This window comes from Pseudopipra pipra, chromosome 8 (genome assembly GCF_036250125.1).
Source record: "Pseudopipra pipra isolate bDixPip1 chromosome 8, bDixPip1.hap1, whole genome shotgun sequence".
Taxonomy (NCBI): Eukaryota; Metazoa; Chordata; class Aves; order Passeriformes; family Pipridae; genus Pseudopipra; species Pseudopipra pipra.
This window is the reverse complement of record NC_087556.1, coordinates 36417100-36479499: the sequence shown is the minus strand read 5'-3', so window position 1 is coordinate 36479499 and position 62400 is coordinate 36417100. Positions and strand designations below refer to the sequence as shown.

Here is a 62400-nt window from a genome sequence, read left to right as displayed (position 1 = left end):
ACAAGTTTTCAAAATTACTGGCATCCTCCCACCCACAGCCTATCCTCCTCTTCTCCCCTCTTCTGGACTTCAATTTCTCTCCAAAAATTATATTCTATTCTCCATTATCTGTGCAGATTCAACAGTTTGGGACATAAGGAATTCTCACATCCCCAGGCTGCCCCAATGGCCCAAGAGATGGAGAAGGGACAGCAGAAAAAGCACAAGTTGAGAGGTTGCAAAGCATAAATCACAGAGCCATTGAGGTGGGAAAAGACCTTTCAGATCATCAAGTCCAACTGTTCCCCCAGCACTGCCAAACCCATCACTAACCCATGTCCCCAAGTGCCACATTCACATAGCTTTGAAATCCCTCCAGGGATGGGGACTCCACCACAGCAGGAAAACTACCATGGCAAGACCAGGGCTTTTCTACTTGACTTAGTCCAGAAGGATTCGTGGAACTGTTGTGCAAGGGTCTGTCAGACCAGCAGTCTGTGTGAGGAAAAGCAGATATGGTTATTTGGGTTCTTTTCAAACTTACAATTCTGTCCTAATTGTAAGAGCTGAATGCTTTTTTAAATTGTTCACAAATTGCATTAGTCCAACATGCACATTAATTTTGATGTTCACGAATAATTGTACTTTGTGGAGGTCACTGAGTTACACCAAGCAAAATCTCATTTTGAGCAAAGGAAAGGAAAGATCTTGAGACAGGGACAAAAAGTCTCCTTGTGCTAAAGCCACACCATTATTTATCCAAAGTCATTGGGGTTTTCCCCACAAAGGTACATGTTTTCTAATACAGAAGGTAACAAACAGCTCTGTGTCACCTTGTTTCACTGTTTTCCTTACAGCTGCTGCTTCCTTTTGCGGTGAGAGTTTTGCTTGCAGCTCTACAACTTAAAGGAACTTAAAATATATTTTCTTATTAAAATACAGACAAGAAGTTACTCTGTGGTGAAACAAACCTCTGACATCCTGAGGTGATGGTCAGACACATCCGTCTTCAGCACACAGATGTCCCCAAGGAATCTCTCTTAGCATCTTTCAGTAATCAGGCAGATTGCTGAAAGTTGGGTGTTTTTATCTCCTCAACTTCCAGGAGTTTTTCCCCCAAGTGGGAATAAGCCTTTCTGACAGCTCTGACTCAGAGTGAGAGTCAGAAAAAGTGACAGGTTTGGATGGCTTGAAAATAAAACCAGAGAGAACACATCTGCAACTTCATACATATTGAAGTAGGCTACAAAAAAAGTGACAGCAGAAGAAAATCACACATTGTATGATCCTACAAATCAAGAGAACCTGATCGACAGCACAGCAACACCTAGAGAATAACAGACTAGAACTGCTGGTAGAAAATTTAAATGTATTTAAATTAATTCCCCCATTCCCGAGAAAGCGATTATGTTGACACTAGAAGTACCTAAGATTTCGATCTGTTTTGAAACATCAGGCTGTCAATATTTTCGTCTTTTTTTTTGCAAATAACCATTAAGGGGAATTAAACCGCAACATTGCTCAAGGCTTGCCGGTACATCACCCCCCCAGCAGAGAGATTAAAGCTGCCTGGAGGGCTGCAGCCTCGCCCAGCTGCAGGAGGCAAACGGAACCTGCTCCGGAGCAGCTCCCAGGGACAGGAGCTCAGAAGGAACTGGTGTAGACAGCTTTAACGTGTGTAAAGGCTCTGCAGAGCACACCTGGACAGCCAGAAGCACAGACTGCAGTGGTTAAAACAGGCAGGATTGCTAAACCCTCATGGAGGTCCTGCTGTTTCCCCTCAGAGGCAAAGGGACCATCTCCCTGGGCTGTTGTTCCTCCTTAACAAAGCAGTCCCGTCCTGACCCAGCCTTTCTCCTCACACACGAATAGAGCAGCCCAAAGGTTGTGCTCTAGGGCTGGGAGGGAAGATGGGGATGTGCAGCTGTTCAGCATCACCAAGCCAGAAGACACTGGATGGCCAAAACAGAGACAATATTTGACAACCACATGAAAAATTACAAATGTCAGACACAATTCGGGTGACACAGTGGACAGGCTAAAAAATGCTGAAATTGTGCACACACGAGTTTTGCACAATCTTAGTATGAGGTCAGAGATAAACAATTCTAAGTGTTGAAGTGCTCCCTCTGTTCTGTTCATGAGTTGTCATGTCCAATATGACCCAGGAGTTTTATCATTAGCTCTTCATGATTCCGAATATTCTCAGAGATTAATGTTGAGGGCCAAGTCAGTTGTTTTCAGAAATTAATCTAGCCAAGAGAAGAATTATTTCTTCTATATGAATATCTCTCTTTTGCTTTAAATTCAGTTCATTAGCCTTAATTTGGCTGATATAAAAATCAAATAAGTTACATGGCTCAGTTAAAAGCAACCAGATATGCTGGGTTTTTTCCTGTGCATATGTAGCCCATAAACAAAGAGAATAATATAATAATGGCCAAAACATTTGTTTGTATTCAACACAAGATGAATTCATCAGACTAAAGTAATCTTGAACTAAGTCACTCTGAGGATGCAGACTAATAGAAACTTAAATTAGCTCTGCTAGGAACAAACTTCACATGCATTATTTTTTCAGGATGCTTTTAAAAATCAATAGTGCTCTTGAAATTCTTTATATACAGTGAGTGACTGGCTGCAAAGCAGCTAAATCAGCTTAAGAGTGGAGGTTTGTCCTGCCCTGGGAATAGCCAAATAGAAACACAAGCACCATTTGGTGGTACAAATAATTACATCCTTCCCAGCCCAGGCTGTGGAATCCTGCTCTCCTCAGCACCCCTGTTCCAGCACATAGCTCTGAACTTCAGAGCATGTGGAAAAGTGCCTTCTTCCAAGAGCAGAGTCACTGCTGCTCTGGTAGGAGGCTGGTTTTGTAGTTTGCCCAGCATGATTCAGCCTCCTACTCCGTTCTTCCCCAAAGTCCAAGGGAGAGTGGCCTTTTCACAGAATCCCAGTATGGTTTGGTTGGAAAGGACCTTAAAGATCATCCAGTCCCACCCCCTGCCATGGGCAGGGACACCTTCCACTAGCCCAGGTTGCTCCAAGCCCCGTCCAACCTGGCCTTGGACACTTCCAGGGCTGGGGCAGCCACAGCTTCTCTGGGCAACCTGTGCCAGGGCCTCCCCACCCTCAGAGTAAAGACTTTCTTCCTTTATCTAATCTACACCTGCTCTCTGACAGTTTAAAGCCATTTCCTGCAACACAGGCAGCCCAGTCCTGAGGGTGTTGGGGAGCTCTGCAGCCCCAGCCCGTGCCCAGCTGAGCACAGACCCTCGGGGCAGCCCCGCCAATCCCACCCGGGATTCGGGAACAGCCACAACCTGGATTTCTGACAGCAGAGCCCAGAGCTGACACGGTTCAGGAGGGACATGGTGGCTTCGGGAACGTGCCTCAGAGCCCATTCCTGATATTTGCAGAGCACTGGCTGTGGCTTGTTTTAAAGTAGCAGTCAAAGAAGCGAGTGTGATGGCAAGGCAGCCAAGGGTCCTGGAGATGGAACAGACTGCTCTGCCTCTGCTCTGTGGGTGTTAAACCTCAGCCACAACAGCTGAGGCTGCTGGACTGCTCTGCTCAGTATCCTTCACTCAGTTGGGATCTTCAAATGCAAACAGATTCTCAGACAAGTAGCTGTGCTGGCAAAAAACAGGAGGACCTGGCAAATTATAAACTTGCTCTCTTGTCCTCTCATCAGCAAGTCATGAAGTGGCTGACGACCTGTTAGTCCAAGTTCAGAGATTTTGCAGCAGATTTGCAGAAACTCTTTGCTAAATCAATTAAATATGCTCAAAGTTTTCCTTCTTTCCTTCTACCTAAGGGAATCATCTTGACAATCCCCAGTTCTTCAGCAGGATCAGAGCGTGACACCACAAATTTCCATTTGAACTCTTGTCCCCTGCGACGTGAGAGTTCAGACACCTGAGTGTGCCCAGCAATTCCTGTGTGCTGAAATGGTGAGCAACAAAACATGAGTGAGGAAGGCTTGTTTCAGTGGTTTATAGCATGGACACAGGGCTTCACAGGACAGCAAATGTGGCTGAGTTACAGTACAGCAGATCAGTCAACACACATGTGCCAAGCGACATCCTTTGGTACAGATTTCCACGGGGTGTTTGGAGAACTCTCTCATCTAAAGCTCTTTACAAAGCTACCATGAGACAATGGAGAAGCTTTTCCACACGAAGGAATTGCCACTGGAAAGCTATGGAGCAGGAACTGGCAGTGCTCACAGCAGAGAGGGGTCACCATGAGAATCCCACAGCACCGGGGTCCTGCTGGTTGCTGTGCTCACAGACATCTGAAAAGGAGGTGGAACATGAAGTTCAGGTGTTTTCATCCAGGAAGGTAAAGAAGAACACTGCAGAAGTACAGAGAGCTACAGGACTTGATTTCATCAAGCAATGGGGTGAGAGGTCCAGACTACACATGATGACATGGACCTACAAAATGATGCATTAGGAAAACGTGACCCTAATTCTAATTTCTGTGCTACTACCCACAAATGACATCCTGGCACTATAACAGATAGCTCCAAGAAGTGTCAGCTTAATATACAGAAGTTATTAAGGCAAATTCAAAGCTGGGAATTATTAAAAAGAAAGAATATAACATTTTTATGGCAGAACACGAATGAGGTGAGTGACTGCATGTGCAGTTTTTTATTTCATGACACTTTCCTGCAGGGAAATATGAAAGAGAAGTCTGGAAGTAGAATTTCACTCTACTCTATAGGCATCTCTCCCCTGCATATCTGTACTCTGTAACTACAGCATCTCTGAAGGAGAAGATTGGAGCCATAATGGAAAGCACATTATCACTTGAATATACATTCAGCAGTTGTAACCGAGGGAACAAACAGGATAATGAGATTATTTAGAAAACAAGTAGATAACCACCAGGTCTGACACTTCTCTGTATTTTAAGGGAAATGATTCTATAGCTTGGATGAAATTCTGCTTCAGATTCATTCCAACAGACTAAAATATCCAAACTGCATGCCTTGAACAACTCAGGCTATCTAAGCAACTGGGAACAGCAGGTGCCTATTCAGTAAAGACTTAATATAAAGGTCATTAAGAAAAAGAACAAAACAGGCCTGTTTTCCTTCTGCTCCTGCACAGGTAGAACTAGTCCTGTGTGCCAAATTCTGCTTCCATGAGGTGGGTTTAAGTACCAGCAGGCCATGGCTAGTAAGAAAGACCCAAAACCAGAACTCTTGGAATATATTTCTTTAAACTTAAGAACTGTACTCTTATCCTGGAAATGCACCTCTTCCACAGGGCAGCATCTACCGACCATCCTAAGATATTAATTTATAACCTGCTCTCTGTACAAAATCATCCAATTTGCTGATAGATGGCAAATGGTGCAAACCATGGGTAACAACAAATAAATCAGCTGCTGCTCTCTAATTGAAACCGAGGATGACCCAGGTCATTGTAGAAACTGTAACAGTTTTTCTTAAGGAACAATCAGTTGAAAAACAATACTAATGAGGCAATAAGTGCTATTGCTAAATTCATTCTGCTGCCATCATTAGGGGAGTCAACATTCCTCTTCTGTGCTAATTAGGTCAGCTAGCAGAAGCTCAGAAACAGAAAGGACATTAACCAAGTGTATCTGGAGCATTCCAGAGACAGATGGAGACAGCCAGAAGGGATTCTGAGTGCTCATTGCCTATGAAATTTTGGAATCCCCTTAAACCAGTCATTCCAGTTAGACCAAGATACATTGGTTTAATACTTTCACTCTCTCTAGCAAAGCAGAAAGCACTTTATCAGGGAGCTTTCAACTGTGGCCAAATCAGCAAGTTTGTCTTGCTTTGCTAATGCAGTAATGCTCATCTTCTGCCCCTCCTGACAGAAGGGAAGATTCCCCCTCACATGTGACTGGATCCCATCCAAAACCAACCTATTTCGGTGGTGATAAGGACAAAATCCAGATTTTCTGACCTTTTCCTGTCAACAGGCACTACAGGTATAAAAACATCTTGCTGGGCCAGTATCACACCGATCTGTGGTAAAATAAGGACTGTCCTCTGGGACAAAGTAACTTCCCCTGACCTGTAATTACTGGAATGACACCTGCCAGAGTAAGTCCACCCCTGGTTCGTGCCTGCCACAATTACCAGTACCTGAAGTTTGTAAGCCTACCAGAAGATCATTGTTTATCCCAGCTGAAAAGCAGAATGAAAGGCTCCCAGTGCCACAGGCAGAGTGCACTCAATGGGACTGACTGCCTTGCACCACACTGCTTGGAGAGCAGCAGACAAAACCCACTGACATGACCCACAGCCTTTTCCCTGGAGGAAAGATCCCTCTCCTCTACCAGCCAGGGAGTATTTCCCAGCTCAGAATGAGCTCATGCAAACACCTCCACAAAGATGCAGCGATCCTTGGGGTGCATTTAAAGGTTCCCAGTGGAGGTGCTCAAAGGGCAGTGAGGGAACTCTTCTGGGCAGCAAAGCAAACTCTACTGGGACAAACAAATGCTGTCAGTAACAAGCCTATTTACAGCATCCAGCTGTGAATTTAAGTTTAAATGAGTTGTGAACACAAGACATCCCCCAAAAGAGGATTTCTCAACTCGAGTGGCATCAGCACAGTGATGATGCCCCTGTTACCACAGTCCCAGCAGAGCAGAAAGGGAAGGACCCTAAACCAAGCAGTGGCCATTCCTCCCTAGTAATACCTTTGTTTTGCAGTCAACTGATCCTAAAGGTTCACAGTGTGAACTGAACCACCTCTGGATACCTCATGCACCTCAAGGCATCACAAAAAAAAAAAACCCAACCAAACAACCAAACAAAAAAAACCCCCAAAAAACCCCAAAATCTGTTTTCTCTCTACTGGAGTTGGCTTGATGACAGGAGTCAAACTGAAGCAGTTGGGTTTTATTCCATAGTTCTACAAAATAGTCCTTTCACTAGGGTTGTCATAGTGTACACAAAAAGCATTTTTCAGTCACTCAACACACAGCCTTTGTAGCTCTCGGGGGTTTCGTTTGGTTTTTTATCCTGCAGAAAGAAAACAATCACATCTGTGGGGAAGAATTAAAAGGGGTGAATCTGGCTGATCAAATTTCTATCAAATGACAGGAGTCAAAAACTTTTTCTTCAATCTATTCATCTGTAAACACCTCCCCAACAATTGCAGAAAGGAGGTCCAGCTGAAGAAGAGTTGAGTACTTTTCCAGTGAGCTCCCCCACCCTATCATTTGTATCAAAGACCATCTTGGCCATTTTTTGGCAATTGCCAACCATCCCAGAAGTCAGAGGGATGAACTTAAATATTTCAACTTCTCAAATCAAGAAATGCAATTAATCTAAAAATATTTTAATGCAGCAAGTTTGGTTGTAGAACCAGTGCAACATAGAGAGGACACCCATTGTATAACCAACTTTACTGCTTAATCTTAACAGAGTAAGCTACAGATGCAATGGATTCACCACAAGTTATTTGGTTAAATTAAATACTGCAGTTAGGATCATGCTGTTGGTAATTGTGGCTTTACAGTACCAATGCTCAAGTTGGCTGAGTTAGTTTACCTGTAAGTAAAATGCAAGTTTACAGAGAACCAAAATAATTTAGTATAGTATGCTGTATTCTGTTCCATGCTCAGTCACAATGATCATGTCTTCAACAGATAAACAATATTTCAGCATTATGTTGATAATGCCAAACCATACAGGAATTGTAATGCCAAATTTACAACATAACACAGAGCTTAACAAACAGATTTCTCAGGTAGGTGGCCAGTGGTGAGAATGCTACAGGACTGAGGAGCATCCAAGCACTACTCAGTGCACACAGAGTGCTGATAGGAATGCTTTACCTTCGGATGGAATGATTGTTCTAGAAGTTTGTCCCAGAAATAAGATGCTGTAAAATGATTGTTAAACCCTTGCTTCAAACACGAAGCAAAAGCACTACATGTTATTTACAAACCTGAACCAGTAAAACCATTTTAGGAACAGAAAAAGTGTGATCACCTGACAAAGATGACAGAGCTTGGTCACTGTATTATGTGAGCTAGGATGGCAACCAAGTTGTAAACAAACTTTAACCAAATTAGGTTAATGCATCTATTCTTACCTCAAGAATATTGCCATTTCAGCAGACAGTGATTTTTAAAGCTAAGGACACTATCAGAGGTTTCATTTTTGTTTAAAGCCAAAACTTAAAAAGACCTGGAAGCTGACAAATCATTTTTGTTCCCCATTAGCCTTCATTAACTTCACCACAGCATAATTCAGCAAAATTTTATCTAACTCTTCTCCAACTTCAGTAGCTGGTAGCAAAGTTGAAGCAAACACTATCAACACCTGAAAATCCCTACTCAGAGTGGTTTGGTTTTCCACTCCTGGGGATGAGATCAGACTGCTGGCATTCTGCTACACAGAAATAAAAACACTAAAAGCATTTGCTTTTAATTTTGAAACAAAAACTTCCTCAAAATCAAACAGGCTTTGCAAATATGCCAAGAAATATATATGTAAACCAGATTTGAGTCTGTCAATCCCAGCAGTGTCATCTTCGTTCCTCTTTCCCCCCCACCCTCAAAATTAACAGCATTGCCAAAGTGGATGATGTGACACTGATGGAATTAAATTCACTTACAGGAAGCCTGGATACAAAAAAAAAAATAAAAAGAAAATGAAACTTTGTCCCTGCCGCACCTATTTTTTTCCCTGCATTTTGTAATGAACCCATGCAAGCATAAAAGGAGCTGTGTTGGTATTTTGTTTTTCTTTAAACAGGCATAAGAGTTGTGCCAGACAAAACAGAACAAACTTTTATTTCGCTTCAGAAAGATCTTGTATTACCAACTCGTTTCTCTTCATAACTAAAGGTGATAAAAAAATAAATCCATAGTAATGAAAAAAACCCAAACCCTGTAATCAAGCTGCTTTTCAAGTATGTTGATCCCCTAATGAGAGAGCTGCATTAGCCACACTACTGATTAAAACCTACATCACAATGATTAGGACACAGACCATAGGCCTGATCTCCTGGAATTGTGTCCAGCTGGATGTCCAGCCGAGTTCCCACAAGCCTGGAGGCAGGAGGCCGATGGGTACACATGCACACGTTACAGCACTCCTCAAATCCCTGATTCTGGCTGCACCCACTGCCCCAGCCCCAGCACAGCTCCTCCCCACACAGGGGAGGTGGCACAGGAGCCACACAGTGACCTTGGACAGGTACCATAGTTTGCTGATCAACCCAGTGCAAATCTGGTGCTCAGGGAGATGCCCTTTGCAGACCTCCCAGACTGGAGAATTTTGCCCACAGTGTTTCTACAAAGCACAGCACAAACCATATCTTAGTATTTCATTCAGTCTGGAATTCCCATCTCCACCTATTGCAACTGTGGAAGCACAGAATATTCTGAGCTGGAAGGGACCCACCAGTCCAACTCTTGAAGCCAATGAAAAGTCAGTGAAGGGGGTTCTACAAGAGTTGGTCCCTGCATTAAACACTAATACAGATGAAACATAAAAGGGGACAAACTTCCAAGTCACTATTAGTGATGGTGATAGGTTCAACTTTTCTTCCTTCCTCCTTAAATTCACTTCCTATTTAATGCAAGAGAAAAGTGCAACTTTGCAGCATGTTCGTTCACATCAAGTTTTTCCTCAAGAACACATTTTGCAGTAACAAAATATGGTCTATAAAGTCGCAAAGTGCTCAAGCTGAAGGCACAGAGTACAAACACATAGGAAAACAGACTTCAAAATACCAAGTAACAAAACAAGAGATAAACCAAAAATCTGGAATCGAAAACTCCCTGACAGAAGATACATTTACATGGTGTTACTGAACAAGTTATATTTTTTTTATAAAAGGAGTCTATGCAGCAGTGGGGAAAGATGTTGGAAAATTCTTTTAACCTCAGTAAAACAGTGTTTGATCCCTACATCTATGATTAATAGTCTTGTGCCAGCTATTGCTTCCTTATTTACCTGTATCAGTGATCAATATGAACTAGCAGATGTCTTAACTTTTGAGAACAAGGATTGTGTGTCAGAGCAAAAAATTATAAGAGAAGCACATTATAACCTGACCACATATTTGAGATATTCTCAAGGAGAAAAGATTCATTAGAAGATCTGGAACCACATCCAAATAAGTCCACGGAAATAATTAGCATATATGGATGTATTCAGGAAATGTAATGAATATGTAATAGAAATGTGATGAATATGCATTAGTTCCATGAACATAAGCTGGTCTGTTAGGTTGCTGGTATGCATGCTTTGTGGAGCAATCCCCATGCACCCAGCACTGGTAATACAGGGATGTTGGCTTTCTAACCTACAAATTGGTTGGAGAGTTTATTTCCCAATTTTCGGTGACAAAGGGACCAACTCTTAAAAGGTGACAATTTTTAAACTAACAAACAAATACTGCAAAATAACGTAACTTTATTCTTATTATTAAGTAGAAGCTCCAGAAAATAACTTGGAAGTTCAAAAACTAATACACTGACGTGTTAACTAGTTTTAAGAATGTCCTTAATATTAAGAAAAGAGTGCAAAAAGGATTCTTCCATTCTAATGCTTTTGGAAGCTGCTGATTTCGGCTGCCCACTTCCACTTTGAAAGGATTGTTTTTCAAGGTGCATTCCTCACAGAAGTCACAGAACATGAACTTGTTGATAGGCCAGACCAAGGAATCATGTCTTTCAAAGTCACCCCAACTGTAGCAGCAACTGACGTTGTACAAAGAAGAAAGTCCAAAACTCTCCTCTGAGGCAAAGTTCATGTCAGAGCTTGAGTATCAGCAGTTGCCAAAGGAGGCTCCAGATACCATCTGTGCTCCTCCAGTGTCTGTTCTGGCTGGGAATAGAAGCTGATCCAGTATATTCACTATCTGTATCCCCTGGAGCTTGCACAAGCTGATGAGCCACCTGAAATTACAGAAAAAAGTTTGAGAAATTCTCTCATAATGAACTTCCACATTATGTCCCTTGCCCCCATTCCCCAAAAATACAGCATTGCCTGTAAAACATTAACAGTATAAAGAGAAGCTGATTTACCATATAAATGTCCATTCATTCATTTCAGCTTACAATAAGAGTTCATCACAAAACTGTCTGGCACTTTATGGTAATAAATAAAGCCAACATACTGAGCTGAAAGCACCAGAGGAAACTTGGTGGAAAGAATGCCATAAAATGAACAAAAGTTAACAACAGTCCCACAAGAGATACTATTCCCCAATCCCCAAGGCTGTTTAATGACAATCAGGGCCTTGTACTTCAATCCTAACCTAGACTGTACAGGACTAGTCTTTCCTGGCCAAATGCTTAGTCAGCACAGAAGGTGAGCAGAAGACTGATGAGATGAGACCTCTGACCGACTACACCCAAATTAGGGTTGCCTGGAGTAGAGCAACCAACTCCTTTCTGTGTCTCTTCTCCTACACTGGAGGAAATTAAGGGAACAAAGTGAAGAACCTCACAGTCAATCATGCAGCAAGAGGCTTCAGCTACAAACAGAAGAGAACTTCCCTGCTGCATGACTCCAACACTTGTACACTGCCTTTAGTAACCCAGGGCAGGGGATCCTGTGCTGGATCAGACACATCTCTGAGGGTTCCAAGCTGAAAAGCACAACCCTCCAAACTCTCCATTCTGTCAAGAGTCAGAAACACACATCACCAGTGGGTGATTTACAGAGGTGGACTGGCTCACAGCATTGCCTGTTACGTGTATCCTGAGCAGGCAGAGACTTGGGAGAACTATGTTCTTTTTCCTCAAGACCTCAGCTTCCACTTAAATCAAGTATCCAGGCCTCAGTATCCAGGACAGTGGGACTCTGGCAGAGCTAGCCAGACTCTAGATCCAAGAAATTTGTATTTTTCCTTGGCGTGGTCAAGGTTACATTGCAGGCAGCTCGATACACATGGAGGTGCAGCCTCTGACACATCACCACCCTCAACACGCACAAGTCCACCACTACCTGAGTCCCCACCTGGAGGGCAGGGTCAGGGGCACACTTACTGTAAAGCTCTTCTCCAGGTCTCTTGCGTGACTGGTCACCTCTGGGAAAGAAGGGAGAGAAAGGTATTCTCAGGATAACCTCAATTAAAGATGTCCCTGCTCATTGCAGGGAGGTTGGACCTTTAGATGTCCCCACCAACCCAAACCATTGGATGATTTTCAAAACAACAGCAAAATACCTCAGCACAACCATCAACTTGTAGAGATTTAGAAACAAAATGCGAACACAGTAACAATAACACTACTGCAGGATTGTCAATTTACTAAAACAAAAGGATAAGCTATATTTTGTAGATTAAACTAGCTCACCTTTTTGTTACAGATTTCATAGGATAACATGTTTGATATCATAAGATAATTTTTTAGAAAATGAAGATGAGAAAAACTGCTCATATTCAGCATGGTCTGAAGTCACACATAAAATTGTATTCCTCAATTCAAACTCCTCAACCAAACTTTATAAACTACGTGAAAAACTCTGTATGTATCAGTCTGAAAAGGTAAGATGCTCCTGGCAAAGCCCAACAATCAGACTCTAGGCAAGTCTGAGCTGACCATACTTGCTCTTTAAGCAGATTTTAGTACTTAATAGTGGTGATAAACTTCCTTCTTCAACTAGAGCCTGACATGCAACTAATGCTGCTGAAGACACCTCACTGTGCTGTGTTCCTTGTGGTTATTGTAGCAGGAAATACAGCAGCAAAAACACCATTTTCTGGCACAATTAAAGGAGAACAGATGACATTTAATACTAACCCAGAAGAGACTTGGCATGCTTCTTGATAAAAGAGAAAGCCTTTTTATACATCTGTATGTGTAGGAATGTAACCTCAGAAAAATTCTGACAAGTCACAAACAAGCATAACCTATGTTCGTAACAGGAAGAAGCATATTACACCTTGAAATACCTTTCAAGGCAAAATGCATTTCAAATACCACTGAAAAATGCCATGAAGCAAATAAAACTGAAGTAGAGATAATATCTTTTGCCCGTGTCCCTTCAGTGGTGACACTCAAATCTAACACTTTCTATAACCCCCATGTTTACCAGACTGCACTGACTCACCCACAGCACAACCCTATAAAACAGACTGTGCAAAACACAGTCATCAGAGACTAAGTGCCATCCATCAGTTATTCCTCTGCAAAGTTTTAGTTTGCATTTGTATTTCCTAAAGTGAAAGCAAGCTACAGAGAAACTGCAGTTACACAAAGGCATGAGCTGGGAGGGGGCCAATTTTGTAAACCTACAAGCAATACCAAAACTCTCCACATGTCCAACACCCAGCAGGTCCCATCCTCCAGAAAACCAAAAAGAAGAGTCAGAATTTAGACTCTGCAAACAATATGTGACACAGAAACCTTTACTCAGCTCTTGCTTGTGTGACTGTCCTCAAGCCCCACTCTTTTCTTTGCCCACATCTATCACACAGGACAGGAACTGTTTCCTACAAATTTGCATCAGTCCCACAGTCAGAGAATTTTCTGCATGAAAACAGCAGTTGCTAAAATACATTCTGAGGATCCCACAAAGTCTGTAACAAGACAGCACCATGTAGGCATTTAGTCTTTGCAATGGTCAGTGTCCCTTACTACCTCTCCCAGCTTTTTATAGTCTCCTCCCTACAGAACCAGCCAAAGAACTGCACAGCCAAGCTAACAAAGCCTCTCATTTTCAGGTAACTGAAGAGAAACATTTTTGAAACCGACTGCTTTTGTGGATGTAGACTGTTACAACTTGAAACCTCATTTTTAATTCCCTAAGAACTGTGAAACTGGTGAAATGCACTTGTAAGCAGAACTATCATTAGCCACCCACAGAATTAGCAAGATCGAAAGTTAGACACAACTAAATTGTTCCTTTTTTTGTTTTGTTCTGTGCATTGTATCCTTTTGTCAGCATTATATTCCTACTCAGTTTCAAAGTGTCAAACTCCTATTTCTTGGGCCATATGCACTACTTTTCTCAGCTCAAGCTCTTATGGTTTTATTTTTATGCATATCTCTCTAAAAAATTCCTTTAGTCAACAGAAAGCCTTACAAGGAGAGTCTACACCAAACCATTTGCATTTGGGTCAACAGTAGAGCTTTGAAGCTCAATAATTTACCAAGCTTTGAAGACAGAGATTACCTTTGAGGAAAACTACGTGGGATGAAATCCAGAAATACATCTGACACTAAACACACCCACACCTAGTGGGTGTTCAAACTACAGCACCAGATTTGGAGCACTGCACAGGTAACAGGAAAGATGGAGAGCAACAGGCACTGCCCAGAGTGAACAATGAACAGTATGAACATTTTCTGCTGGGACTTTTACTGTTTGTTCTGCCTCCTTTTGCCCCTCCCAGTTCACCACTCAGAAGAGAAATGCCTATTTAAAACAGACACCTTTGTCTGTACGAATAACTCTGAAAGTGGAATAAGGAGAAATCGTCAACTGACATTTTCAGAAGCATCAAAAAAACCCAAAAAGGAGAGCTTATAAAAAACAAACAGCCAAAGTAAATGCTGAAGTTGAACAAGAGCATGACCAGGCAGTAGAAGCACAACCAAAACACAGGGATGCATGAACTGAAAGCAATCTGTTTCATCAAAATATTTCAAGCCTTCCAATCATCTACTTTCTGGTACCATCTGCATGGTTGTTAGTGTTCCAACACATGGAAAATAAGGCCAATATTTCATATGGATACTGAGTTGTGGAAGTTTTTTATGAACTCTTAAATTATTTCTTCAATATTTTTAGGTGTATCCATTTTTATCATTGCAGCAGTGTCCAGAACAATCACTACTGAAGACTAATAACTATTACCTTGTAAATCCATTCTGAATAAGCTCTCTTTGAAGTTTCTGGTCTTGAGCAGCATATTCCTGAAGCTCAGATTCCACAGCAGGGGGGAGAACATTTGGGATGAATTTAGAAAATAAAGCTGGTGCCATCTGTACCCATTCTGTAAAAAGACAGAAAGCAATAACAAAACATGTGGAAGAGATACGTTGTAAAAATTTTACTCTTTGACAAAAGTAACTTTATTTTAAATACATATCAGTATCTTGAATTAAAAGAAAGAAAAAAAACAAAACCATCCCTAAAAAGCACAGAAATCGTGTCTTAAAGCAAAACAAATAATCAGACTTAAAATCAGATGTTTACATATAGATAAAGGAATGCATTTCAAATTGAAATTCAGTTCCTGCTGCATCTCACAAGACCTTCTGAGTCTCTGGACACTCTCAAGGACAGGCAACTGAGGATCAGCAAATTCACCTTGCTAATCAGATAATTGTAGACCCTTTACTCCAGGAAACTCATTCACAAAATGTACCTGAGCCTTACTTCTAAAAAGCACAGCAGTATCATCACACAACCCTGCTTCTCCACTCTCCATCTTAAATGAAATAATGCATTTCTCTCCCTGCTCTTCCAAAGCTTAGATGAACAAATGCAATTCTAACCTGTACTAGTTCAGCTTCAGGACAGAAATGTGATTTAATTTCACTACACTGAACAGGAGCCTGTCAGTTGCCTCACAGGAGCAAGACAGTTTGCCTTAAAACTGCTTCACAGCTGATTATAAGAAACACAGAAGAGATGAGCAAAGCATGAAAACTGGTTTTGTAGCAACTGTATAACAAGGTCTGAGAAAAATAAATAGCCCTTAGGTATTACTGCAGTCAGACTTTCCACAGGTTGTAGCAGTTATCTTAAATCTAATCTTTACTTAGAATTTATTCATTAAGGCACATCCCAATTCCCACATTCCTGCCCAAACTGGTGTTGTCTGTAAACCGACTGAGGGAGCACTCGACCCCTTTGTCCAGATCACTGATGGAGCTATTAAAAAGGACTGGTCCCAGTGCTGAGCTGGAATTAGAAGAGAGTCTTTTCTGGCAACATTTGAAGCCTGACAGCTTTTAGGTACTTTCAACTTGAAGAGCAAATAAGAGAAGAGCAAGTGAAGGGCAAGCCCACGGCCAGCAGGCACATGAGCATCCTCCTCCTGTCACTGCCTGCACAGCCAGCTCAGAGCCCTGCTGGGATCCCCAGCACCTGCCTCTGGGCACAGCTGCTGCTTTCCTTCCCAGCCACGTGCTCCCAGAGCCCTGACACAGCCCATGGAGCACATCCCACAGGGGAAGGGAGCAGCACCACTAAGAGGAGCACTCGCCTGGATGGTTCCAGAATTCACCCTCAAGACCTTGCGGCACCCAAGAACTTTTACACCCAGAAGTCTCTCCTGGGCTCTGCTGGTTGGAATGGCATTAAAGCTCCTCGGTTTCTCAAAGGCTGACAAGTTTGAGAAGCAGGCAATTAGAGCAAACGTGTATCTGTTCAAGTGACAACCTGAAGTCAGTCATCTGGGTCTTCCTGGAAGTGCTTTATCCATGCATTTTGTAAAGGGAGGGTCCACCACATTCCTGGCTTACATGCTAAATATTGCACTAAGGACTTCTGTAAAGGATTCCCATCCTCATTTCTATCCCATAAATGGGGATTGCAAAGCAAAAATAGACTGAAGCTCAGACACAACCCTCCTCTCAGTCACGCCAAGGTAAGAAGAAACTCTCAGTACTGTAAAAGAAGGGGAAGCAGATACCATTTATTTATGGATATTTTAAACACTTCCTGTTTCTAAAAACTCCTCAAACACACAGCAAAGCTCTGCTCAGTTCTCCAAAACTTACAGAACCAAAGATTTTGGTACAGAATTGATCAAAATCTGCAACACCATTTTCCCTTCAACGGCATTGTTGTTGCATAAGATGTCATGATGTGTTCACAAGTTAAATTATTTCTTCCATGAAATAATCCCAACCAAACAATGGCTTCACAGAAGAAAAAGTCATTCACCTCGTGTCAAAGACCTGACTGTTTGAAGTGCCACTTGCAATGTAACTTCCACCATTTCCATACTCCTTTATACAGATCTGCCCTTTGTCTCCAGAGCAGAGGGTTGGGTTGGTATTTTTAAGTGTATTTGGTATTCTCATGGTACCTTGAGCAGGTCAGATGGGCAACAAGAACCAGGGCAGAACTGAGCACCATGATGGACAGAACACAACACACATTCTTTTGTTAACTGTGCATTAAACAGAGACTATACACATGTAGGAAAATACATATTTAGGGAAACATATCACAGTATGAGACTAGCACAAGCATTGTTCCTTTTTACCTGGTCGTAGTGTATACAGGCCTTTCACAATATTTGCCATGGTTGAAGGAGTTATTTGAAACGGTGTTGACTGAGCTTCCAAAAGTAAAGCTGAAACAAAATTAAGAGAATCAGCAATTTTTCTAACCAAGAAATACAGGCTCTTACGCATACATTTTTCCATCAAAAACACAGTAGCTGTGCTTTTTTTGGTATCTGATGTCCTCACAAAGAAAACCATCTGAACCTGACAACTCAATTCTCTAGAGTAATAAAAGATCACCTCTAAATAGAACTATCCTGTTCAAATTATGTATGACAAAAAAAAATGTGGAATAACCTATTTTTCATCCACTGGAAGCAGTAGGAGCTGTTAGGCAAAATTTAGCAAGCAATGGCTCTAAGTATTCAGACCCAGAACTGAAGTAAACAATTTATTTTTAGATGCACTCAAACTGAGGGTGTTAAACACCCGAAAATCCACAAATCCCAGCTCTACAGCATTTAGAATCTTGTACATAAAACCAAGGGTGGATTGAAAGTCTGTGCACACACAGTGTAAAAACTGTAAACATCAAATAAGAAAAGCTGTTCTTTTAAACACAAATTGACAATTTAATCTCATTCTTGGTATCTTCTGCAGTAAATATTGCAATAATTGTGTCTTCTTGTGGAAAAACCTGGCAATAGCACATTTACAACTTGTACTATGCTATAAGCTGGCCTTTATCCTGATGATGACTTATATGAGCTTTCTGAATTACAGAAACACACACACAGAGAAGTGAAAGAAGGAAGATGTGAACCAACTGCTGCCTCTCAGTTTTCATTTGTCTTCAAAGGAGCTGAGCAATACAGACACCTTTCTGTACACCCACTACAGAGGAGAAATGCCTTATAATTCTACCTAAAGGGCACATCTCTTGGGCTCACATTGTAGAAATTCTGCTTTTTAAGCTTCAGAGCATCTCCAGTTCCAGCTTCAGCATCTGCCACTATGGCACTTACCATAAAAAGAAAAACCTTCAGTAGCATGTTCTTCTTTTCTGAAGCTGTTTAAGTGGCTCATGTCACAGGGAAATCAAAACAAAGGATTTTTTTCTAACCTTCAAGTAATCAAAGTTGTTATATTTAACTGTTAGAGATGAATTTATTTTATGAAGAGCCATCTTAAAAGTGCTTGCTCATTTCAGCTGAAGCCTTGAGGGCGTGAGAGCCTGTGATTTGTTTTGTAATGACATATTTACAGCCCCTTCCCTAAAGATGTTTCAAACAGGCTCTTTCCTAAAGATTTTTCACACAGCCTCTTGGCAGCCAACTAAGCTACAAATCACAGAATTAAAATGGGCATAATGCTTTATAATGTGACAGTAATGCACAATCCAAACAATGTGTGTGCATATAAAATATGTGTGTCTTTAGTTAGACTGTGGCTACTTCAGGCTAGGCTTCACCAAGAGATTTGCAAAGTGGCCAGAGAACTGTGAATTTGCTCTTTACATACAGACAGTAAATTAGATTCCTAACATATGTAAAACAAATTATTTAAAACAAAACCAACTTCTTCATCACTTTAGTGCAGCTTCAGACATTAACATTTCTTATCTTGGTTTTTGCAAGTGCATACATATCCTGCTACAGTGCAAATGTGAATCCCTTGCTCCTGATTTACAGTCAGTAAACACAAGCATGATAGTATATTCAACAACAATATAACAAGGTAATGGCATATATTTCCCATTTCTCAATGAAGAAAATTAAAGAAGCATACAGTGTAAACTAGCCCAGTCTACACCTTTCCCAAAAGCTGGACATCAATCTCTGCAGAGAGAATAGCACTGCTGTAGGATTTGTGTTTTCAGAACAATTCCCACAATAACAAACAAGACTCCTCTCTTTGGACAGATCCGAATGACCCAATGCCAGGTTTAGACACAAAGATGTCAATAGATAAAAGCTGTAAAAGTGCTCTGCACAGAAATTCATGTTCACCAACCCAGACATTCTGTCCTGTGTTACTTCTTGAGAGAGGGTCACTCAGACTCAAGGAATAGAAAGAGCTGTGCCACACATGCTGAAGTCACCTCTGTTGTTATTTTACAATCTCACAAAAGACTAACAAATTCTAAGGTTTTGCCTCTTGCTTTGTTAGCATAACTAACGAGACCCTAAAAGACAGAAGTTGCACAGACTCCTACCTGCTCCCACCTGCAGCATTTACATGGATAGAGGGGGGTGAGGCAGAATAAACCTAAACCTCAGCTGAATGACAGTGGTAATGACACTATGGTAATACCTGAACACCTCCACAGTGTTTATGAACTAACATCACATTCTACAGAGCAAGTAACTAATATGCAAAGAGGTTAATTAACCTACAAATAGTCTTGAAAATAGCTCCTGGCAGAACCAAAGAAGAGAAGTGTGGATTCCCACGATGAAATGCTTTAATTGCAGAAAGATACAAGAAGCTCTGAAATGTTCTTGAGCTGAGGTAAGAACGATACCCAAAATAGCCTCAAGGATTTCTGAGGAACAGTGGATGAATTATATTGGAGTAAGTGAGGAATGAACCTGCAACACTTCAGGTACTCTGCAGTAATGGAGTTACCCCGTTATCACACAGGAACACTGAAGAACCTCATCCTTCAATGAATGTTCAAGCTCCTTCCTAATTACAGTGGGGCACTTGGGGCAAGATCCAGGACCCCAACAGTTCCAGGAGTAGCAAAGTTCAAATTCACTTGGTCATTACTCAAGATTGACTTGCAAAAACTAACGGGTTAGCTGTTCTAAAAATCTTTTTCTATCCCTCAACATTCCTTTGAAAACAGATTTATTTTGCTTAGCAAAGATGTAACTTTTCTGGCAGGACAGTGAAACTTTCTCATGTTAATTAAACAATGTTTTTTTCCCTCCCTTTACAGTAGCTTCAAAGTAAGCTATTTTAACAAATCACACATAAGTATGACCTAAGCAGATGTGTTCAAAGCTGTAATTATTCAACAATGCACTTTAACAAAATATAAACCATATTCCCATTAAAAGCAACTCCAGGAGCTTCCACAACTCAGGCCTTAGTCAGCTGTTGGCTCTTCAGTCTCCAAGAGAGGCAGAACCCATTGCTTAACGAAAACAAGCATGTGCTGGAGCTGTGTCCCACTGTCCCAGCTGTGCTCTTTGGGCCTTCATTCTTTCAATTATTGTGCAGTAGAACAAGTTGAATGCTGCCAGGGCACTGAGCCCTCCCACAAGTGCCCGTGAGGTGCTCAGGGATGCCCAGCAGCAGCACCAGAGCTGTCAGCAGGGCACAGCCCCAGCAAATCTGGGCAGCACAGCCCCAATGGCCCTGCTGCCCTTGGGGAGGGTCAGCAGGTCACAGGCAGTCAGATCTGCCCTCTAATAAATCACCTTTCTCTCAGCTGAATTACACACAAACACTTCCACTTGGCTGGGATAAAATCACCCTCACCTCGAGGATGATTCCTTTATCCCAACCTTTACTCTCCAATCCAGCCCATGCACAGCACTGGTTTGGAACCCACATGGCAAGAGCAATTAAACAGGGAGGGAACTGCTACTCCTGGCACGCAAGGTGTGGCTGCAGGTCTTTGGTGGTGCTGGTTTGGGCTGAGGTTTTTTGTGAGGTTGATCACATTTTTGTGATTGTTTTTTACTGCTGTTGTTTGGCATTTGGGGTTTCTTGAGGGTTTTTTGTTGTTTTTCTTTCACCTACTGCCTATTTTATTCTTAAATTTACTGCTGAAGCTTGATCATATATTACCTTTTCATTACTTTAACCTAGGTACAACTCCTACGTGTTAATTATTGATCTAGAACTTCAAAAGCCTTTTGCAGGAAAACTGACTTTCCCTTTGGCTTAATCCTCACATTTGCAGTTTCATCCACCTCCTTATGATCCTGCATTTTCATTTTCCTTTAAACAGAAGTAAAAATAAATTCTTACTAACTCAAATTCTTTATAAGTTTGTAATGAATTAAAATGGAGATCAGAAAAAAAAAGATATAAAAAAGTTGTCTTTATTATTTATTACTGGCATTTGCCACTGGGCATTTAGTAAAGCCACAGATTACTTTTAAAATATTCATTACCTAAACCAAAAGCTTTATTAAGTATCTCATGAAAATGCTACAAAACAAAAATTCTGAGTCTTAATCACATGGAAAATACTCAGTGCTGTAAAAAGAATAAATATGAGAAACAAAGCTATAAATGTAGAAATATATGCTTTTGGACTTCTATAATTGGAAAATAAGGTGGTATTTTCACGCTTATAATTTTGTGAAGGCTTATTGAAATGGGAACATTATTCCTATTTCTTTGCCAAGGAGGCAGATTAACCACGATGGCCATTACTTGAGCTGTATTTTCCAACTTAATCAACATGAAACAAGGAAAATAAGAACAATAACAACACAGACTGTCTCCAACGTGGTTACAACACTGTCTTTAGCTGTCAAATTACAGCTTCTTCAATATTAGTGAGACCACCCTTACACTGGTGAGTGTGTTATTCTTGATTATTCCAGCAGATCTGCAGAGCACAGAGGGTATAAGAAAGATTACCAGCTACAAAAGCTGTCTTATTTAGCCCTTGTGAGCACCCAGGGTACCTGCTGAGGTCTAAGAAAAGGGTTGACATTAAGTGTGACAAGTTCCTACAACAGCATCCCAGCACACTCCCCAAGGGCTGGAAAAGAAATGGAACAACAGTGCAGCTGATTTTCACTATCAGTATCTATGTCTACCAACATTTGCAAGGAAAGAAGGAAGGACAGGAAGGAAAACACTGGTTTTGAGGTTAGAATTGGAAATTTGAAGGGATGGTAATAAGATTGAACTATTTGCCTGTGCAAAACAAGCTAGAGATTAAACACTGAACAAAGTCACAATACTACAGATGCACAAAAATCTTTAAAAATTACTTTTAATGAAGAACCTGAGAATAAATACATCCCTTCTCTACATCTCACAAAAGGGCTCTATGCTACAGAACCCTCTTGCCCCCCCCAAATCTGTCAGAAGCTGGTATTTCTACAGCTTCGTAGTTGAGGAAAAGGGTACATCAGTTTTTTGTTTTAGAAGAATTCTAACAGAAATCACCCTGCTTTAGGCTGGCACAAATACACTGGAATGAAGCAGTATTTTCTACTACTGCTCTGCTACCTTGCTGCAGTTTTAAGGCCCTCAGGAAGGAATGTTCTCATTTCATTTTCCCTATGCTGACATGTAGGCTAATTGCAAAGACAGAGAGCAAGTCACTCCACAGGCCAGTAATTCTGTCTTTTTAAATGTTTATTTTTCTACCTTTTTTTCCCCCTGTATCATTCTTAAGCTTAAAAAGCAAGAAACAGTTTCTGAAGGTGGCAGAGTGAAGTTGTACAGATTTGCTTCTCATACTAATTTCACACACTTTTAGGAAAAAGCAAAGCAGTGTCCAGGGGCTGAATAACATCCAATATATTACAGAAGAGCCTCAGTAATCAAACAGGACATTTTTAAACATATTGCTTCTGTCATCACAGTAGTCACTCTGTGTCTCAAAGAAAAAAAGAACAGTGATTTCAAATGCTTAAGGGCAGTTTCTATATTAAAGCTTTAGTTCAGACTAGAAATGTGATTTTGAAGCAAATTCACCAATCATCCCCACTTACTGCTCCTTGGTTGGTATGACAGAGCTGCCTTGGAGCATATTACTTTAATTCCTTTTGGGCAAGATTGAACCAGATGTGCTTGAACTGCTGCTAACTGGAATTCTCTCCAAAGGACCAGACAGTGGCAAGTGCAAAATAAAACTCTCCAAAAGCACATAAAGGCCAATACTGGGTCCCAACACGTAGGTGTTTCACCCTTTGTAGCTCTGCTCCCTTTGCAGCACACACCTACTAATGTGGATGTAGCCTAAAGGATGCAATGAAACCTCAGCTCTTCCTACAGGGCCCACACCTGCCAGATACGAGCCTGTGGGCATCAATCTTCTGGGGCACCAAACCTATAATGATGCTCAATGCTTTTTGTCAAAACCAACTCAGAACAGGCATTCAAGAACATGTTCACTTAAGAAAGTAACTGCTATTTTCTTATGAAACACAGTCATTAGATCTGACATGGAAAGGAGAAGCACAAAGAAGGACTCCTTGAATGTCAATCTGAGGGGCAGCAGCACACAGGAAGGGTGGGGGCAATGCTTTCTGCATGGAGCTGAAAAATGAGGAGTGTTTCCTCCCCTTTTCAGGGGATTTTCTCTGCAGTTTGCATGTCAAGACAATGACAGGTTGCTTCTCACATCCAGACTGTTCAACACAGATGTCAAAATTGAAGGGGGGAAAACAAATGCCACCTCAAGCAGAGTAAGTGTCAATCCAATCCATCTTTTTCTTGTCTATCTCTGCTGAAGGGTGAGGCATAGGGAGTGAATAAAAAAACCCAGCACACATCAAAATAAACCCTGTGGTCTCTTGTAGCTGTACAGTCAGGCCATGAACCTGGCATCAATCACAGTCCTTCTCTCAGCCTTTTACACTGCTCTTCTCAAATAGAGAATTCTGTATTCACAAACAAAGGCTGGATATGGAATTTATTAACAAAAGGCATTGTGTCATAGTAGCACAGCCAAAGAGATGAGGGTCCCTTCCTTCACTGACATCAACAGGCTTCTGGAGGTCAACACAATAAACACACATCTGCTAAATATGTAGGGCTGGGTGCCCACAGAGCAACACACTCCTGCTTACCCACTGCACCAACAGGAAAATCCCTGCTCAAGAAACATGTTCCCTGCTACATTTATCAACCTCTAACTAGATTCATCCTCTATGATTTTGCATTAGATTTCTACCTTCTGAACTGAAAAGGACAGTTGGGCAACTTCCTTGTTAGGAGACGCTGGCAATCTTTTCCAACTTTCACATTTTCTGGTGCTTTTTAGAAAGCAGCAACGCAGTAGAAATATCCTTCCTGATGTCTTTATAAAGGAAAAGCTTTTCCAACACAAACAGTCCTCTGTTGAACTTTAATACCCCTCCAACTAAAAAAATAAAAATTAAGAAAACAGAACAACAGGATCTCTTCATCTCATCTGAATCCAAATGAGCTAACTAGAAAGGAACAAAGCTGTCATATGCAAGAATCTTCAGAGCAAAAACTCTCTGTGTAAGTAACCAGAAACTGCTAACTTAATGAAGTAGGCTGTGAGTGGTCTCCCTCCTTCAGACTTTTTTCAAAGAATTTTTTCTTGGAAAACCATGAGAAAAACTTCTGAAAAAGAGAAAAATATATCTGTGATATATTTTTACACTGTGTTTTAGCTCTGAACTCACACAAGCACTGACATGGAGAACTACATTCAGCAATTGCCTCTGTACTGTTAGGATCTACCCAGGGTAGCACTCTGCATGCTCAGGCTTCAGTAGCTAATCCTGTAATCACCCCAGTCCACAGGAACAAACTCAGAAGTGCTGAAGAAAGCAGTTTTCCCTCTGATAAAGTTCACCTGACTTCCTAGTTGAGTAACTACTGTACAGAAGTGCAGGCAGATGCTTCTTTGGGAAGAACCATCTTGTACTGAATGGTGTTTACCAGCAGATTGCTCTTACAAGAGTAAAAACCACTTCCTGCACTCAAAATACTACTGTAAAAGTAAAGAAACAGCTCCTACACAGGCACAGGAATGGCTGAAGTGCTACAGTGATGTGCTAAGGCTACCACTTATCTGGAAGTGCCATAATCCATCTGATACATCCTTACTTCCCCCACAAACACCACTGTCAGCAAAGAATTAGTAGAACACTCTACTCAGGCTGCCCTCTGAAACAGCTTTCAACTACATGACCAGTTTTAGCTACTGTTGCTTTTTTCTCAATATGGAGGTGCTGAGCTCCTCATCAATCTGCCCGAGCAGGACTCCAGCCTGGAACTCTTCAATTTTCAGGAAGAGAACAGGGATAATTGCAAAATCTCATAATTAGAAACCAAGTGATCCACCCAGGAGACACAACAGTGCACTGTTAATAGCTTTGCCTTCTGTCAAAGTCAAAAGCAACCTTGTTTTGGGCACTAAGCTGCCAATATCCAAAAAGAGAAGAATAGCAGCTACTTGTAAATACTCTCTGCCATTGCATTTTTACCTATTGCAAGTACCAGAAGTAGAGTTTCAGGAGCTGTTATTCACTTTCATGTAGTAGTTGCCATTTTGCTAGACAAGATTAAACAGGCAGGATGTTTCCAGGGCATGGAGATTACAGGGCAGGACTACCAGAAGAGACAGTGGCTACATAAGGAGAAAACACACCTGTTTCTGAGTTTTTCTGGTTATAAGTCACCTAATGCAGTAGGTGGAATTAGGTGTAGCAGGAACAAAGACAACACTCTCCACCACCCCTTCCCTAGTGACATGGGGATATTATCTGCATCCTCCCCTACTGCCAGTGCTCATTTCTGAAGCTCCTTATAAACAAGATGCTGTATCTTTGCTTGTTACATTCAGTTAAGTAGTTCTGCACACAGCAACTTCTCCCAAGCCATTGAATACAGCAGTCTTATTTACAAGAGCCAGCTTTGCCTTTGTAAGGAAAATAATCAGGTTATATTCACTTAGTTCAAATGTACCCTGTTTAATTTGAAGAGTTTTGACTTGATAAATATGTGTGAGGGCAAAAGTGTTTCACAAACACAACTATGTTCATGAATCTGTGCATGGCATAATTTTTGTTATATATTTACTTTATCTGATGAGATGCAGTCTAGATAGGAGATGGCTGATTTTAAAAAATTTCCTCTATCAAAACCAAAGTGGAACCAATCAGCATTTGTGCAGGAAAAACCTGCCCAAGTAACGTTCACTCAGGCAGTGTTTCCCCTGTAAGTAATGAATTCACACTTCACTCTATTTTTCGCATCCCAGTGCTCAGAGAAGTGCTCCCAGCAGAGACCATGGTAGCAGGCACTCATCCTGCCCCTCCCTGCCTTCAGCCCCCCAGCACAGGCACCAGGGCTCACTCAGCCTGGGGGGCTTTGGGCAAGATCAACACTAAGGAACACATCTGTGTTGCACTGCCCTTCTGACTTCTTCTGTTTCTCTGTCTTTTTGAAGTGGAGCAGGAACTCTTTCAAAAATCAGATGAACCTGAAATGTACTTAGTCCTTCCTGACCACAGCTTCAAACAGAAATGCCAGCTTCTGGGCTCTGAGAGAATGACAAGCTCCTGTAAACAAAACCCACTTTGCACAGAAAAACATAGCAACTAATTTCAAGAGCAAGAGCAGATGTTACTCTTATCCTCCAGTCTAGATCACAAACAGATTAAGCCAATTTTGTAATTTGTTTTTTCGAGCAGAGGGAAGGCATGCTTCTCCTCTCACTGAAGTGGTAGTTGCAGCACCTCTTTAAAAAACAGCCCCAGGATTCCATTTCTCTCTACAGATCATAATTTCCTTGACTTTAATTTCCTAGTCAGATCCATTCATAACAGTATTTTTTCCCTCCTCATAACGCAGAAACTCTTTTTTGCTCAACCAAATCTGTATCAAACATCAGAAAACAGCACCACAGACTAACATTGGGAAGTAAAGTAAATAACAAACACTGACTTACATCCTATTTTCATAGAGCCCTTACACTTCCGAAAATGAAGGTAATATTCTGATCTATTATGGTCTGAATTTCAGCAAGCCACAAAGAACAGCTGAGAACGGCAGAAAATAATACAACACGAACTTTTTCAGCACTTCTACAGTACTATATCATGTGCTAGGTGTCTTCAATTATTTCCCAGGAATCTGTTAGCAAGCTTAGAATTTTACTTAGGCATTCTTTAACTCAATTTAAAGATCCTGTTATCCAAGATTTAACCAATTCAGATCACAGTTAGTTCATACCTGTCAGTATTTATCGTCTTACTTCGGAGTAAGATAAAACCTAAATAACTTAGTTTTAATGAATTGACAGTCAGACTGAAATGAATCCAAGGAAGTCACTCATTAAACAAGAAACTCCATATACAGCAACAGTCAGTGACGTCTTACTTTTATTTTTCAGTGTTTTCATTTTACTTCTGCAATTAACAGAGCTGGGAAGAAGTATTTCTGATTTCACACATACACACAACACCACAGGTCTTTTCCTTTCAACAGTTCATCTGCAATTTCTATTGGAATATGCTATTATCATCACAGAAAGTTAATTACATAGCAACAGACATCTGACATCACTTATGTCAGAGGTTTGACCAGCATTACCTTTGCATTGGCATTGGGGAAAAAAAGAATTCTTTGTCTGAAAAACGCACACACAAAAGTTATTTCATTTTAAGGCAATATCATCTGAATTTTCCATGATCCTGTTGCAACAATGATCTTACTGGGTTTCATGACACTGTTAACTCTCTTTGGCACAAAATAAAATGTGAGGCCCATGGCTGGAGAGTCCTCATGGTTCTGCTATTTCCAAGGAGATCTGATCTGCTACCCAGCTAAAAACTCTTAGTAACACCTTTCCACATGGCAAGAACAAGGTGGCAGAGCTCATGATCTCACATCATTTTAGGGTATCAGGCTCCCTGACCTTGTAGTCACTTTGTTTACCCATTCCTCTCCCAGGATGTCAACTCTCAGTGACCCTAAAACACAGAGTAAAGTGTGTGCTCTCGCTGGAGAGAGCAGGGCATTACTACCCAAGGAAAGACAAAAGGGGAAATATCCTCCACTCCAATGGCTCTGCTGCTTTGCCACCTGCCCTCTGGAGGGGCACAGCAGCCCATCCACAGGTCCCTGTGCTCACACAAGCACCCCCAGCAGTGGCAGGGGGAAGGCAAACTCTGGCTCACCACAGCAGTCACACTGCCTGTTAAGTGCTCCCGTGGGTATCATTTGAAGCACATTAAATTTGCATTAACCCATTAACTTAGGAACTGCTGTCAGCATGATGCATTCAGAGAAGAGCAGCTGGGGAAGGGACTGGAGCACAAGTGCTGTGAGGAGAGGCTGAGGGAGCTGGGGGGGCTCAGCCTGAGAAGAGGAGGCTCAGGGGAGACCTCCTCACTCTCTGCAACTCCCTGACAGGAGGGGGGAGCCAGGGGGGGGGGTTGGTCTCTTCTCCCAGGCAATGATCAGCAAGACAAGAGGGCTGGGTCTGCAGCTGTGCCAGGGGAGGGGTAGGTTGGATATTAGGAAGAATTTCTTTGCAGAGAGGGTGCTCAGCCATTGGAATGGGCAGCCCAGGGAAGTGGTGGATTCTCCATCCCTGGAGGTTTTTAAGAGACTGGATGTGGCATCAGTGCCATGGGCTGGGAACCACAGCGGGGTTGGATCAAGGGTTGGACTTGATGATCTCGGAGGTCCCTTCCAACCCAGCTGATTCTGGGATTCTATGATTCTATTCTAACTGGCAGGGAGGACTCGGGTACATCATGACAACACAGCAGGATCACAGTTCTTTGGCCACACCACGTTCCTACTGATACCTGTCAAGATTTTGATAATGAAATTAAAGAGTAGCAGCAGAAGCAACAGAACAATAAAGCCTGCATTATGTCACAATCACAAGTCATATGGGAAAATAAATATTGGTTCCCCCACATCTCAGGACAACCATTACTTTGTAGAAAGTCACATCTTTGAAAAAACAAAAACAAACAAACAAACAAACAAACAAAAAAAGGTTGAAGTGTGCCACATTTCCTTATGCCTTAGAGGAATTCGTATTCATTTGCAATTTTTCCCTGTTTGTTGTGGATTTCTGCAAAATCTGAAAGCACTGTGGCTTTCCACACTCCCATTGTAAGAAAATCAACAGGTTTACTTACGCATTAGGTTGTAAATGTGCTTTTCTGCAACGTGTTCCGTAAACAGCTTTATAAGGTCATCTTTTAAGTCTCTGTTAAGCTTGGTTTCTATGTAAAATTTATTCTGGAAAATAAGACAGAAGTTTTCAACTTTCTTTCTCACAATAGCAAATAAAGCAAACTTATTCTTTTCCCTGAACAAAAACGGTTTGGAATTTTAAAGGTGTAGAATAATTCACCTGTAAAATGATGACTTGGTTATTTTTTCCAATGTCTAAAAGTGATTAAGCCATTCAAATAGGTAGGTTACAATAATAAATCATCAGGACAACTATCCACTTCAATGGTTCATCAACAATCTCAAAGGATAGCTACTCAGAACTAATCAACTGTGGAAATAAGTGATATATACAAATCCATGCAAAACTGAACTACATTAGAATTTTTAGGATTCCATTATCTTGACCTACTCAGCATTAATAATACATTTACCTCTTTGAAGAAAAAAAAAATCAAAGAAAATTCTATTAATGAGTTCCTTCAGAGTCCCTATACCTAATGTACTATTTAGTATTACTCCTCAGTTCCCAGTCTGCAGTTAATAGTAAGATTTCTTGCTGTATTTTATTGATAGGTGTGTTTTAAATGCTGGAAAAAAAATAATTGCTCCAAGTCTCCTCTTATTAAAATGCTAACTTTGAAGTAGAACAGCTGAATTCAACTGGACAACTTGTGTAAGAGTTAAACAGATTACCTAATAGAAAATGAACTCAAAAATAACTTGCACGAACACTTATCTGACAGATTTACTAGAGGAAGGGCTATCTTAAGGGAGAAAGGTTTTTTCAGATTTTAAATCAAGCTGTTCTCCTGATGCATTTAACAAAATTGGAACAAACTCTCAGAACACTATTAGAGCAATCTTTACATTTCCCTGTAAAACTCATTCTCTTGGCCATTAGCAAAAATATAAACACACTATAACACTGTCCATGCAGAAACCACTTAAATGTTCAAGGCAAGCATTCAGCAGCAATTACTCATGTGTAATAAAAACTGAACCTGTCAGAAACAAAGGCCATGTGAGGGCTGAATCCACGTCCCTGCTGCAGTTTAGGTTTGTTGCAGTGATGGACAACCACCTTAGGAAGATATCTTTTTTTTAATTTAGCAAACTTCCTGCTGTTGGTTCCCCCCTTGACACCATCCTTACTTGTAGAGGTTTTATCAAGGGCTATTTTATTACTCAGTTGTTTCCCCCTCACCTGGGCCTGTTCTTTGAACAGAGGTTGAGGGAAAGGCTCTGCAGACACAATAACCTGTTTCATAAGGAACAGACTGACTTCACTCATGGTGGTTTTGGTCAGTGGTGATCCACAGCAACTAGAGATCCATGGCTCCCAGGAAGTATTGAGATACACACCCTACTCCAGTCTTTCACCAGACTATTTTCCTAAACCATTTTCACCTCGAGGTTCCTGACCAGAAAACACCATGAACCCACTGGTGCAACACACAGGAGTGTCACACACTGTGTCAAACTGCTCACTCTGATGAGCTGGCAGGTGAGATGCACCCAGCTAAGGATATAACTTACTCTAGTCCCTTCCCAGTCTCAAGACCTCTGGACATTAAAAGAAGCTGGCAACAACAGGTGCAAACTCTGATGCTTCCTTTGGTTCATGAGTTGGAAAGCCTATACTTTTAAGTTTCGCTACTGGAAAAGCAACATAAAAATAATTAAAAAAAAAAAAAGGTAAGCCAGCAGCTACAAGACAGTACTTACACACAGAAGAAATGTAAAATACTCTTCACATTTGCTCACTTTGAAACACCTTTCCAAAAAGATGGTACACTTGTGTGAGTTTAAATAGTCAGTGAAAAAATCATCTAACATAAGTGCTCCATTTCCAGTCCACGCTGCTGAAAGGAGATGGCAGGAGAGCTGTCACCTTCCCCATTCTTGTTAGTGGAAAAACAGGAAGGTTTTCTGTATAACATGCCACTACCTAGGCTGTACCAGTATTTCTTGAAAAATGTCTCAAGTCACCTAAAGGTCTAACTGACAATCAAAAGGGAAGCAGATACCAACAACTGAGAAAGCCAGGTATGACACGAACACTTATTCTACAAAATAATTCTACACTGTACCACAAAGCAATCTGGCAAATCTTAAAAGATATAACTGAGTTAATATTACTAAGAGGAGATCAATAAATACTTGAAAGGAGAAAAACCCGTATATAAGAGTGCTTATCATCTCATCCACATATACATACTCACACATATTTGTGTTCACAGACACACACAAAATGCCCTCTAGCTGATAAGCAACAAAGTGCAACACCACCCAGTAAGAATAATAATGTTTCAGAGGCAATGAAAAAATTCTTAACTATCCTAAAACCACACTGCTCACAAATGTTAAGCTCATATAATGCACCAAGATAACAGATTTTCCTCTACAGCTCTAAGTAAAATGAGCAATTGAGAATCTATAAGAAAAAAATATATTATCTAAATGCTGATTTTAATTTTTATTGAAGTGGAAATATGGTTCTTATTCATTTATGTGTGTAGCATAATGTGATATGTACAATCTCTAAGCATCCAGAATAGCCTCATTTACATTTACAAAGCAAACAGTTATTCACCAGGAATAAAGCACTGTGTACTAAGCTTACTTCCAGCTTAATTTGCTTTATCTGCTGTTACATTCCAGAACTTTTGAAGGAGCCTAAACCCACAGAATCTTGGAGGGACCAAAGTACTTTGGGTCTCCATGCTTTTCTGAAAAGTCTGCTGTAGGAGCATAAGACTGAAAAAAAAAAATCTATTACCATGTGAAAGGAGAAAGTACTCCCAGCAAAAGAAGGAAGAAGAAAACTCTCTCAGCTGCAAGATCAGCCCTCTCAGCCATCACCCTGGAACATAAGCTTTGGAACACACCCTGGTCACCATAAACACCCAGGGTAAGAAATCACCTTTCCTGTACTCCCACCATTCAACATATGGTTTGGTCCATACCAGGAAAGGAAAGAAAAAGTGCTGCTGCTCCTATCAACACACAAAGCCTAACACAAAATGCTATGGCATGTTCCAGTTTTACAGAGAAGCTTTAGTTTTTCTTCAGCTTCACAGATTTTAAATTACTTAAATGCATATTAAAAGCTTTCCAAAGCAGCAACGTAATTATCCTTTCAGAACAAAGTTCTGAAGTGCAATTCAACAGCCTTGGAAACTCCTGATTAAAGCAATCACAGAAAAGGAAAGCTCTGCCACCTCTGATATAAAGGCAGAGTTCAACAACTTAGTCCTCCTCACTTCAAAATGCATTGAAAGTATCTATTAAAGTAACTGCAAAACTGTAATTTATACTGTAGAGCAATTAGGCTTTCACCTCTTGCAATTGTTTTTTAATTGTATTTTTTTGTCCAAACAGAGGAAACTGCTGCTGCTGTATGAGAGAAAACTTGACTGGATACTACAATGTAAGATTGCAAGAGTATCTGTACATAAAAGTACTTGTGAATGCCCATAGGAAAACCTAAGAGAGACAAAGATTTTTCATCCTGACTTCTTTAGAGGTATTGTCCACATCATGCACAACACTGATTAGTAACTTATTTCAGTGAAAGTTAATTTGACATTAGCCTTATAAAGCAGCATTGTGTTTGGCAGCAACAGGGACTAACAGTACGTCCCAGCTCTGATTCAAGGGGCTTGTAAGAAAGATGGGGACAGGCTGTTCAGCAGGGCATGTAGTAGCAGGACAAGGGCTAATGGTTTTAAACTAGAAGAGGGTAAATTTAAACCATATAGAAAGAAGACATTTTTTTAAATGAGGGTTAAACACAGGCACAGGTTGCTCAGAGAGGTGGTGGATGCCCCACCCCTGGAGACATTGAAGGTCATTTGTGACCTGGTCTAGTGGAAAGTGTCCCTGCTCACTGCAGGCAGGTTGGACTAGATGGCCTCTAAAGGTCCCTTCCAACCCAAACTATTCCATGATAACTCTCAGGTCTAACTTGAATTAAGCCACTTAAAAGATAAAGTGTTTGCAGGAACAGTTTTACAGCCTGAACAGAGCACTAGTCATGCTTCAAAGAAGTTTTTTCCTTTCAAACGACAGAGCACTTTCATTCTTCTTTGATGTCAAATTAAAAAGAAAACTATTATCTAACTATTCATTTTACAGGTCTGTTTAATACCCATTAATCATTTCTACTATGTTCAAGTATAAGACTCAAACTTTAATATGAACAATGGGATACAGACCACTCCTCACCTGTACAAAGATGTGGAAATCTATTTGACAATTACACTTCATCTGGTCATATAGAAAAACCTTGTCATGATAAAACCCACCTGTTTCTATGTGTGTCATGAACATTTTTTCAATATTAGCTACTGCAGGCTTAACTGTGAAGGATAACTTTTGACTTCTGTGATGGAAGAACATCACAGAAATGGGCACTCAATACAGTACACACCTGAACAGCTTATCTCCTTCTGAAAATGGGTATTAAATTATGAGGTCATGTAAAACACCAGCCTGCAACAAACAAGTTATGCACACACAGGTCACAAAGTGGGTACCATCCAAAAATATCTGGATGCAATAGGGAAAAAAGTCTCTTCCTAGTTTTCCCCAGCATTTCACAACAGGAAGCAAGAGAACAATTAAAAAAATCATCAGAGGAACACATCCCTTAGCTTAAAATTGATGCTGGAGCAACTGGATTTCATTCTGTATTAACCAGATAAAAGGGCAGATTAGAGTCACCCAGTTCAAGAGAGGCAAATTCCTCTTTTAATGCAACAAATCTGTTTGGCAACACTACACTGAAAGACTGTAGCAAGTTACCTAAATTCACTGAAATGTAGGAGATCAGTTAAAATTTTTTTTGAAAAGTTTCTTTCCCAACAAATATATCTTTTTTAAATTATTTCTAAGTGAGGCTAATGCAAGGACAGTTTCTGGGAGGACAAATTTCAAGTTTAAGTTATTCATTACCACAGAAAAACCCTCGACCAATAAAAGTCTTGGCACTTTGACAAAAAAACCCTCAAATTATAAACGTCTTCAGAGGTATAAAAGATTTCATAAACTATAAAAATCAACAGAAAAACTCTTAACCAATTAATCATTAACCATTAACTAATGGTTTCTGAACCTCTCCAAGTATTCCTGACAGTGCTATGAACATAAGTTTGTCTTCATCCATCCAACACTCTAAATTGCTTTATCAAATGGCAAAGACATCTCCAAGATACATTTCTTCCTGTATTGTCTGAATCTGTGCTATTTAAAAGCAAGAAATAATCATCTCCATAACCTGCCCAAACTAAGAAGCCAAAATATAACAAGCCAATAAATGATGTCTGTTCAAAAAGATATAAATAATGAATTGTTTGGGATGGTTTTTTTTCCTGATCACAATAAAAACCACTCTTCCCACTCCCAAGAAAGAATTGTTAGGGCAGAAATGAACTGCAAAACTCTACATTTAAAAAGCCCAGCTGCCCCTTCCTCTCCCCATACAACTTGATCAGTACTCTTAGGCAGGTATGAATCATAAGTTTTACATGTCAAAAATCATTATAGCTCCATTTTATTCTTCTCACTTTCAGTCAGCATCTTATGTATGGACATATTTATTTGAAAAGAATTTTCTAAAACTTACCATATATATGAAAAGAGGCACAATGCTCTGCAATGCTCCCATATACTGTCCAAGAGCTATGTTAAATCTTTCAATATAGAGATCTGGAGGGCTGGCCTGAAAGAAACCGTAAAAGTCAGGTTGTAATTTGAACAAGAGAAAGATCTGGAACAGCATGGGCTATGCTTTCACAGCAAACTCCAACAACTCCAAAGTATTTGATACACTAGGTCCACACAAAGCAAGCCACACATCATTCCAGAGTTTCTGCTCTAACTCCCTCCAGCACAACCAATCTTCCCTCAGTGAGCAGTTCTTGCCTGGGGCTGTGTCAGTGCCCAGCACAAGGGCCATTCAATAGGAAATAGGTGTTCCTGTAACAAACTAGCATTTAGCATATTCAAATAAAAACACTCATCAAAGATCAGACCCTCGTTTGGAAAGCACTCCCTGTCATGCTTAGAACCCCTCACCAAATCTGAAGGAGTGTGTGCCCCAACCTCCCCAGCTGCTCCCCCACCACAGAAGGTGACATTAAGCTCTGCTCTGCACCGAGCTGGCACACCCTGCAGCTGCAGGGAGCACTGCCCTCCACACTTGGAAATCTGAAAGAAAATCTTTTGACATTTTTGCTGGGTCACCTAAGGCAAGGCAAGTGTTCAGGGTATTGAGCTGGAGGGACCATGACGAAGCAAGACCTTCAGACAGAGCTGTGCATGCAGAGTCCTCCTCAGCTCAGGCCTAGGAAAGCCTCCTGCTGTGCTCCAACACACTGCATCACCCTGGAGCCCCAGCAAAGCTTTGCTACACCACACCTGAATGTGCCAACCTCGTGATAGGCTTTGGAGAGCTATTTTCTGTGCACAATACCCTATTTCCCAAGGAAGGAGATAAGGAAGCTAAAAAGGTCTGCAGCGAGCTGAATTAAATTGAGAAGGGAAGCAGAAGAATGGGAAGCATTAACCACTGTTTGTGTTCCAATATTTATTTGGAGGCAGGCAGGGGAGCTGCACTGCAGCATTCAGATGAGCTCTCAGACACCCACTGCTTTGGTCTTTGGCTGCCTGAGGGTCCTACTGCTCCCAGACACACACACACCTAAACACACCCAGGGGCAAAGTGCTGCTTCCTAGCCAGAAGCAAAACTGTTTTCCCCTCTGACATTCACAAAGCCTAAAGAAGAAAGAGAATACAGCAGAAATTGGGACCCTGCAAGAAAACAAGCCCAAAGATTTTCCTAAATCCAAAGCATCTGTGGCATGAAAAACACTCAAGGCTTAGGTGCACCTCAACCATCCTATCAGAACTTACAGCTATCTTCACATAGCAGATTTTTCAGCCTTTGTATGGACATTCACCAGGGGCCCCAAGAGAACAGTTAAAATTTATGTTGATATTTTGCTCTATTCTAAATTTATGAAAGTTTTTTTTTGCCTTTAAATTAGCTTCTTTTGCCTACCTTCTTAATATGCTTAATGAACACGTGGGTAATTTTCACAGCAAACACCAATACAGAGCAGACAGTTTAGAAAGGAAAGCAAAACTGGCAAAGGAACAAAGAGCATTATTCCATATGCAGTTGCCAAAGGTTATATATGGTTATTCCTCATTTTGATCATAAGGTTTTAATCTTATTGCAGATGCAGTTCTCAGGGGTGGCCAAACAAATTTTAGTTGAAAATGCCAACAATGTACAAAAGTAGCTATGAGCTCCAAGGACTCCCTTTCATATATAATTACATATATAATTTGTTGTAAATAACATGCAATGAAATCTGCATTTCTAAGCAGTATGTATTCCTGCTTCACTCCTTTTCAACCTCAACTTTAAATATGGTGATACCCTCGGATTTGTAAAGACTCGGCATACAGTTTCTAAGATTAAAGAAAAGGGAAAATTCTACTTCAAAGGACACATCAGACAAAAGGAGACCACAGCCTGACACAGTGCACCACTCTTCTCTCACTGGTAGATTGCCCTTTTTATTTAAAAGGAAAAAAAAAACCAACAACAAAAAAAAAAAACAATGAGAAAAAACAGAGACAGAAGCTGTCTGAGCAGTGTGTGATTTAATCCCATGAACAGACTGCAGGCAATGTATCCCCTTAGTCTGCCACTCTTTTTTACAGGGGACATTAAGGACTCATCTCTTTTTCCTCCACTGCAGATGAAAACTCTGCCAGCTCACCTCACAAAGCCTATGTCCCAGTAAGAGAGACATTTTATGAGGGGACAACAACTGCACAACTGCCAGAGTCCTTTAATGGAAGGATACTGGGAAGCTGTCACCACCACCACCATCACCTTGCAACCAAGTGGAAACAACTGCTCTATAGACAAAGACAAAAAAAAACCCCTAAGAAAGGTCCTGACAGCTTTAGAGGAAGCACTCACTAGTGTCAGGCAAATATCAGGCCTTGGTTTTAACCTCTGCAAAACAGAAATGATGGTGTTCACTGCTTCATCAGCGTGAAATGGCCCCTTTCAGTTTTATTCTCCTGATAGTGCTTCATGTCAAGTCTCGACAGTCAAACCACTAACAGGGAAGGAAAAAAAAAAAGCAAGCTTGACAATCAAACTCGCCTCAACTATTGCTTGACTTGTAAACTACCAAAATAGCCAAGTCAAAGAGAAATCAATAGTATTTTCACAGCTCATCTCTGAATTATCATGATCTGGGGGGGAACAGAACCATCTGCTGCTGTTCATCCTGGTGTTACTGTGCAGCTGCTCCAAACTGCCACACTGAAACCCATCACTTGTTTGAGCACAGGAACCTTCATCATATCTCTACATTAACATTTGTAATACAGTAACTGGATTAGCTTTATATACACTACTTGAATTTGATAAACTAAAAAGCAGTGCATGGCATCAAATTCATGAGTAAACAGAAGTTGCTGCATTTTATTTATTAAATGGCCATCACTAGAATACAGCTTCCACTTAAAAGCTTTACTTATTCAGCTATAGCTATTACAACAAAAAAAAAACCAAACCAAAACTAGAAAAAAAAAAAACCAAAAAACTCCAACTGCTTAGCTGACACTTTTCACTCCTGGTCTTAGTCCAGAAAAAGAGAACACATACATTCAGCTGTTTTAATTACAGGGGGAGGGGCAGAATTAAGCATGACATTTACTTCTTACAACTCCCCAGACACTATTAAGTCTTTAAATCTACTCCTATCTTACCTGAGGGATCTATTACAGAAGCTGTTCAAAGAAAGAAAAAAATACACACTGAGAGCCTAAGGTTTTCCAGGAAGGAAGAGGATCCCTCATTCCTTCACTCTTCCTCCTCAATTCTATCAAAATGTTAATTCAGGGTTTTGGGGGGCTTTTTTTGTCTGTTTGTTGGGGTTTGGTGTGTTTCAGTTTGTTTGTTTTTTAAGACATTCCATACAGGGAGACAGCTTAAATCCTCCCCTACATTTGCTCTCATCTGCCACTCATAGGTTTAAGAACAGTTTTCCAGTAACAACTCTGTGTGTCTGCCCACAGGAGCACTGAAGGTCGGGTTGGGTTCCTCAAAATGGGATACAGTTGCATTTGCTTATCATCTTCAGCTTGGCTGTGAGTCAACTACTTCTTGGCATAGAAAACTATGATGCTGTTTAAAAGTTGATAATAAATCTCCTCACACATCACACTGGACATCTCAGCACCAAGAGAAATGAGAAGTAACAAGAAAACACATTTGAGAAAGGATGACATGCAAGATAAGACATAGTCAAACAAAACAAGCCATTGGAAATCCAGTATACTACATTACCCTTCCCTTATTTGAAATCTAATATCTAGGCATATCAAGAAACTGTATACATGAAAATGATGGGGTTTTTTTCAGCTTGAAAAACAGTTTGAATATTGTTCTTTAACTGAACACGCAAATGAAAGCAGAAGACGTGCTGCTGGCTCAACACAGCTCAGAAAGGGCTTACAAGAAAGAAACAGAGACAACAGTGCTTGAGGAACACAAAGTTACTCTGTTTATGATTTGTCTGGCACAACCAGCAGTGTACTGAGGAAAGCTTACACTCCTCGGTGGAATGGGCAGCCCCATTCTTCTGGGCACACGCTCACTGCCACGATGCCAGCACATGTGCTGCAGCAGCTCTGCCACACCTGCCCAGTGGGAAGGGGGCATGGCCACAACTACACAAATTAACCTGTTATTCATGTGGGTGGTTTGAATCTTCTAAACTAGTCTTTGTTCTTCCTTGAGAAAATTTGTTTACCTTGCCTTAATATAGGTGATGCCCAGGTCTGCCTCCTCAGACCCAGGGATTATTGAAACCTTTCACAAAAACCAGCCATCACACTAAAGCACAACTCCTGCAAAGGCTGACTGTGTCTTCCTAGTCCAGCCTGCACTCAAACCTGTTCAAAGCTGTGCAGGATCATGACATACCCTCACCTAACTGTCTTACAGCAGGTTAGCAGATGGAGGCTCTTTCCATTTCCATTCTACACGTTTGTCAAGCAAAAAGACATTGTATCTAAGGACCATCCAAACCCTGTTTAGTAGTAAGGTATCTTCAGAAGCTTTTCCACCTAGCAAATGCATATTAATTTGTGCTGTATTTACTTATAGCTTTCTGTAATTGTATCAGGCCTTGCAGCCCCAGGATATCTAGAGCTGCAGGAATACAAATCTTTTCAAAAAGCTGCAGGCAAGGATGCTTTTCTCAGGTTAGCTTGCTCACAGCAATGTCATTTTTAATGGCAATTCTGGCAATATGGTGACCCCTGTATCTTCTTCATTCAGAAGCCAACATTCTGATGGCCACACAGGAAGATACAAAATTTCTAACGCTTCTGGTTTCTACCATCTGAGTTCAAATTTGATGTGATTCAGTTCGCTGTGGTTCACAGCAGTGAAGACTTTTTTCACACACAATTAATCAATGTTCTCCCAGCAAAACTGATGGATAAATGCCTACAGCTACAAACATTGGAGGTTTTTTTTTCCCTTTTAAATATTATGGACCAGATAAATGCCCAGTTTGAGCCCCCTCTTTGAAAAATGACCTGTTGATATTAACAAATCACCCAAAAGGACTCTAAGAAACACCAATGATTTACATAATTAGTATGAAGAGCCAGGAAATGTGAGTTCTCAATTCCCATTCCCCACCTCTATTTCTGATCTTCTCTAAAGGCAGAACATAGAAGAGGCAGATTTGTTTTCTACATAAGCCTTTGAGAAACTACTTCAACTTTCAAAATTATTTCAGGGAATCAACTGATTTCAAATTGACAAGAGCTAATTTCAGTGTTACTTCTATGCTCCTTGAGATGAGCATGACTTGTGAAGTAGGCTCCCTATATTTCTTATTTAGCTACCAGGTCAGACTGAGCCCACACAGTGTAATAAGAATGGGTCTCTTCACCAGGATGGAGCAAATAACCTGGCTTCCCATAAGTACACGACTAAAGTCTAATCATAACTTTATTAGCAATTTACTAAGTTTACACAAAAAGGAGCCACAAATGATGTTGTCAAAAGCTGTATTTTACAGACTGGCATAGCTGTTTAATTACAATATAGTACTACATAAAGGTAATATAACCACCAGTGTATCTTGGAAGGAAAGCAAAATACACCTATGAAATAATCTGGAGTAAAATTAAAGTGTAAATATCAAGAACTGCTACGAGATGTTACCCAGTACATAACTGTCCACAGTGAAAAGTTCAGTTTTACCAGTCCCTCAAAGCACTACCTGCATGCATTTTTCTACCACCCTGACTACATACAAAGCTCACAAACGTGACAAGCCACTTCAGCTTCATTACACAACTGTTTGTAAGGAAGCTGAGAACCTCATCTGAAGTTTGGAATAAGGAATTTGTATTAATCAGATTAGTGCTTCAGAAAGAGCAGGGGCAGGAAATTACAGGCTCCTCACCACTGGATGAAAACTCCATATAATCACAGGGTACAAGAGGAGAGTAAATGTGAGACAGAAAATAAGAAAGGAAAAGGCAAGGAAGGGACAGATTGTCCACACAGATATTGCTAACCTGTATCTGAAAACAGATGACAACTGACAGTGACATGCTCCAAGGAACTCAGTTCCCAGAGATCTGGCAGTCCTCAAAGCAGTGGAGTGGCTTTGACAGTAACCTGATGTGGTGGTTAATCCCCCTTTGAGCTTCCAGGACCAGCATGGGCTGCAACCAGCACCTCCTCCTGCCTGGGGCCTCTCAGAGCCAGCCAGCTCTCACCTTTGCTATACCTGGACCTCAACTGTTGGTCCAGTCCGAGGCTAAGTTTGGTAAGGAGGTCCACTCTGAATGTTGTGACTTAAAAGGAAAGTCTCCCTTATTCCTTTTTATCCTCACCCTTTTCCTATCCCCAGCCTGCACACAGATCATTTTTGTTGATTTTAGCTTTAGACTGATTGATTTTTCTCTGTGTGCTTTACCCCTGTAGCAGTGGGTGCAGTGAACACGGCCAATGAACTCTGTCACACTTTGACATTAAACCCGCTTTTTCCAATAATTCTTTGAGCACCCTAAAACACTCATTCCCAACACCTGACTCCACTGCACACTGTGCCAAGGAAACAGCAGGAGAGATGATATTTTCATACACTGCACCGACTGGTTTGAGAGCTGACAAGACAGAAGGCTGAGAAGTTGTAAGGATTAATATCAGGCAGGAAAACTTGCTGGCATTGCACAACAAAGACTAAATCTGCAGGTCCTGGGGCCAAACAGCAGACATGCAAATTATCTACCAACACCAGCTGGTATCTACCAACACCAGTTCAGTCATGCTCATTGTAAAAAAACTATGTAAAAAAATATAGTTCTTAATGAAAAAAAACCCACCACCACAAACAGAAAACAATAGATCCCCTTTTCTCTTTTATCTAAATAAAAAAAGGTGCAACATGACAAATAACTGGTTTTTAGTTCTCGGTCATTTTGTAAAGGAACTTGTGAAATTATTTTAACTAAAATGAGAATATTCCACTGCACTTGCACAAAAAAAAGGTACTTTTGTAACGGGCCAGCTCAAAGCTACAGTGCATTTTGATTGCCAATGCTTTGAGTACTTTCCAGTGTCTTTTGCTGAAGAGGTATGTAATGGGTAGAGTACCTGATTTTGAATGACTTTATCAGAGTACATAAGAATAAGTTAAGCCAGTAACACTAGTGCCTAATGCAAACACATTTTTATTAATTTTAAAGGGAGGTGTATTGAATTTGAAAGCATATGCCTGTGTATCTACTCTACCTCATACATCTGAGTGACTCAGCACTTACCCACAAAGTCAGCTGACATTATTTTGAACCATGACATAATGAACTATGTCTATTATCAATAAAATGTTTCCAAGTAAAGTATCTTAGAAAAATCATCTGTATGCTGCCTGTATATTTCACAGACCAAGACAACAGGAAACAAGTTAATTTGTGTTTTCTGCAGCCACACATTTCTATTTTAAGCAGACAAAATCCCAAATTCCAATCAACTCAAGAATTAGGGAAATTTAATTCTCAATTACTGAAAGCTCCACATGGCAAAACTCATGCAGTCAATGTTTGACCAGCAGAGAAGCTGGTCAGACACTGACTGCAGGGAAGGAAGGCAATCCTTGCTGAGTCTCTCCTTAACAGTCTGAAGAGAGGATTATTTACTTACAGACATAGTAATGAGGGAGCTAGAAATGTCTTGGGATATAGGATATACAAAAAGCTGATGGCCTGGTGACAAGCAATTCATCTCATCCAAACATACTATTACTGAGCAAGCACCACTCACTGCTTTTCACCCAGTGTGTGACACAGGAACGCGTCAGCCCATCCACATTTTCACATCAGCTCTGCCACCACTGCAAACTGACCTTTTTGAGGTGCAAACCTGCAGAGCAAACCAGGAATGCACGAGGCAAAGACACAGCAACCCCACACGGGTGTCCTGCAGTCTGGAAAGGCAGAAGTCACATGGGATGACACTGTTTGAGTGTCCTGGTGTGACCACGGGGCCAAAGTTCAGTTCCTGGGACATCCAGCCCAGGACACCTGAGTGCCACCACTCTGCTGACTCCAGCTGGGGCCAGCTGAGAGCTACACACACAGTTTGGGGTGGGGTGGTGGTGAATAAATACATATACAGGGAGCTTCTGCAGTGAATGCCCCACAGAAAGAAGCCAAACTCCAATAAGATCCACACAAGAGCAAGTCTGACTAGTCCCCTGAGATGCTCCTGCTTTTATTGTTTGGTACCTGAGTTTTACTGCTTTTGCTGTTGATATGTAATTCCTGTAGGAAATGGCTTGCTCTGGCACGCTGGTTACATGCAGATGTTCTGCAAGCCACTTCCATTAAACTGTTACACTTCTACACAAAGAAGCTGCTTGGTTTGTCCAGAAAAAGACATTGCATTTGCCTGCCAGTTCAATTCATAATCATGTTTCTCACAGAAACCAGCATTCCTGCTTATACTGGGCTACATTTGCATCTCTGCATATAAAAAAAAAAAACCAACTTATCTTGCATCAAGACACACCTTGCCAACTACACAGAACTCTGCAATTCACTTAAATGTTGCTGGTAGGTAGAATGAGTTCATGTCAGAGAAAGCAAAATACCACATATCGTGCATTAAAAGAATTCACATATATAGGGTTTTTCATTGTTTGCCAGCGTGAACCAGAAACTTCCAAGCAACCAACATTTACAGAGTAATTTGTTGTTGTTGCTAAAGATCTGGAACTGCATTTTCAACATAAATCCCGAGTGACTGAATGTCACCAAAATGTATTAGGATCAAAGAAGTATCAGGACAATAAAATACACTGCAGTAAAGCAATTTCTTAAAAGCAAATTTCACAACCCACAGCTAAAAGTTTCTTTAGAGAACAGTTTTCTGAGGCACACGAATTTTACTTCAAGCGGTTCAAAAAAGATCTTTACCCTCCAAAAGCAGAGTCACGTTCGTGTCAGACAAAACTCATCAATAACACTCAAAGATGGTATCATGTCATACTACAGGTGTGTCTAACCTACATAGGGAGCCTTTTGCAAGGCACAGATTGCACTAAACAGCTGTCTCAATTATTCTTTCACCAGGCTGATGTTCAGAAGGCAGCCTTGCTTTTAGGCAGAAGCATTTAACGCTCCCATGTGCCAAAGCAAACTTTCAAAGGAGCTGCCTCAGTTCCGGAACTCTGGAGGAAACAATGAAGGACTAACACAGAGTAAAGAATGTGGGGTATTCCCAAATTCACAGCAAAGTAATGCAGTATATTACCACGGGATGTATGAGAAGAACTGGCCAAACCTGTATAGCTGCAATGAATCACAGTTCTCACAAGAAAAACGTACAGGCTGCACCAGCTCAGCAGAACCAAGGAAAGGCTTTATTTTAAATACCATGTTCATCTACTCTAACCAATTTTTACAGAACACTGAGGCTGTCATTCCATAAGGAACAAAGAGAATGTAAAAGAGAAAAGAAGAAAGAACCTAGCTCAAGATATTTCAGTCCAACACCATGCCTATTAAATGCTGGGTGGTTATTTCTCTTTTTATAAGGAAAGCCACAAGAGGAAAAGAGTGAAACCAAAAGGACATGAGAGATCACAGTGCTATGGGAATGCACGTTTAGCCAGAAGTACCTGAAGCAGTAAGACTGCTTTTGACTGACAGAAATTAATTATCAATGTGTTAGAACCACTGAGGGAGCTGCTGCAGTTTAGGGTTCCTTTGTATTTGGCATCTCTACTTCATGCACTGCAAGGCAGTACAGAACTCAAACATCTGTTCTGGAAGTGACAAAAGCTGTAGGGAAAAATCAAACAGTGTTGCTGCTGCAGCAATAACAATTTCAGGTAAGTGCCTGGAGATTCCAGCCTAAAAGGAATGTGCAACAAGGAACACACATGAAAACAATCATGGATGCACAAATAAGATGCAGAGAAGGACAGGGATATACAAGCATTAGGACTGCTGTAAACCACTGACATCTAGAGATAGGCAAGAAAAATGCAGAATAAACTGTAACACAAAACTTCATATGCAATAATTCCTAATTTATATTTCACAATCCATATTTAATTAATGTTATTTTTTCCTTTTGTGGTGCACAAGAACCATGAATAGTTTCCACAGACTTACACAGCAATGGTAGACATTGATCCCACGTGCACAAATCATGTTTGGCTGAAGTATTTACATCCCAGATTATGCTGTAGATTTCCCATTCTCTAGGCCTTGATTCCATATAATGTATGCAAGTTTAGCCACTGCTCTCCACATGGCTCAGGTCACCAAGGCTAAGGCAGTGCCACACAACTGGATCTAGCAGTTGGGATTCTGACAGCCCAGTAGTGAATGAAGTAGTCCCCAGTTTAGTAAGCTACTGTAAATCAGTCTTAATGGCTATCTCCTCCAGAGGCCACCTACATGCTGTTCTGATACAATCCCAGATCCCAGGAAAGACAGAATTAGATTGTGCAGCTTCTTACCTGCAGCTCCTTTGAGACTCTCTCTAAGTGGTTAGTTATCTTTTTTATTAGGTCACTATACATCTGCTCCGAATGCTGCTGGCATACACACTTATACACACAGCTGCAGAAACAAACACAGGAACAAACAGTGAACCCACAGCAGTTTGCAAAGGAGGGTAACAGACTTTGAAATCATTTGTACAAGTTGCAATTTAGAGGATAATAGAGTTGAGTGATTACTGAACTTTTAAATACAGTCCTAAGCTCAGAATGAGCTCCAGCAAACTCTTAAGTCTCTGGAAGCTCAAGGGTGTCCATCCCATTCCCCCTCCCCAACCTCATTTTTACTCACAATGAGCTCTCCTCACAGGGCCATTCAAAACAGCCAGGACAATTCTGTCAACAGCACATTCCTAATTCTGGCTTTTGCCTCTCCTATGTCAATTAAGTGCCCATTAAAACAAGCAGGTTTAATTTCCAGTTCTCCACTGAGAAGGTGGGACAAAGACAGGCAAACTACAAAGATGGCATCAAAGCAACTGTGGGCTACTGAAATCTTCTAATGCAAGTGAGAGGTTAGGCACCAACTTCAAGCCTTCAGAGACCAAGACAATGCCCTCATTCAACAATTGCAACTCTCAAAGTCTTCTGGAGGAGGCTTTTATGAGAGAATTAGCAGTAACTCTAAGAAGTCTGTATTTATTGCCTCTGACAACTTCAAAGACCCCAAAATACAGCATTCATCCCTATGCAAAGTCTGCTCATTTGGTGAACAATGCTATTTCTTAAAAACCAAAAGACACCCGACACCTCTCCCATTACTATATTTAAAAAATAACTGAGTATCTGCCATTTGATATTATTTAAATAATACCAGTCAAAGTTGTCCTTTTTCTTTCACATAAAGTCTATCAATAACAGATTCTATTTTGGGACAAGCAAGTGCAAAAGACATTTTGGTATGATGCTTTTGGTAAGAATCACTTTAATTTGGATCAAAGAGAGAAACACTGGTAAGAAAAGTAGACTGGCTGTTGTGATCTCTCACAAATCAGCCAGCTGGGTAACCACAGCAAATGGCCAAATACATAACTAACCAAATACAGCCACTTCCACAAGCTGACTGCTTCACTGGCATGTAACAAACTGAATTTTAAAGTACACTTCTGCTTAGTGTTACACACACTGTTGCTGCACCTACTTCTGCAACACATTCTGTAATCAAACACCAGCCTCTGTATGTACGTGCAGGGTGTGTTTACATCTTGTTTTTTGTGTTCACTTCTATTTAGAGGCTCCTTCCCCATTTTAAGATCCTGTTTTCAGTTCCTGATTGTGGGCTGATCCTGTGAATCATCCTCACCCTGCTATTACCCAAAAGAAGTCACCAGCCTGTCAGTTCTGCAGCATAACCCAACCCCTCAGGAAAAGGAAGACCCCAGGACACTGGAAGGTAAGCACTAGACAAGAGGGATGAATATCTGATATCTCTAAGTTGTCCTGAGGAACAGAAAACTGCCTGCCCTGCACCTGGAAGCCAGTGGAGCCTGTCAGAAGTACAACCTAAATGTTCACCTTCTCCTCATCTCAAAGTTCCCTTCACATCTCTCTGCCAAGATATCCAACATTTTATAACAGGAGGTCACTGTGCACAGGCAGGCTTTGGACTCAAAGCTGCAAACAGTCCTTAATGACACTTTGATACCTTACAGGTAAACTGATCCATAGGAAATACACCTTGGAAGTTACCTCCTACCTTTCACTGCTGGGGAGCAGACACCTACAGTTATCACTGACCATGGCAAATATAACAGTTTGGGTATCTAATAATGTATTTTGAGTTTGCATTATGGAAACCTTGATTCCTTTACTCAGCACGAAGATGACCAAAAAACCCACTGTATTTTCACCTCAGTTTTACTTTAAAAAAAAAAAAATATATGTAGCTGTTTGAACTACTTCAAGAAACATCCTATTTTTCAGACTTAAGAACTGGCCTAGTTCTTTAGTCTGTTCTTCTACTTCTAGAAGCAGAGAGGATCTAAACTCCCAGTCTGCTACAGACTCTCAATAATACTCCAAGCAAGCATCCTTATTAAATGCAATTAAAAACAAAATCAATTTTCCTTCCATTCTCAACCTTTCTTGTCCAGATTGTCAGTCAATCAAAGGAACAGCCTAAAAATATATAAGAAAAAAAAATCAGTCTTATGATTGGAAGAGGCTGTGTCAGAATAATTACAACCAGACATAATTTTTAAAAGAAAACTGACATGCAAGTTTTCCCAGTAACAGTAAACTATAAAAAATCTTTTGTCTTAGAAATAGTAAAATACATTCAGTAGACCCCCGTGCATCAGTACAGTCCTGCACCAGGTGTCCCAGATTTGTCAGGGTTATCTAAAAGAAACCCCAAACCCATTATTTATGCAATAAATAAAACTTCTCAGGAGTAAAAAGGTGACAAGGATGGACTGCAGTTATCTGCAAACCATAACGAGGTGTAGATCTACTCAAGGTATTAAACCACTAATCTTGCACATTTGCTGTGTGTCAGAGATGACTTTCAAGACATGTTGGTTTAACTCTTATGAAGACTGTTTGCACACTGGGGATTTCAAGCTGGGAAAGGATTTTGATGACTTGCACCAAAGCTGTCTCTCTCAATTCAAATGACCCTCTAATTATTTATACACATGATGATATCCGAGTCCTGATAATAGCAGTTCCAAAAGTCTGGAGAGGAAAGAGGAAGTTTATTAAAGTTTTCAAGTGGAACTAAGAGGAAAGACTGAACACTTGCCTTTCTTTTATCTGGTTCCCTAATCCAAAGTTTCAAACCACAGAGGCAAAGTGGCTGAGAGCAAATGGGCACGAGACAGAGGTGAAAGGCTCTAAGAAGGGCAGTCAGTGACTGAGCTGGCAGCATTATTTCATAGAGTGCAACACTGTGCTAAAGAAAACCAGCACAGCAGTGCTACTATAGCTGTGCTGCTGGCAAGGGCCAGTGGTTTTAACAGCACCTTGGCCAGTAAATGCAGCAGCAGCCACCTAGTTTCCATCCTGTTTACCAACACACTGAATACACTTTTCCATCCTATTTACCAATACCCTGAATATTTACCAATACCTACAGAACAAAAATCTCCATTTCAGTAAATCTCTGCAGACACTGCCAGGTCTCTAACACATTTAGCACTTTGGTTTGGAGCAGTGGTGTGATTTGGAAGCAAATCCCCTCTGAAGGAAGGGGTGTTAAGTCTTTGATACATTTCTTATTATACTACACTAAGCAGCTGTGGTGGAGCTCATTGCAATGTTAGTGCTCCAAGCACTGATGCATTTTAATTCTTTAGTACTTATTCCTGTTAACATGGGACGACAAGTTATGTATTTATTAGTCATTCATTCTGATCATTTAACAATATTTTATTTCACATAACCTTCCTGATTTCCTCCTCGAGGATACAAAGTAAGACATATGCATAGGTTGCAAGATAAAACAAACATTTCACTTTAAAGAAGAAAAAAAAAGTAACACAGCACTTAAAATATCTCCTTACCTGTATATTTGTTCATAGGAAATAGGGATGTAGTCACCAGGACTCTGAGTTAAAAGCTGATCTATGGCACTGTCCAACTTTGGCCAATATGTGCTCTTATAGTCTTCAATTGTTATAACATTCATCACTGCAAGAAAAGAGACAAAACTGTATTTAGTAACTTCATCTAAAAGATTAGAAGCAAGTGAATGCTCTGCAATTTCGGATCACACCAATATGCTGGCCAAAAAAACTGGGAACAGCTCACTTCCACTAAGAGAACCTCATCTAAAACTCAAGCCCAGGCTTGAATTTGAACCTTTTTATTTACAGAAAATAAAGTAAAATCAGAAAACTTGCCAAATCAGTGCTTGGATATTTCTCTGGGGCTCGAGTAGCAGGAAAAAACAAATTTCTGGGATTTCTACCATGACAACAACAACAACAACGTAATATTTATTTATTTATTTATGTTAAAAGAATAGCTCGAATTAATAAATTATGCAACTTTGTAGAAGTCCACAATCAAAAATTAGCACAGGGTCCTCACACACAGAAGAATAAGCTTTGGCCAAGACTGGCAGTTTTTTAAATCCTCCTTCCCAGCAGATTGATTCATTTCCCAAGTCTCTGGTGGGACCAGCAGATTCCCTGCTCTAAAAGCTGATGCAATTCCCTCTCCCTTCAACTGCAGTTAGGCTTCCAGGCAACTTTTTTGAATCCCTATTAGAGTTCCCCTCTAGCAGGCACGGTAATACTCCTTTTGCAGATAAGAATCAACACAGGGAAAACCAGGAGGTGTTTGGATTAGCATTCCCCATCATCCCCTGATCTTCCTCCTGGCTTCCCAACTGCACCTTCTTGCCCAAGTGACTCCGTGTGCCTTCACAGCCACAGAAGGGGTTCAATCTCTGTCTTTCCAGGGAGGATTTCTGAACTAACCCCCCAAGGCTCAGTTCCAACAGGTCAAACACCTTGTGTTCAGGGCCATCTCCCAGGACTGCCTTGCTGGCTTGTCACACCAGCACAGCTTCCCAGCACTCACTCCAAACTCCCTCAGCAACCCAGAGCACAGCACTTACTGCACAGCAAAACTACCCAGCCCAGGAAACCTCAAATCAGGCCTTCAGTTGAACTCCACAGGTGAGTCTGGGCTATATGGAAGAGAGAATAAAGATGCTTCTCACCCCACACAATCTAGTTTAGACACCACACTGAAAAGAAAGGTTTTTGCTAGGGTTGTGTAAATGTAGATTCACTGCTGGCTTTGAGGAGCAAGATTTCTGAATTTGTATTTTCACAGGGGGTTGAAAGGAGCTGGGTAAATCACTTTTGGCAGCACTGTGAAGAACAATTCTAAGAAAATACAGGCAAACCAGTTAACAGACCTAGTCTTGATTTAGGATTTCCATGTATAATCACATCCATGTTAATGTGGTTTAACATATTAAATGAGCCCTACTGATTTGAAAGAAAGCAGTCACGTAAGAATTCAGAACACTGAAAAATCATTTTTAAGGCTGTTGAGATGTTAACTTTTTTTTTTTTTTTTTTTTTTACAGTATGGACAAAGAAAGAAGCTGCAGACAGGAAGGCCTGCCCATTAGACATGCTGCACAGGTAAAGGACAAAACACTTTTATGAACAGCCCTGGGAGACTTGCATAGAAAATACTGATAAATTCACAGTGAATTTCAGATAAATCCTAGAAAAGCTTCACTCATTCAAAAGTCTCTTACAAGTACTATGTAATTCAATTTCCACACTTCAGTTCTGAAACTGAGCCAACCACAATATTTATATAGCTAAAAGTCCAAGACTACCCACTGAACAATCACTACTTTTATTCTTCCAATCCAGAAAACAAATTATTTTAAAATTTTAATAACTGTCACCAGTCAGTGAAGTCCCCTTTTCCTGGCAGTGCTTACACAAAAAAAAAAAAAGTGAAGGATGGCTTAAAATAGGACCCTCTGACTACAAACTCTGCCAGAACAAGTTCAAGACCAGGAAGGAAGGAATCATAGAGGATCCTCAGCAAGAAACGACAGGCTGCATCAGCCTTTTTTGCTTTTTTTTACTTTCCCATCTTTTTAGGATGCCATGCTTAAATGCTTATCCCTGCATTAGGTACTCGAGATGTAAAAGGAGTTGCCCAACAGCTTCTGTTCCCAAATCACAAGGAAAGATTACTTTCATTTTGTTGAAATTTCGTTGGTTTCTGGGAAGTGATACTGATATTCTGTAACCAAACATGCTACAATGCACTATTTTATCCAAGGGCAGCAAGTTTGGGGTGGGGGTGGGAGAGAAATCAGCCTGATAAAACAGAAAGGAAGTCAGTATTTTCCAGAGAATAAAAGACTTCACAAGTAAAGCTTGAGCAGCAACTGCTGCTTTTCCATATATAAAAAAGTTCAAAAGAAAAAGTGTTTAAGTCAAATGCAGCAGTGAAACCATTTAAGTAAAAAAGAATATGCATGAGCTTCCTATCATAACCTAGATATATCAGTATCATAGCCATAAGTGAAACACAGCCTGCTCCAAGCTACCAAATTCTTTGATATCAACTTCAAGAATGGCAAAAGCCACTAAGATTAAAAAACAAACAAACAAACAGACCCTAAGAGCAGGTATATATCCCCTTGAAATTGATAATAACACTTTACACACAGCTCAAAAGAGATACTGAAACAGTAATGGCACAGGATGTGAAGAACAGAACATTAATTTTAGAACAAAAATAACTGACTTAGGTGAGACAAGCCGAAAAACCACTCAACACACTTACTCTGGTCACATATAAAAAACACCCTTATCTATAGTTAAAAAGCAAGGGGACAGAGCAGGATGGCTAATCTGACCTACTGCCAAGTGTGCAGACATCAGTCTGACAATTACCTGTCATTTATTCTGCCAATAAAAAGGAAATAAGCAGCTGAGCATCTTTCAGAAGCCGCATTTCAAAGTGACACATAGGAAACTTTTCTGCTTTATTAGCAGCGCACCCTAAAACCCTGAAATATTTTGTCAAAGTGTGCAGACTCTTCAGGCAGATGTCTAAGGCTAATCTGCAGACTGTGGCTCAGTGCCTTCCTTCTTCTCAGCCCTCATGCTCACGCTTACACACTAGATTTTGCTCTCCCCCCTGCCTGACACATCCCAGCACACATTAGCGAGTTCAGGAGTCTGCCCCGTGGTTGCTTTCAATTCTGTTCTATTTTTATAACGTGTTTCTCAGCCTGCAATAAGACTGGTTAGAAAAAGGAACTTTCTCTTCATCAGCCCATTTGCATAGGCAGGAATACACACACTCACTGCACGGTGTTATGTGCAGGGAAGGCAAGAGATTTCAGGGATGTGCCAGTGCACAGAGCCACATGTGCCTGTCCTAAACAGGACTGGCACTAGACTGGCATTGATGACATAACTATCCTTGCTTTAAAAGGATGTAAGAAACAAGAAGAAAACTCTTCACTTTTCACAACAATGAGTTACGCTGCAATTACTACTATGGAAGAGTTTTTCTTAAAGTATTTAAAGTTCTTACTCTTCTCCCTCGTGGCCCTTGTAAAATACTTTTCATAACATTACAGTTTTATAAATCTGTAAATACAACTGAAGCTGATCAACTGTAAATATTTAGTTATAAGTTTAGCACAACACTGAAGATTTTCTTAAGTTGCTTTAACTAGAAGGAAAGCTATTACACGAACTGTGCACTATTCTATCTGATTTTAGCTCTCAGTCTCACCACAATCTCAGGGAAGGTGAACTGGATTTGACCCTTTGGAAGACATGAAGGATGACCTGTCCAAGACAGTCTCTGCATCATGAAGCAAGCAAGGCACAAGTCCTTGCTCATTCACCTGCAGAACTTCCTTGTGCAGCAGAGAACAGAGAAGGTTTTCATCAAGCCTAAGACTGACAATCAGCTTCTGTACCCATTCTGCCACAACTGAGACAGAGCAGCAGGAGAGGATCCAGCACATGCATCGTACATTTACATCCAAAGTAACCCTTCTCCTTTTTTTCTACATGTGAAAATTAAACAGAGGATATTAAGGGATCCTCTGTCAGAGCCAGGATGAGAACAGGAAGCATCCCAACTCAAATCCTGTACCTCCTCAGTCAATACTACTTCACTAGACTTGTTCTGTTCACTTACACGCCTCATCACAACTATCCAAAACACAAAATTCCAAACAACATAAATTTGACAACTTTGTACTGTGCAAGAGAATTATTTTTCTTTAAACCAATACTTAACATCAGTAAGATACTGTGTTGGGATACCAGTGCTGGAGAACTCCAAAACCACACCCTAAGCAAAATCATGCTCCGCAGCTTCTTCTCCCCCTCAGACATAAACTGTGGATTAGCTGGAAAGTCACCTTCCCATCTGGGTGGAGATCCAGCTTGAAAACCCTTTTCATTCTGAAACAGAAGGAAAAACTAAGATTCTAAATTTCTGGATTGGGAATTCAAGAGCCTGGGTCAGCGAGGCTGAACGCTCTCAGGTGTTCAGAAGCCACCCAAGTACCTGGAGCCTGACAAGCAAGGCACACAGAGTGCCAGGGAGCCCCAGCTTCAAAGGAGTCAGGCTTGGCCATGTGCCTAGAGCCACGAGAGCCAGGCTGCCAGAGGAGCAGGGATCCAGAAGCCTGAACTTCAAGCTCCTGATCAGCCTGACAGGTGAGCGAGCACTGGGGAAAGCAGGCAGGACAAAGGAAGAGAATTGTGCTTCCCAGCAAAGTTTTATCATAGCAATTAAACAGTTAAGAATACTTCTAACCACCCAAATCCAAGTTTTCCAATAGTCCATTAGAAAACAGGGCCCATTTTGCCCACAGAGGTGACTTATGGAAAGAAAAGCAGAACTGAAAAGTACAGCAAAAAAAATCTTCCTTTCCCTCAACCTTAGCTCAGCAAAACAAGGGAAAAGTTTGCCATTCCTACTAAAAGCTACATGCAAAGGATGTTTAGGAACCCTGTCCCTGGAGGTGTTCAAGGCCAGGCTGGATGGAGGTCCAAGCAACCTGCTCTAGTGGAAGGTGTCCCTGTCCACGGCAGGGGGTTGGAGGCACATGAACTTCAAGGTCCCCTTCCAACCCAAACCAGTCTGTGATTCTATTCTGGGGGGTGTAAATTAACACTCAGTTGTTTTCACCAGGCCTGTACAGACCCATTTTAGCTCTCAGTCCCAACAAAGTCTCAAGGAAGGTGAACTGGATTTGGTCCCTTTGAAAGACAGGAAGGATAACCTGTCCGAGACAGCCTCTGCATCATGAAGCAAGCAAGGCAGGAGTCCTTGCTCACCAGGGCAGAACAGCCCTTCCACGGGCTCTGCACACAAACAGGTCTCCAATTCACCTCGGGGTTTTTCAGACAGAAAGAAAAAGCTTCAGGAAAAGCAAAGACAAAAAGCTTCAGGAAAAGCAACAGTGCCAAACCCTGCCCAGCTCTACCGTGACAGCAAGGTAGGAGAAGTTGGGGTGCGTGCAAGAAGCGTTATTTTCTCCTTCCAAGGCGCCTTAACCCATCTGATTTCGCTTCGAGAAGGCTCTCGGGGCGAGACACGCGCAGGGGTAGGGCAGAGCCGGGGCAGCGGGGCAGCGGGGCAGCGGGGCAGAGGGGCAGAGGGGCAGAGGGGCAGAGGGGCAGAGGGGCAGAGGGGCAGAGGGGCAGAGGGGCAGAGGGGCAGAGGGGCAGCGGGTCACTCACGGAACTTGGACGTGGAGGCGCTGATGTTGATGGCGGCGATGGCCCCGGCCGCGCCCGCCCTGCCGGCCGTGCCCGCCGGCTCGCAGCCCCGCAGCCCCCCGCCGTTGTGCTCGGGCCCCGCGGGGCGCGGCGGCCCCGCCGCCGGCGGCAGCAGCCGCTCCTCCAGCAGGTACCGCCCGTAGACGCCCGCGCCCCAGTTGTTGTGGTTCTGGTCGTCCATCATGGCCTCGCCGCCGTCCTCCTCCTCCTCCTTCATGCCGTCCTCCTTCATGCCGTCCTCGTCCATGGCGGGGCGGGGTCAGCGCCCGCCGCCCATGCCCGTCCCCACGGCCGCCGCCTCAGCCCCGCCGGGCTCGGCCCGGGCCCCAGCCCAGCTCCGGCCGCGCCGCGCGACACTTCGCGAAGCGCGGAATACGGCGGGAACGCCGCGCGGCGCGCCGCGGGGCACGCTGGGGGATGTAGTCCACCGGGGCGGGGCGATGGAGGGGGCGGGGCGATGGAGGAGGCGCGGCCGGAGCGGGGTCCGTCCCTGCCTCCTCCCCGCCGGGGGTTCGCGTTTGCCGGTTCCTCGACGCCAGGGAGTTTTCCCCGGGGGGTTTCCCCTGGAGCGCGGCCGCTCCGGCAGGGCCCGCGCTCTGCTCCGCGCTCTGCCCCGACGGCAGCGCTGGGCCCCGGGCCGACAGCGCCCCCTGGCGGCGCCCGGCGGAGGCCAAAGGCACCGCTGGAAAAGGGATTTTGCACCGCCCTTCCTCCTCTTCCTGAGCAACCCGGGACACTGGGAGGTGTCCCTGCCTTGGCTGGATGTTGGAACCGAACGGTCTTTAAGGTCCCTTGTAGCCAAAGCCGTTCTGTGAAGTGCCCGCACACGCAGCTGCTCCCTTACGGTGCTTCCATTCCCCTGTTAAATAGGGGAAAAGCCTGCACCGATAATGTACGAACCCACTCGTCCTGCAACAAACAATGGAACCCTTAAAAAGTGTTTTTTAATATACTCTTCGTCAGGAACTGTGCTGACAGGACAAGGAGTGATGGGTATAAACTGAAATGGGTTAGGTGTCAGGGAGGTTAGATATTAGGTTAGATATTGGGCAGAAATTCTTTACAGGTTGCCCAAGGAGGCTGTGGATGTCCCATCCCTGGAAGTGTTCAAGGTTGGATGGGACTCTGAGCAACTTGGTCTAGTGGAAGGTGTCTCTGCCCATGGCAGGAGTTGGGACTAAATGATCTCTAAGGTCCCTTCCAACCCCATAACATTCTATGATTCCATGATAATATTGTCCAGTTGTCTTCAATTTATACTTACTTTGGGTGTTATCTTCATTTGTACCTGGGTGCTATGACAGAAGAACGGAAATGAATAGTGGGATTTTACTGAAAATAAATTTCCACTCTGTGGGGTTTTTTGCTCTTTATTGGCAAGTAAACAAAAAAAAAAAAAATGAAAAGTGTAGATAAAATCAGAGGTGGTTTCTTTCCAAAATGTCTCATAAAAAGTGAAAAGTGTGCCATTTGTTTTCCAAGCTGAAACACCAACTTGCACTTTAGCATGAAACAAAATTGTCCTGGTTGATACAAGCAGAAGATGCCGCTGACTTCCCAGCACTGTGGAACTGTCTCGAGTTGCTTTGATAAAAACAAGTGATTGAAACAGTTTGTCCCTATTGCACGGGGGTTTTTTCACACAGATTTTACCTGAACAGCGTTTTTCTTAGATGTGAAGATCACGCTGTGAACATCAGTGGTCTGTTCAAACCAATAGAGAGTCTTCTCCAGTTTCCATCTGGGTAAACACCAGTGAGTCACAGTTTTGTCTCAAGAGTCCAAGAGCTGATTTGGCACATCACTCATAGATCTCAGATTGTGGGCTCAGCATATTCAACACACCTGCTTTGGCTGTTGATTTATTTCTGTCTACACCTTAACCACAGCTAGAAAAAGAACAGACAGGACACTTTTGTTCACTTCTGCTGCACCTTTGCATTTACTGAGGGGGATGTGCAATATAATGCAAGTGTCAGTAGAGTCATCTATAATGGATATTAAACTTGGAAAGCTAAAGCAGCAAAACAATTTTTACCTTAAGTAAGTGTTGGGATTGTCTGATAATCACAAAGAAATGAAGTTTGTGTAACTTCACCGCTTCGAGAAAGAAATGTTTGTGTTGTCAACACTCGGAGCAACTCCACTGTACCCTCCTGCTCATCTGCTCCCACTCAGACTTTGCCACTATTTAAAAACACTGTGACCTGAGGAGGAATCAGAAACTTACCTTTATCAGCATAAATTTATCTTTGTTTTACTAATTTCAAAAGTGCTTATATGAACATCTAAAACCAGTGGAAAAGTAAGACCAACCCAGCATTTTTCAGTTCTAGAATTCTAGAATTTCTTCTTTTCTGTTTCATGCTCTCCTGTTGCACAGACCTATTTTTGTTACCATCTCTGTAATTTGCTGACCAGCTGAGGTCTCTGGTTTGGGTTGGGGTTTTGTTTGTTTGTTTTTCTTTTTTTTCCCCCATGATCTTTAAAGGTATGTTGCCTTTCTAATCCCTTTTCACAACATTCCTTGCACTGTGACTGCACTCACTGCACTTCCTTGTGGCAGGAATCCAAAAAAGCTTAGGAAATACTTCACCAGGCATTTCTGCAGAGTCTCCTCCGTTGCCTTGTGCAACAAGCCAGCTCATCTTACAAATCAAACAAGCAGCTCTTTCTTGCCTCCCATAAGGCAAATGACAAGCTGCAACAGTCATTTCTGGCTCACGCTATTTAAAATATGACTGCACGCTGATAAAGGCACTATCAAACGGTTCATCATTGAAGCAGCACTTGTTTTTGCAGGCACTGTGGAGACTTCTCAGCATTGTTTCCTTTTTTCCTCGTCAGCATGTGAAAATTTGACTCAGGCTTTAAATACCGCCTTGGCAAAATTACATTTTGCAATAGCAGAACTATAATTATTTCCACTATTAGCTGAGAATACCACTTAAAAATGCACTTCTGACAAGACCTGAGGATCCTCACGTCTCCATAACATCCCTGGAGATCTGAGACTTGTCTCTATTGTAAGTTGCTCGTCAGCAGACTGGAGAAATTCCGGCAACAAAGTAACATGCAGATGTCACACTTTCATTTCAGCTTCCTGGATCTGTAGGTAATTACCCAGACAAGCCTTCGAAGCGTTTGTTATGTCTTCATCTTTTGTTTTCTATTTTTTTCCTTTGGCGCAGCACTTTTGATAACCAGGTCACAGCCACAAGCTTTGCTACAAATTAAAAGGGAAGATCAAGATTTCCTGATAGTACCCATCCATGGAAAGTGTGAGCCATATTTTCTACACAGAAATTTGCAGAAATGAGGCTACAAGGAGGCTTTTCCTTCTAGGTTCTCAAGAAGCAGGTTGTGACACTTGATTCTGCTGGATGTCATTTCAACTTCACATGAACATTTATATCTATCAGACAAGGGGATTTTGTTTTTCTCACACATTTGTGCTTATAAAGTAGAGTTATTGGGTATTATTAGTGCAGCTGTTTCTGCACTCTGTGTCTCAGCTGGGTGTACGTAAGTAGCAGATAAATGATATACGAGGCATGTTGGTAAAAGACATACATAACATGTTTGGGTTTACTTCCTGCTATTGGTAATAAACATTATGGCATGGATACAACTCTTCTTATTTCAAAACAGACCATTTTTCCGTATTTCCCAAGCGCCCAGTCCATTGAAGTCAGCAGGAAAGCTTTCATTGATTTCAATGGGATTTCAATCAAGCCCTAACACAGCATGTAAAACGCTTTTCAGATTTATAGCTCTGGTTCTAAATACCAAATAAAATAATTCCAACAAGAAAGAAAGATGAATGCTAAGCAGAGCCTTAAATAGCAGTCTGTCAGGAGGAGCATGAAACACAGCTCTTTCAATGGCAAATAAGACAGCCCCTTGCAGAGTGCTGGCAGAGAGCAGATAAACCAAAAAGGAGGCTTAGGTGCTTGTTATTTTTGAGACACATTTTGACAATCGATGACTTGCTCAAGCACAGAGAACTAGTAGTCCCTCTGCAGCCTGGCAATTTGTGACACATCCCTTCCAACAGAAATTACCACTTAGGGCAAACTGGTTAGTGTAAAATTTTCTTGAAAATGTGCCAGTGGTGTGGAGAGACCACCCTTAGTGTTTCTTGGCTATATACCCTCTGCAAACACAGACTATATACAGTGTGTCTCATTATATTCTGATGTCTTGGTTGGTCTCTCCCTAGGAAAAAATTAAAAAAAAAAAAAAAAAAGGAAAACAAAAAATCCCAAATAAAAAGTACCACAGCTTATGTGATAATTCCTTGGGAAAAAAATTCTGTTAATGCATTTTACCAGCTGTATTGATTTCTGAGAGTTCAGAAGGTGTTACTCACAGCACAGGCAGAAACCAGCTGCCTGAAAAGGAACAATCCCTGCCATCCTCCACAGGGAGAAACTCTACTTGGAGCAAAGGAAATCCCAACTACCCCCCACCAAGACAGCAGGAGTGTGCTTTGCTGGGTGCCAGCACAGTGCCTTTGGTGCAGAAGAGAAGCACACAGCTGCCACCCAGGCAGGGAACAGCAGGGTAAGTGTAAGCTGCTGATCAAAGCACAGGCACTCCAGGGATGTCTGTCCTGTGCTGGACATACAGCTGCTTTGCAGGCCACAACAAAACACATAGTCAAACCCACAAAAAATACAAAAATGCATAGTCAAATCAGATCATATTCTCCTGAAATGAACAGAAGAGTCACACCACGGGCTGCTCTGTGCTACCCCTGGGTGCATATGTAGCTCAATAATTTATATTTAGGGTAAATGGGAAAGTTTTACAAAAGGTTCAAGTGCATCCCTGCTTCTGTCCTGCAGTGAGGCTGTGTTCCTCCTCCCCAGCCTTATAAACAGAACAGAACCCAGAACTGTGTGAAGCTGTTTAAAATGAAAATATATTTTCAAACCAGCTCCCCTTTCTCTGCCTGAACTCCATCACCAGTGAGACATTAAGAGCACAACGACCACAGCAGTGTATCCACTGAAATTTTTCCAACTTCCCCATTAGTGGCCACATTCCCACCATCATCTGTGCCTGGTGTGAGGGCCCTGAGTGCAGTAATTTGCTATAATTAACATGACCAGCCTCACCTAGGCGCCCATAAAACTTGTGGCCTTTTGTCCACAAGCTCTTTTTAAGCTCAGAGCTTAAGGTTCACTCCATACCTGTGCTGTGCATGTCCCATCACCTTTCTCTTCCAAGTCCTGACACGTTCCTCCCTCATAAATTATTAAACAGGATTATCTCAAGGTCTGTGCCACTCAGTTCCTGCATATGAGAACAGCTCAGAATTTGGCCCCTGGGAACAGAGAGGTGAGACAGCCCTGCAGAGCCACGTTCCCTGGGCCAGGTACTCTGGGTGCTCTGTCTCCTCAGCCAGGCACACAAAGCAGTGCCCCAACCAGGCCCCAAGGGCAGCAGGGTGGGTGGGATGTGTATCCTCTAACACAGGACATGCATTTTGCTCGTGTGGGTTTGGGTTTGGTTTACCAGCACAAAGCACAATTCTTTCAGCATATTTGTACTACAAGCATTTTTGTGGCATGTGATAGGGGTTAATCCTTCTAACTACGGGCATGACCAGACTATTCTGTCCCATAAGCCAATATCAAAAGGAGCTCACCTTAAATAATAAAATATTTTGCCTGGTGTTCATTGGTAACCTCATTTGGGCTGTTTTCTGGGCCAGTCTCATGTCTGGGCCAGACAACACTGGGTCAGCGAGAGCAACAGAAAGGAGTCTTTGAAACTGTGTTCAGTACTTTACAAAACCTCCAGCCTGCCTCCAGCACAGGTGAAGAATCTGGAGTGTGATCTATCAGTGCCTCTGCACTACAAAATCAGAAGAAAATTGAAGACAATTCCCTACCACCAGGGAAAGCTTCAGGCATCTGAAAGTCCAGGATGCACACAGCCAGCCAGCCACGGGCTCTGCTGAAGCACCACCTCTTGTGTGCAGCCACAATACAAGGGAGGTTTTGGTCACATCTGAGCTCCCCATGGCAGTTAATACCACGCTGGAAGGTCATGTGTCTTTGGCTATTGAGTGACAGACACCACAGAAGGTGACACTCAGCTCAGCTCAGCTGGCACTGGCGTGGTCTCAGTAGGGGCCAAAGTGGGTACACCATTCTGACTCCCCAATGACTTTAAGTTGTTTTAGAGGGGCCTGATGCATTTAATGCAGTAAGGGGCTGCAGAGGCTGTTTCCCCAGTGCTGCTGTTGCAGCCCATCATCAGCTGCCAGCCCACTCCCCTGGGAGCACAGGGCTGGGCAGGTCGTGGGCACGTGGGCACATCCAGCCACACGTGCTCACAGGGCAGCACTTGGAAACAAACACAGAAGCCCTGGTTTTATTAGTGCAGAAGGAAGAAGCAAACCAGCATGTAAATTTTCTGCTGCTTCATCATGTTTTCTCATTTGGCTTGCCCCATTATCTCCTGGTAATCTGCTGCTGAGCCTCCGCCTCCGCTGGGGTGTGCAGCCTCTTGAAAGCTCTCTGAAAGTGTCCCATTTATCAAACAAGTGCTCCTTGACTAAAAGGAAAAAGGAAACTCTAGACTTCTCAGAGCAGATTTTGGGGTTTTTATCATTAAGTATTTACTTTCTTTCTCAGAATGTACTCAGAGAGTATGTGAGAGTCCACGAAAACCTTGGTTCCAGTAAAATAAGGTTACATGCATTAAGTAACATTTTCAGAGAATCTGCCAAAGCCTTTGTGCTTTAATCTTAAACTCAGGTGTCCCTTTCTACTTGTTTAGCTGAGAATGCAAATATAAAGGTGTGTTGGGTATAAAAGCACAAGAACTTTAGAAATTTAAAAAAAAAAACAAAAACAAACAAAAAAAATAAAAGTATTTTGATATTAACTGATGGGTGTAGGATTCTCTCAGTATGTCCCTTTTTTAAAGGGACATTACCAATATATTTAGGTATAAAATTTAGAAAATATTTGGGAGTTTTTCATAATAGAATGAATAGGGTGAAAGCTTTCACTCCTCCTAGACTTTTCACAAGTAAGTTTAACAGCAGCACTGTGCAGGTAACCAAGAGCCACCGAGGCAACAAAACATTCTGGTTCTATTTTTCCAAAATGAAAAGGAAAACCTCAACATAAGCAGCAATGGGCAGATCACCCTGCAGAGCCAACTGTAACTGGCCTAGAGGTGGAGCCAGTCATCTGCAGGGCTGAACACAGAGGAACAACGTTTTCTGAGCAATAATGCAGGAAAACTGAAAACCAGCAATAATGTAAGTCATGTGTTTGCTTTAATAATGGCCATGTGTGCCTGACACATCCTCGCCAGTAGTGAGCAGCAGGTTCCTGGAAGGTTTAGAATACATTTGTGATATAGCCACAAGAGAATTTTTCAGGGGAAAATCTGGGAAGGAAGAATCATTGCACAAAAGAAAATCATCTATAAAGGGGAAGAAGGGGAAAGTAGCACCTCTCTTACAGAGTAATTCTTTGCTGCCCTACCATACAGAGCCCTGCTCCTGATCACTGTCTTGCACAATGTTTTTAGGTGTTGAGCAGCAGCTCTCTTGCTGTTTCAAAAATAGGTCTTTCTAGCACTATTTAATCAAATAGTAGAAAAGCTTTCTCCACCACATCTTTCATTGGCTTTCACATCTAAGACATTCTGGAAAATAATTTGCACAGCACTTACCTGGGCTGGTGTGAGCTGCCAGCATGTAGCAACAGCAGAGTGGGCTGTTTTGTCTTTGTTTTGTGTTGGATACTGGATATCGACTTCCTCATTCTTTGTATTTCCTCAGAAAATGGAAAGATAGCATCCACAGTTCCTCCTGCCAGAAGATAATGCTTGAATTCATCATGCCTCGAGTTTTAAAGTGGATCATTGTGTTTCCAAGGCTACAAGAGGGGAAATACTGTCCATTAAAACTCCTTTCTCCCCACAAGCTGTCACGGTGGGGAAGGCTTTAATGAGATTCTATCACACGGTTCCTTCGTCTGCT

General features: G+C 41.7%; 1 protein-coding gene across 3 annotated transcripts; it reads right to left on the bottom strand.

Annotated features, from left to right (window-relative positions):
- Positions 1-7297: 7297 nt before the first annotated feature.
- On the bottom strand, positions 7298-54751 carry CACUL1 (CDK2 associated cullin domain 1). 3 transcript variants are annotated; one of them, XR_010432408.1, is made up of 10 exons: positions 54348-54750; positions 48645-48771; positions 45100-45202; positions 34634-34729; positions 28968-29070; positions 17166-17255; positions 14801-14939; positions 11986-12026; positions 11253-11407; positions 7298-10890 (listed from the first exon to the last, which is right to left on the bottom strand). XR_010432408.1 is itself a non-coding variant. In XM_064663670.1 (9 exons), the coding sequence occupies exons 1-9, from the start codon at positions 54631-54633 to the stop codon at positions 10850-10852; spliced, it is 1026 nt and encodes a 341-aa protein (XP_064519740.1). In that variant the 5' UTR covers positions 54634-54750; the 3' UTR covers positions 7298-10849. The 3 variants fall into 3 exon arrangements, 2 of the variants coding, with proteins under 2 accessions (XP_064519740.1, XP_064519741.1); XM_064663670.1 differs by lacking the exon at positions 11253-11407; XM_064663671.1 differs by lacking the exons at positions 11253-11407; positions 34634-34729 and having other exon boundaries at positions 54348-54751.
- Positions 54752-62400: the final 7649 nt, after the last annotated feature.

Excerpts from the sequence above, each read along its gene's own strand:
- CACUL1 (XM_064663670.1), bottom strand. The coding sequence starts at position 54,633 with ATGGACGAGGACGGCATGAAGGAGGACGGCATGAAGGAGGAGGAGGAG. Across the intron at positions 45,203-48,644 it reads TCCTATGAACAAATATACAG|CTGTGTGTATAAGTGTGTAT; the intron begins GTAAGGAGATAT and ends TTGTTTCTGCAG. Across the intron at positions 29,071-34,633 it reads TGCCTCTTTTCATATATATG|AATAAATTTTACATAGAAAC; the intron begins GTAAGTTTTAGA and ends CTTATTTTCCAG.